This window comes from Centruroides sculpturatus, unplaced genomic scaffold, assembly GCF_000671375.1.
Source record: "Centruroides sculpturatus isolate CEXI.00-Female unplaced genomic scaffold, Cexi_2.0 scaffold325, whole genome shotgun sequence".
In the NCBI taxonomy this organism is placed as follows: domain Eukaryota; kingdom Metazoa; phylum Arthropoda; class Arachnida; order Scorpiones; family Buthidae; genus Centruroides; species Centruroides sculpturatus.
The window spans coordinates 451,157-523,245 of record NW_019384556.1 but is presented as its reverse complement, the minus strand read 5'-3'; the positions used below and the strand labels follow the sequence as shown (position 1 = coordinate 523,245).

At 32.1% G+C, this 72,089-nt stretch overlaps 6 protein-coding genes and 2 long non-coding RNA genes across 10 annotated transcripts; 3 read left to right on the top strand and 5 right to left on the bottom strand.

Annotated features, from left to right (window-relative positions):
- The first annotated feature begins 17,714 nt into the window (after positions 1-17,714).
- Positions 17,715-19,025, top strand: LOC111623885 (gastrula zinc finger protein XlCGF49.1-like). The gene is made up of 2 exons (XM_023366613.1): positions 17,715-17,813; positions 18,114-19,025. The coding sequence occupies exons 1-2, from the start codon at positions 17,715-17,717 to the stop codon at positions 18,834-18,836; spliced, it is 822 nt and encodes a 273-aa protein (XP_023222381.1). The 3' UTR covers positions 18,837-19,025.
- Positions 19,026-21,381: 2,356 nt separating this feature from the next.
- Positions 21,382-27,476, bottom strand: LOC111623872 (zinc finger protein 345-like). Its single transcript, XM_023366596.1, has 4 exons — positions 27,407-27,476; positions 27,029-27,244; positions 24,227-24,478; positions 21,382-21,840 (listed from the first exon to the last, which is right to left on the bottom strand). Exons 1-4 carry the CDS (start codon positions 27,440-27,442, stop codon positions 21,736-21,738), a joined length of 609 nt encoding a protein of 202 aa, XP_023222364.1. The 5' UTR covers positions 27,443-27,476; the 3' UTR covers positions 21,382-21,735.
- Positions 27,477-29,951: 2,475 nt separating this feature from the next.
- LOC111623871 (zinc finger protein 184-like) lies at positions 29,952-33,706 on the top strand. The gene is made up of 4 exons (XM_023366594.1): positions 29,952-30,218; positions 30,797-31,012; positions 32,814-32,981; positions 33,073-33,706. Exons 1-4 carry the CDS (start codon positions 30,009-30,011, stop codon positions 33,388-33,390), a joined length of 912 nt encoding a protein of 303 aa, XP_023222362.1. The 5' UTR covers positions 29,952-30,008; the 3' UTR covers positions 33,391-33,706.
- A 3,646-nt stretch (positions 33,707-37,352) lies between these two features.
- LOC111623873 (zinc finger protein 782-like) lies at positions 37,353-40,990 on the top strand. Of its 2 annotated transcripts, XR_002756490.1 has the most exons (5): positions 37,353-37,408; positions 37,704-37,979; positions 38,690-38,905; positions 39,715-40,092; positions 40,687-40,990. XR_002756490.1 is itself a non-coding variant. In XM_023366597.1 (4 exons), exons 2-4 carry the CDS (start codon positions 37,770-37,772, stop codon positions 40,828-40,830), a joined length of 570 nt encoding a protein of 189 aa, XP_023222365.1. In that variant the 5' UTR covers positions 37,353-37,408; positions 37,704-37,769; the 3' UTR covers positions 40,831-40,990. The 2 variants fall into 2 exon arrangements, 1 of the variants encoding a protein (XP_023222365.1); XM_023366597.1 differs by lacking the exon at positions 39,715-40,092.
- A 1,662-nt stretch (positions 40,991-42,652) lies between these two features.
- On the bottom strand, positions 42,653-49,353 carry LOC111623874. Its single transcript, XR_002756491.1, has 3 exons — positions 49,285-49,353; positions 43,021-43,107; positions 42,653-42,956 (listed from the first exon to the last, which is right to left on the bottom strand). It is a non-coding gene; the product is annotated as an uncharacterized LOC111623874 (long non-coding RNA).
- An 8,129-nt stretch (positions 49,354-57,482) lies between these two features.
- Positions 57,483-62,209, bottom strand: LOC111623869 (serine/threonine-protein kinase Aurora-3-like). 2 transcript variants are annotated; one of them, XR_002756489.1, is made up of 13 exons: positions 61,861-62,209; positions 61,735-61,789; positions 61,438-61,602; positions 61,159-61,362; positions 60,846-60,940; positions 60,632-60,768; positions 60,463-60,548; positions 60,309-60,384; positions 60,089-60,226; positions 59,935-60,014; positions 59,423-59,497; positions 59,269-59,345; positions 57,483-57,999 (listed from the first exon to the last, which is right to left on the bottom strand). XR_002756489.1 is itself a non-coding variant. In XM_023366592.1 (12 exons), the coding sequence occupies exons 1-12, from the start codon at positions 61,920-61,922 to the stop codon at positions 59,340-59,342; spliced, it is 1,179 nt and encodes a 392-aa protein (XP_023222360.1). In that variant the 5' UTR covers positions 61,923-62,209; the 3' UTR covers positions 58,705-59,339. The 2 variants fall into 2 exon arrangements, 1 of the variants encoding a protein (XP_023222360.1); XM_023366592.1 differs by lacking the exon at positions 57,483-57,999 and having other exon boundaries at positions 58,705-59,345.
- Positions 62,210-64,085: 1,876 nt separating this feature from the next.
- Positions 64,086-65,544, bottom strand: LOC111623875. The gene is made up of 3 exons (XR_002756492.1): positions 65,465-65,544; positions 64,953-65,027; positions 64,086-64,875 (listed from the first exon to the last, which is right to left on the bottom strand). It is a non-coding gene; the product is annotated as an uncharacterized LOC111623875 (long non-coding RNA).
- Positions 65,545-65,546: 2 nt separating this feature from the next.
- Positions 65,547-67,478, bottom strand: LOC111623870 (aurora kinase-like). The gene is made up of 9 exons (XM_023366593.1): positions 67,392-67,478; positions 67,266-67,320; positions 66,969-67,133; positions 66,690-66,893; positions 66,377-66,471; positions 66,163-66,299; positions 65,994-66,079; positions 65,839-65,914; positions 65,547-65,756 (listed from the first exon to the last, which is right to left on the bottom strand). Exons 1-9 carry the CDS (start codon positions 67,451-67,453, stop codon positions 65,590-65,592), a joined length of 1,047 nt encoding a protein of 348 aa, XP_023222361.1. The 5' UTR covers positions 67,454-67,478; the 3' UTR covers positions 65,547-65,589.
- Positions 67,479-72,089: the final 4,611 nt, after the last annotated feature.

The following is a 72,089-nucleotide window of genomic DNA, read 5'->3' as shown; positions in this document are numbered from 1 at the left end:
GACGCCTAGTCTATTTTCGATGTTGCGTAGGTGAAGACGGGGTGAGGCCGCTGGTCCCCGCCTCGGCTCGGTCCTGGGGGTCAAGGAAGAAGGTGTTGTTGGCGCCCGATGTTGTCTGAAAAATTACATAATCCAGGTTTCACATCCGCAAATAGGTATCTTTTGGTCACGCGCACTATACACAAGCTACACTACTCACTGGGCGAACGTCATCCCCCTGCCGTTCCTCTTCGTCGCCTCGTGCACGGAAACATCGAAATAGGGCTCGTCCGGCGGCAGATGTTGATCCGCGGGCACACCGATCGTCTGGAGTTGGAGACCCTGACGACCGGGGCCAGGGTAGACGGCCGCGATGTCCCTGAGAAACTGCCGGAATTTTGCCGATGCTGTTGGCAACTGGGACAGGACCCGCGTACTGTACACGTACAGTACGTACAGTTGTAGCTCTGCAGGCCCGTCCGTATGGAGCGACTTGATGGACTTCTTCAGCCAGCGAATTCTGCACTCAATGTTCTGAGTGTGGGCCTCGGGATCATCGGCGTCGACGAATCTGCTCGGAAAATAAAAGAAAAATGTCACTTTTCAATAACGCCTGTTCATTTCTTTCACATAACACATTGCACAGTTTTATCTTCCTTTCCTCCGGGGGCCCTGCTGGCTGTGATTGATGGTCTTATGTTCAGAGAAGCCCATCGTCGTACAACCGCAATATTGGGCCGCGCTGTCGGAAACAATGATGGAACCGTGGGCGATGTATCTGAGCGTGTGGCTCCAGAGAATCTGTCGGCTCTTGTTGTCCACCTGAAAGAATACGAGAAACTATAACAAAACTTCCACAAAAACTAAAAAATAAAAGGAAATAATAATGCTTGCCTACTACTTACATGCCAGTACATCACCTCTTATGTTTCCCAACAATAGGCACCGAAGATGGTGATTTGGGTGCCTTTAGTTACGCGGCCGCGGTTGTATTTTCGCCTCCGGGTGAAGGTCTCGTCGATCTGAAAATAAAACATACGGATATAGAGACAGACATTTCGGCAAAGTCAGAAACGTGGGTCGATGGTCACCTCGACGTGCATGACTTCACCCCCAAGCTGGATATCTTGCTGGTGAGAGACGAAAACCTCCACAATTTCACGGCAGTAATTGTACCAATCTACCGCTGTTTTGGGGGTCATGCCCATTCCTCCGCGGCGACGGTGACCGGCTCCTGCTTGTCCCACAAATAAATAAGCATCAGCACCTGTAAAATAGAAAACCAACAAAACACGTATCATCTCAAGCCATATGATCAAATTACAGAAATGCATAGCGTAACGTGACCCAGAGAGAACCTCCGATCACGTTTCGCCAGCGACTTCAAATGTAATACCTCTTGAGCTGAAAGCTGTGTCCTTTCGAAAAAGGTGTTGTGGGTGCAAGACAGGGAACCAGTGCACATGGCCCTGAAGACGTTGCCGACAGTCCGCCTCCTCATCTTCTTTTTCTGCTTTTTCACAGCGGTAGACGAATCCGAACCTGTCAGATGGAGCCGGTTCCTTCCACATAGTACCTAAAAATTATGACAAAAATATCGAAAAACTAATAAATTGGAATATTGGCAGTTAATGTTTACCAATACTACTACTATTAACTCGCATGGTCAAATATCGAAACAGGATAGCGGTTACTGTTATCCATGGTTTCAAAATGGCCGTACTTCTGACGGTGCATGGTACAGACGAATAAAATTGTAGCTAATGTAATGGAAACGAAACGAACCTAACAGAAGCGACGCCATTTTCGAACCATTATTAACATTAACCCAGATAGCTGCAGATAGCACTCGTGTAAACGCGGGAATCGAGGAAAGGCTTACCTCCGCACCTAGAACATAGCGGAAAGAAACCGGTTAGGTCCAAATGTGGCACGAGCCCCACGAGATGGCAAAATTTCTGTGCGGCCTCTTTGGTGGGGAGATATCGAAGAAAGCTTTATAATGGTATATTATTGAATATTGTGGCGGGATCCATAACGGGAGACGTCGAAATACAGTATCACAAGTAAACGGCATGTTCGTTCTGGTAACATATACGATATTGGGTTCGAGGATATGAAAGAAAGTACGATTTATATAACCGCGGGAAACGGTTACCAGTGTCACGTGACCCGCGGACGGCACCCCATTGCCTCGCGGAGCCTCGGGAGACGGGTCCGAATGTCACGTGACCCCGCCCCATTGCCCCGCGGAGTGCGTTGCATCTCTATGACTGAGGAACGACCACGTGATTTGGCTGTCATGTGCAGTGCAGTCCTTGCGGTCGTTCGTCTGAAATACTGTATGAGATCCAAAACGCTTTTAGCAAGCAGACATTATGGACTAGTGGAAAAAAGCTTGGATTATAGTCAACATACACCCGGGTTCGAGGCCCGACCAAGGTAAGACTAATAAATAATAATGTACAATTGTATTTACAGGCAATAGATAGCGACTACGGATGACTTCAGGCAGGTGACGTGGACCTCGGGCCAGTGCTGAAGGGACAGATGGCGCTGACGAAGGCAGAGCGGGGGAAGCGCCAGGAGAGAGAGATGTAAGGAAGGTGTTGGCGAGTGTGCGTTAAAATTTATTTTTCGCGCTGTAGACTGCGTTTTGACCACGATGTCACGTGACTGGATATGACGTAGGCGAATCTTCAGGGCTTATGGCCCTGTACACACTAGGTGTTTTTCAACGCGCATTTAATGCAGAGCTAACGCGCGTTAGCTCGGCGTTCGACGAGCGTTAGTTCGGCATTTAGCACTGGCTCAGTTTGGAAATGGATGAGAAAGTAATTGATTGTGTGTGCTCCTCCATTGTCGCTATAAGGCAGCACATATATCTCAAAGCGCCCGTAAAGTGCCCGCAAAACGCGCGTTTTAACAAAAATCTATAAACGCGCGTTTAACGCGCGCTTGGCGTTTGAGTGTGTACGGCTACATAGAACTCTTGGTTCTTTAAAACGGGCGTTTAACGCACGTTGAAAAACGCCTAGTGTGTACAGGGCCTATATCTCGCGAAGGGTCGCGCATAGGGGGGTGGTTCATTAGATATTTATTTTTCGCACGGGGGAGGGCTACCCTTTGCGGGTGGCCACCCCCTCATTCTGAGGGTAAATCTTACCGACGTTTTTAATACGCATAATTATACGCACAATACGCATAATTATTTATTGCCGATTGGCAATAAATAACAACTAATTATTGTGCACTAATAACAACTATTTAATTGGGAAGATGCGATATACACTCGAGATTAAATTATGCTGAAGAAATTACGTATCCTTAGGGAGTGACGTCGATGTTTTTTGACTTTTTGCTTTTGAATGTCAGGCGGAGCCACTAGATTTTTTTAAATTGTAACTGCCGACTTAACTGCCAATTTGATTAAATTTCGAAAGGATTCGGGGTTCGTGCATTATCAAAAGGAAAAAAATGCAGACTTTTTTAATTAAGAAAGGAAGGACATTTGTTGCAAGGAAGAGAAATATGAGGTGAGATGAACGTTTTAATTGGAATCTCCGAGTAAATACTTAAACAGATTAAATAATTAGGATATTTTTAAGATTAGATTTGATAAAGCAGTTAAAATATAAATGGGTATCGTGAAATTAATGAATATTTTATTATATTTAAAGAGAAACACAATTTCCTTTATTCCGAAAGCACGTGGAAAAACTCGACTGAAAGGTTTTAAGTTGCCTTTTGTCTGTCGTTAGACGTAAATTCTCTTCATACTCAAACAGGGCGCATTATTTCTCTTTAATGTTATGAGAAGGAAAATACTCGGAGGATTGTATCACTTTATGGATCATTAACATATCTGGTTTATTTTTTAGATTTTCCGGTTCTGTCCTTAAGTATACCAAAAGATCGTATGTATATTTAATATTTATATGTCTAATAATATAAAAGTCTGTCAGATTTCTTTTAATTAACAAATTAATAATAAAAATGAAAGTATTATTATATAATGTTTGACATATACGTTTTTTCTTCTAAGATATACTTTGGAGGAGTTTAATATTTTGCCCGAAGAATTACGGATGAAATCTGAAAGTTTCGAAGAAAGAAGTGAACATCTACTACTGAGAAAATGGATTTAAAGATCGGAAAGACTTTCTTTGTGATAAATTTATCGAGAAANGTGTATGATCGCTAGGCGACCGATTAGCCGGCTGTATCGAACAGCCATACGTACGCGCGGGAAATAAATGCCTTCCGGGAGGACTTTTATGGGGAACTGGCCTCCTATTCAGTCGTTATAGGCAAGGAGAAACCCCGGAAAACTCCAAGCAGCCAGCCTGTCCGACCGTGGCGCGAACCCACGACGAACCTCCCAGTCTTCAGGGTCTGGTCACCACTACGATGAGCGGCAACGGAGACCACTCGCCCACTGGTGGGGACATTACAATTTTACATTGCCAATACTTTTATACTCTATTAAGCTATCCCAGCATGCATCAACACATGCGCCGGTATTTAAATTAATACAATTTACATATCCTTTGATACAATAATGTTCAATAACACGTCTTTTTACAAGATTTCTTACATCATATATGTAATCATATATGTCAGTGGTTCCCAACCTTTTTTCATTAGCGTACCCCGTGACATATCATATCTCTAGATTGTACCCCTCATTTAAGAAATTTAGTGAGACCCGTATTGTTAATTTTACATATTGTAACTTTAAATTAAAAGTAAACGAAAAAATGTATAATAAAGTTGTGATTGTTGCAAGGAACATATTTTACCTAATAATTTTTTAATACTATTAGTTTGTGATACATAATATATTATTTTTTCTGCCATAAAATTTAGCTTAAGTTATCACAGGAAACACCTTTCAAATAAATATTCGTAAAGCTCTTTTTCTCTTTTAAATTTTGAATGTTTTAGAATTCTTCCAGTATTTATTTTATGGATGTTTTTTCAAAACGTGTAATCTGATTTAAATATTTGTTTTGTGTAATTTATATAGTTATGACAATAAAACGTTTTTGAATTGTAAGATTGTCTTTTCTTATTGTAATTAAGAAATAAAGAAGCTTTGTTAGAAAGAAGTAAAATGGTGACAGTCATCGTTGAATAACAAATGACTGAGAAGTTTTAATTTACCTTTTGAATCGCTGAATGCAACGTGACGGAAAATACAGTCGACCCCCTCTATAACACCGTTGATAATTCCGTTTTATATAAATTCCGTGTTGTACGAGTCACTTACATTTTACAAATACGTGTGCCGGGCTGTGAACGGCTCACGTATTTGTAGAATCTAAGTGACTCGTACAACATGGAATTCATATAAAACGGAATTATCAACGGTGTTATAGGCGGGTCAATTGTACTCAGAGGTTGATATCACATTATTTTATTTCTTATTTAGTAAAAAGAAAAATCTATATGTACAAACTAGTGTTTCTCAAACGGGATTCCCGGATCCCGGGATTCCGGTTGTTTTTTTAACCCGGGAAATGTTTCTTATCCCGAAAATCCCGCAAATTTCTTAAAAATTTACTTTTTTTTATTTTATGTTAAGGTTAAGAAATTTTGCAGATAAAAAGCATAATTATCTCATTCACTGTCAGAATACATTTGTATTTATTAATTTTAAACCTACCCATTAGTTTTTTTTTTTTAATTTTTGCTCGTTATGGCATGTCACAAATGGTCAATAATCAATACGTAGCTTATTTGTGGCAGGACTCTGAAAATTCTTTACTTGACAGAACCTGTAATATCTAGAATAATTGTGCTTACGCTGTCTTAATTTTTAACTATGTCCAGTAGCTTCATTAAATGCGTAACGCCAGATTGTGCAAATTGGGCAAAGATACAAACGAGTACAAAGTCTGCAAGTATGAAGTTTTTCTTCATAAACCTGATTATTAAAGCCAAACGAATTGCCGAATTATTCAGCTATAAGCTCGATGCCGCTATTAAAGCAGCCGAGGTAGACAAATCAAAAATACTAGAGAGCAAAAGAAGTACTACAATCTCGAAAACAAACTGGAAATCTTCCAGGCTACGGGTGAAAAAACACATAATATCTGTCTTCTCTTAAATGCATTAAACACGATTCCAATCACATCAATTGAATCTGAAAGGGCAATCTCGGTAGTAAGACTTTTCATTACTAAAATAAGAATTAGAGTGAGTGATCGGAGTATTGATCATCTTTGCTTTTGAAAATCTTATAAAAGTTGTATTATATTTTATTTAGAAAACGAAAATTACCTTCTAAGTTATAAGTTTGATCTAAGTTCAATATTTAATTTTTAACTCAATTCAAAGCATTTTTGTTGTTGTTCTTGTATGCAGTTTCTAGCAAACTTTAATAAATTTTTTTTTTATTTGTGAAAATTTCTATGTAATCCCGGAATCCCGGGACAAGCAAAAGACCAGGAAATGAGAAACCCTAGTACGGACTCATAACAAAACACATTAGAATGATGAATATCTATTTTAACACAAAATAAAATAATGTTCATAATACAGCGCATAGTAAGAAGCCTTTATAAAACAATACAGTAATAATAAGAATTGGTAATAACTGTTAGGGTTAAGATCTTTCATCATTAACTTCAGTTTCGATATGCTAATGATAATTCGTCCGTTCACAGCGCAGGATAGGATGACAAATTATACATACCAGCAATGTCTTCAAAAATACTTTATTGAAGTTATTGACAAGGACATAAATAACAAAGCAGTTGACTGCACAGAGAAAAGAACAAGAAGAAAAACGAAACCGAAACTAAAAAACGGGGATATTAATTTTAAATAACTGGATGAGATCTCGCACTCTTCTCGCGAGCACTATCGTTGAGGAGTTGATAATAAACACGGAAGTCTAACAATAACAATGAATTTTAGTCAATTCCCGTAGCTTGTCGAACGACTTGTCTAGGAAGTTTTTCTTCATCTTTTGTCTGAATTGTTGGATGTAATAATTTGACTAACATTTGATTTCCAATATTATAATGTAAAAAGTGTTAAGGAATGTGAATTTTGTACTGTTCAACTGTCAGGGTGCGTCACATTGTTCCGCGCCTTATTTTGTACCGTGTTCCGCCATGTTAGAAGCTAGACAAAAGGCTTGTGCTGGTCGACTGTTCTTTGTATTTGCTCAATGAAACATAGTTTGCACTCAAACAGTGTATTATTATACACAATCTCTTCAGTTTTAACAGAAAGTACTCAGAGAATGACATTACATTATGAATCATCAAGAAAAACACTATAATATCGTTAATTTAACTTTAAAATTTTTCGTATCCCTTTTCCATTATGAAAGATCTTACGGTAGAGATGGATTTAAAAAAAATACTGTATTGTAAATTTTAATAACGAATAGCATTTTTATTAAGTCTGGCCTTATCCGAGGTACGACACGTGATCCTCTCTTCATCTTTCCATTCGCTCCAGCTTCAACCACCAAAATTTAATAGCACAATTTTCCTTATAAACAAGTTATCGTGCCAAATTTCGTTTCTTCACCTTTACCTAATTTAATATATTAAGAAATAGATGCCAACACAAACAGGGGAAAATAAAACTCAAAGCATATAGAATAACAGGAAAAATCGAGAAAAAAAAGGAAGAATAAAGATGCAAATTCAAAAAGTATGCAATAAATTGGACATACCTTAATACATACAAACATCGCCAGTAATCGTCGAAGCTATCTTTAAATGACGAAGATAGTTTCATATTCCTTATTTGATTGAGGTTGAAACAATTTTTACGTATTAACCGACCATATTCATTACTATATAGGATGATATCAAAAATTTATACCATAAAGCAGGGGTGTCTCTGGGCCACATTGGAAGATGTCACGGAGTTTTGGGCCACAAATATATTATATGTACTTGTGGCCCAATCTAGACACGTTAATCTTTAAATATACAAATATATTTAAGGATTAACAGGTCTAGATTATAGTAATAAGTATTAAATCTTTATCACAAAAAAGGATATTTTAAAAAATTACTTTTACAGATACTTTCAATTTTTACTTAGAAATAGAAAAATTCATTTATTATAAAGGAGACAAACAAAAATTTATTTGAAAAAAACACATATATTTTGTTTTATTTGGATCTCTAATTAATAAAAAATGACAAAACACCATTTTAAAGTCCATTTTTATTCGACTAATATAGGCTATTTATAAATAATATGCAGCCCAAAAAGTAGCCTATGCGCCAAATGATATATTTTACGCCATACTAAAAAAAGGGCAGCCAACTTTGGCGCAAAGTAGCCAAATCATGCAATGCTGGAAGGAATAATAAAGCTGGAGTTGGGACTCAAAGGATTATAGACTTAAATTCGGGGAAAGGAGAGTAAGGACGAAAGATAAAGAAGTGAGGAAAATTAAGGGTCCATATTTGCGTAACAGAAAGTCTATTTAATCTTTCTCACTACTTTTTATCTTTTGGCCTTTCTCTCCTTTCCCCGAATTTGGGTCTATAATTCTTTGAGACTCAACTTTAGCTTTATATAGTATTCCTTCCTCATTCACGCATTTCCAAATATTTGAAAATATTTCCTTTCCACTCAAAAATAAAATATATATAAAGGTTTATGGCTTTGTAAAACTTTTTTTTTTACTTTATGCCGTTGAAATAAATAAAATAAACTCCACTTTGAATAAACAAATATCATTATTACGAGCGGCTAAAAAATCCTCCGTCAAGCATCACGAATACGTTATACACGAAAGCAGTGATTTCAAGAAATTCAAAATTGTTAATAATAATTATGCAAATTAATTAGTTCGTACTATCTGCTTTAACAAAAAGATAAACAAAAAATATCATCTAGAGTGGACAAAATAATTAGACGAGAATTATTGCATTTGTAAGTCGTTGCTCAAACTATTTTAAATCTTAGTTAAAGCACAATACAAATAGATGGTTTGACATTTTTATTAAAACGTCTTTTTGTAGGTTCTGGGAATACTGAATTTTATACTTTTCTTCTGGTCCAGCGCCAGCCATTTTCATTGGTTTCGATTTACAACTTTATCATATTAAACGAATGAACGTTCAGTGTACAAAGTGTCCTAATTTGCATAAAATTAGGCTAGCACTTTAATGTTTGTTATTTAAATCCTGTGATATGACAGCTAATTGTATATTATAGACATAATCAGTAAAAAATATTGTCAGACTGAAAGAGCTATTATGTTATTTTATAATAAACATAAGTTTATATAATGTAAATTTCGTATATTTTCATAAGTGATTTTTATACTTCTGTTCAATACGACCTCATATGAACTGCAAGATGGTATTTGGCTGTTTATTTATGTTTGAAAATGTAGAATTTCGGATATTTCTTCACATATTTTGAAAGAGAACAATTGGCATATCGTTTAAGTTTTATCGCTCCTTCTCTGTGTCTTCGGTGTAAAATAGCTGTTAATTGAAATGTTTTTACAAAGGTATGGGATCTACATATTTTAAAAATTTATTGTAGAAGCGAAATTATAACGCTATTATTAATTTATCCCTATGATTTTCACATCTGGTTACGAATTTCATCTATCTAATGCTTTTCTCGACATTAAGGAATGACAGTGGGCCAGACCGACTACAGGGAGAATTTATAGGTCTACAAATTTTTTAAACTGTAGCCAAATAACAATAATAATTCTATACATGAAACAGACTACATATAATGCTTCTTTAATATATACTTTTTAAAATACTTACCCTTTAATTTCCTATCTGTATCTCACTAAATGAACAGGGTCGAACACTTTAAAGTTAAAAAACGCTGTCTTTAAAATTTTAGTTTTAATGATTTTTCTTACCAATATACAGTGGGTGATCGGTTAATGAACAGATCGATTAACGAACAAATCGGATAACGAACAATTCGGATAGCGAACAAAGTTTTGGAACGGATTATGTTCGTTAACCGATCACCCACTGTATATCAAAATTACTTTAATATTTACAGCACAACACGTATTTTTACTTGGCCAAAAACACCAAAATATTTTTACGCAGGAAAAACATAAAAGGATCTTTTTTGGGTCTTTTACTCTTTAGTTGCTAACAAAGTTTTTCTCACAGTATGACGTAACATCCCGACACTTGACATGGGTTGGCTTCCACTGCTAATGGAAATGTTTCGTCCACTGTTGGCTTCCATCTCCAGTCATTTATATGTACACGAAGTGAGGAGTCGTTATAATTTAGCACCCCGTAAAGATTTAACCCAAGTAGGAAGCCATGGCTGCGCTTTAAACAGGAAAGACCTTCTCCTAGTTACATATATTAGTGCTTCGAGAAATGAAAAGTACTTCGTCAAATACTAAATAAATAAATAACATTATTCAGTAAATTTTAGTAGAGAAAAGCATAATTTCTTTAAAAGATTTTCAAAGCATTTTACAACAGAAAAAGTAGAATTAAAGCGCTGAATTTAAAAAAAAAAAAAATTAGAAATGTAAAGTGAAAGGAGAACAAAGGAATTTTTAAAACTATAACGTATAAATATAAGAGATAAATCTACTTGAAAANTAGAGAAAAGCATAATTTCTTTAAAAGATTTTCAAAGCATTTTACAACAGAAAAAGTAGAATTAAAGCGCTGAATTTAAAAAAAAAAAAAATTAGAAATGTAAAGTGAAAGGAGAACAAAGGAATTTTTAAAACTATAACGTATAAATATAAGAGATAAATCTACTTGAAAACCTTGCCAAACTGGATTGCTGGTTACGACTCAATCAATTTTAGATTTGCAACACGAATTTTAATTAACAAACAATATCGTTTTTTACTAACATTAAGAATCACTCAGGACTGCTCAGAAAATTTATTTAGTTTAGTGTGTGCAAAACAAATGACTCTTACTACACTCCACTGTAAGTAGAATTTAAAATTAATTTCGGTATCTCAATATTTAAAAATGTGTCAAAATGGAGTTATCATGATGATCACAGAGTGTTTTCATTAGAATATCTTGATGTAAATAAATAATAAAACAATGGGATCGGTTATTGTAAATATTAAAAACTAGCAGGTGGGCCCAGCGTTGCTCGGGCAAAAGTAACGATAACTAAGATAAAGATTATTACGTTACAATCAACCTTATCCGTTTTCACATAATGCAAGAATTGGGTCCCCTTGTTTCCAGACTAATTAGAGAATTTTTAGATGGGTCTAAAAATATGTTCGATTTCCCGCAAAAACGAAAAAAACTGCATTTGCGTCTTGCACGTTGCTTTCTCTTAACAATTCCATTGTTACGTAACACTTCCATTGTTGACACTTCCATTGTTACTTAAAACTTTTATTGTTACTTAAAACTTCCATTGTTACTTAGCACTTCCATTGTTACTTAACACTTCCATTGTTGATGGAAGTGTTAAGCCTTAATCCTGTCCCTCTCCCCCGTAGGGAGGAATTTCGAAAAATCCCTTCTTAGTGTGCGTTCTCCTAACGTACCCTATCTGTGTACCAAATTTCAACTTTCAACTCCTAACCGTTTGGGCTCTGCGCTTATTATTATTATTATAATCATCAACCCGTCTCGATTATATATTAGATAACAAATTTTAAAAAATTTTTCTTTAAAAAAATCTTTTAAGAAATACAAGTGAAATTCACTCTTTTAAATCCGATTTCGATAAAATTAAAAACAGAGATGGAGTAGAAACTCATTTACTATTTCTTACTTTATTTTGCTTATCAGCCTCATCAGTGGACATTACAATTCTTGATGTCTAATCTTCTCTTCATCTTCGTAATTGATATGGAGATTATAGCTCAAGATTGACGTTCATTGATCGCTATGCGACCGATGATCCGAACAGCCTAAACGCGCGGTGAAATCCTTCTGGGAGGACTTTATGGGGAACTGGCCTCCTATTCAGTCGTTATTAGCAAGGAGAAAACCCGGAAAACTCCTGTCCGATCGCGGCGCGAACCCACGATCGAACTTCCTAGTGTTTACGTTCTGGTCACCGCTATGAGCGGCAACGGAGACCACTCGCCCACTGGTGGGTCCCAGTGTTTAGGGTCTGGTCACCGCTATGAGCGGCAACGGAGACCACTCGCCCACTGGACATTACAATTCTCTCTTTCTTCTTCTTACGATGATGTTAATATGGAGATTATAGCTCACTATAGGCTCTTTCTCCGAGTAGACTTGTGTAAGTGTATGATCGCTAGGCGACCGATTAGCCGGCTGTATCGAACAGCCATACGTACGCGCGGGAAATAAATGCCTTCCGGGAGGACTTTTATGGGGAACTGGCCTCCTATTCAGTCGTTATAGGCAAGGAGAAACCCCGGAAAACTCCAAGCAGCCAGCCTGTCCGACCGTGGCGCGAACCCACGACGAACCTCCCAGTCTTCAGGGTCTGGTCACCACTACGATGAGCGGCAACGGAGACCACTCGCCCACTGGTGGGGACATTACAATTTTACATTGCCAATACTTTTATACTCTATTAAGCTATCCCAGCATGCATCAACACATGCGCCGCTATTTAAATTAATACAATTTACATATCCTTTGATACAATAATGTTCAATAACACGTCTTTTTACAAGATTTCTTACATCATATATGTAATCATATATGTCAGTGGTTCCCAACCTTTTTTCATTAGCGTACCCCGTGACATATCATATCTCTAGATTGTACCCCTCATTTAAGAAATTTAGTGAGACCCGTATTGTTAATTTTACATATTGTAACTTTAAATTAAAAGTAAACGAAAAAATGTATAATAAAGTTGTGATTGTTGCAAGGAACATATTTTACCTAATAATTTTTTAATACTATTAGTTTGTGATACATAATATATTATTTTTTCTGCCATAAAATTTAGCTTAAGTTATCACAGGAAACACCTTTCAAATAAATATTCGTAAAGCTCTTTTTCTCTTTTAAATTTTGAATGTTTTAGAATTCTTCCAGTATTTATTTTATGGATGTTTTTTCAAAACGTGTAATCTGATTTAAATATTTGTTTTGTGTAATTTATATAGTTATGACAATAAAACGTTTTTGAATTGTAAGATTGTCTTTTCTTATTGTAATTAAGAAATAAAGAAGCTTTGTTAGAAAGAAGTAAAATGGTGACAGTCATCGTTGAATAACAAATGACTGAGAAGTTTTAATTTACCTTTTGAATCGCTGAATGCAACGTGACGGAAAATACAGTCGACCCCCTCTATAACACCGTTGATAATTCCGTTTTATATAAATTCCGTGTTGTACGAGTCACTTACATTTTACAAATACGTGTGCCGGGCTGTGAACGGCTCACGTATTTGTAGAATCTAAGTGACTCGTACAACATGGAATTCATATAAAACGGAATTATCAACGGTGTTATAGGCGGGTCAATTGTACTCAGAGGTTGATATCACATTATTTTATTTCTTATTTAGTAAAAAGAAAAATCTATATGTACAAACTAGTGTTTCTCAAACGGGATTCCCGGATCCCGGGATTCCGGTTGTTTTTTNTTGAATTTTCGTCGATGTTAAGCCTAACAAAGACTATTGTATCGTTAAAAATTATTTTTTTATTTTGTACAAAGAAAATAAATATATTGAAAAATATAAAAATAATAAAAAAATTATACTTCAGATGTTAATTTAGTATCAAAAACGTAAAATATTTGAGTAGCCCAAGACATAGCCAAAGATTGAAGCGCCACAGCACCGGCGAAAATTTAAATTTGCCAACTGGAATTCTTTCGGATGATTGACTTTCGGAAAATTGACGCTTTATTGTAATACAATTTGTTATACTGCAGTGTTGTTGCCACGGGGATTCATTTCTATTTAGTGAGATTGCCGCTTCATGTTCTTTCAGTCTCACTTCAAGTTTTCTTCTTGTTTCTCCAATGTAATATTTCTGTTCCGTACATGTAAGAAGTAGCGGGAGTAGTATATAGGTTGATGTGTACCATCAACCTATATACTACTCCTGCTACTTCTAAATCAGATTTAAAATAGTGAATTTCACTTGTATTTCTTGAAAGATTTTTTTAAAGAAAAATTTTTTAGAATTTATTATTTTTAATATCTTGATGTAATCAATGAACCCACAAAAAATATGATAAAGTTGTTATACCAGAAAATTTTAAAGCTGAAAATATGCCTGTAAACAATGCATAATATAAGATATCTGATTATTTAATAACAAGTATGGAACAAACCTGAAAAATCTGTAACAAATGTATTACATCACTATGATCCAAAGAATGTCCTCTATTAGAATAATCAAAATTAGTTGAAATGATAAGTTAAAAAAAATTAAAAATTCCATGTTTTCTTGTAATAATAAAACTTTTAATATAAAAGATATCTTCCACCAATATTATAATGTGGTAGAAAATCGGAACATTGATATAAAAATGTTTTATTTGGAAAAATTTAACAAATACAGTAAAGCCTCGATTATCCGACCTAATTGGGGACTGGGGTTGGTCGGATAATTGAAAAGTCGGATAACCGAAAAGTATGAAAAAATCCATTATTAGTGTAGTATATTATTATATCCCATGTAATTAGTATATTAGTATATCGCTATTAACCTACTTTGCGTTGAATTTTCATCGATGTTAAGCCTAACAAAAATTTTTTAAAATAATAATCGTCGCTATTGTATCGTTAAAAATTAGAAAGTTAAGCCTCGTTTAAATACTGGCTCCCTTTCATGGTCGATCCAGTGTTGCCAGCTAAAACACGTAAAAATAATATTAAAGTAGCCAAGACATAGCCAAATATTGTAGCGCCACATCAATAGCGGACATTTGAAATTTGCCGACTAAGACGGTCGGTTAACCGAGGGGTCGGTTGATAGAGGATCGGATAATCGAGGCTCTACTGTATATTAAAAATGACCATATTCCAGATTGTCATAAATTAAAAGAAAAAAATTATGACAAGATTTACATCTTTCGTGTTAAAAACAAACAGCAAAAGAATTATAAGAAATTTAACAAATCCAAATGCAAGTAAATCCACGAGTAAGATACAAAATTAGCGATATTCTATCCCCCATATTCACCAACACAAGTTTGATTATTGATGTAATAAAATACGGAACTGTTACATATAAAAATGTATTGTTCATTTAATAAATTTTTATATTTTATCCGCATAGCCACTTTATTTCGGTACGCTTTATTACTATGAACTTATGTAATTATTATGCATATATAGAAAGCTTGTAAAAAATTTTATTAAATTACTTTTTATCATACAATAATGTAATATAGATACAAATATGATCATTTGTATTTGGTTCATTATTATATTAAAGTACTTCAATATAATAGCCTGGATGTTAAAAGTTTTACGTAGTGAAATATCAAAATAACATATAAAGAAAAGAAACACATCTTTACTCTAGCGAGTGTAAGAACAAACTACTGTAACTTTATTTTATTTAATTAAATTAATTAAAGAAAAAAAAACGATAGTTCTTACAGTATAAAGACGGGACTTTAAATGAAAATACAAAAAAACTATTAATAATAAAACCCTCAAAAGCTTTCCCTGGAGAGAGGAGAACGGTTACATAAAGCCAACGTTTGCATGTAGCATGAGCACGCGCAACATTAAATCCTGTCAAAGTAGTAAATACAGTAGTAGTTTCGACAAACCGAATATCCATTTCATTAGCGAAGTTGCGGCCGAAGTTTTCATCTGTAAGACATCAACGTCGAACGTCGCGCGCCTATCTACAAGATAGCGGCTCTCGACGTTCGACGTTAACGTTTTTGAGATTAAAACTTCGGCTGTTAACTACTGAATGATTTCTTGCGTTTGCTTTAAAATAACGTTTGAAATTTCCATCTACAGAATGAATAAACAAAACTAATTTTATATATAAGAAATACTAACGCTAGAGATTTAAAACTTATCGAGCCCGTAAGATTTTTCCATTTGTCGTACTCTTGAATAAGAAAACAAAAAAAATGCTTTATTAAACTGAAATAATCGTGATTTCTTAATGTAAACCCATAGACTACGTGATCACAGTCCAACAACATGGCGATGACACGTGTACTCTAGGTACTCTAGTGGCACTGTACATTACATTCCAAAATATTTATTTGTAGTGAAGTTTTAATACGATATTATTCCCGGTAAACTGTATTGGAGTAAAACAGCATTGGAAATTTAACGGTTAATTTTATGATAAAAATATTTACAAAAATGAAAGTTTCTTTCAATTACATTACAGACGGCGCTACTGAATTTCTTCCAGTTCGAAAAATGTTCGGTTACAACGGAATCGCTAAAAGACATTTGAGCTGACGACGAGAAAGAAGAAGAAATATATTTTGTGTTGTTTATTTATTTTGGAGTAGGCCAATTCTCCCGAGGAAAAACGGAAGAAAAGTTGTCGGCCATTCGTCTTTTTAAGAGAAGAACATTTCACTCGGTAAGTTCAATCTTTTCGAAAATAATAGAAATATTTCCTCGATGCGGATATTAAACCGAATGTAATTTGGCTTACGAAGATTATTGCTGAATTTCGAAGAGATCGGCCCACTCGTTTGAGAAAAAGAAAAGAATGAATCGAATAATTCCATAATTAATAGATCATTAAAATGGACAACGGATTCAAATGTGGATTGGCCTCGGATTGTTCACATTTTACAATTGATTTTGATGGTTCGTGACTATTTGAGTTGAAAATAATTATTTATAATAGTTTCGAGAGAATTCATTTTTTTCAACATTAAAAGATGAAAGATGAATGAAAGATTATTTTCAGAAATTTTATACCTACAAATTCTGAAAAAATAATTAGACATTATTGACAGAGGGTTGTCCTTTCAGCCGTACGACGAAATGAATGCAAGCATTTGGAATTCTCGTCCACACAGGTATGTTATTTCTTTCTTCGACCCTTTGACCGTCGCCATTTTATTTCGACAATCCATAGTCTGGGTGTAGATTATTATAAATTAACATAATTAAAAGTCTTGATCAAAGGAGAAAACCTCGTTGACGATTTCACCAGAAAGAAAGAAAGAAAAAAAAAAAAACAGAAGGAAGATTTTAACGAAGCGGAAGAGGAGACTTCTCAGGTAACATTTGATCATGTATCGAATTCCCCTGGTTCTTGTGGACTGTGGTAACGAGTATTGTGGTATTTTCCGTGTCTTTCTTGACTGAAGTTTATTAAATTAGTAAGTAGATTTTTACTTTTTTCCTAAGGTAATTTTAAAAACACTTTTCAAGAAACGATTGAGTTTGTATAACTTTTACTTCTACAATGAAAGCTGTAAAATAGGAAAACCGAAGGGAAGTTAATTCTTCATAAAATACACTTATATCTAATTTTCTTATTTTTAAAATTTACAGATAAAACTACTTTGAATTTATTTCATAGGTATAAATATATTGTTCCTAAATAAGAAACATCAATTTTAAATTCGTTTCATTTTCAGGTTTTAAATTGAGCCGTAATTTTATTGCCTGAAATAAATGTCCAAGGAAGAATTTCTAAAATTACTAGTTTAATTTTGAAATCTTTAAATTTAACTTAGAAAATAATGTGTAACGATATGCTTGTATCTGATTTCATTCGAGACTTTTTGTTGCTTTCAGATTCACTACTTGCCAATCAAAAACATTCATGTTAACTAAGTGAAGAATGGTTTCCAGAAAAACACAAGAATAGTCGATGGATGTGTTGGACTTCTGTCGTCAACGGAACACTAAAATTGAAGCGAGTGTTGTGAAATCATTACAAGAATATATCGAGAAAGAAAACACCTTTCATGCAAGTGAAGAAAAAGAGAAAAATCAAAGAAGATATTTGAAAATTTTTTTTTCAAATATATATTTTTGTTTTTACAAAATACAATCCATATAAATTGTTTTCATTGAAAAATGTATAAATTAAATTTGTTATTAATTTGTGATATTGTTTTAGTGTGTGGGTAATATGTGTGAATAGTTAGTGTTTCTAGTGTAACGGGTTCCTTCGTGTAGGATTAAACTTTATTCAAAGAAAATTATTAGAGAAAGAAAGATTCTTTTTCTATCTGCATCTTACACATTAACAGTACTTTTAAAATAGTGTGATTTTAAATTTAGATATTTGATTGGGAATAAATTGAGAGTTTTGATCTTTAAACATTGGTTTTACTATTTTTATTTATCGTATTTTACAGGTTTACACATTGAGAAGGGAAAGAATGCGAAGTATGAATGTGACAGTTGCAAGAAAATATTCATTTCGAAGAATGGATTTATATGTCATCGAAGGATTCACAGTGGAGAAGGACTCTTATCTTGCGAATTCTGTACTCGTCAGTTCAACTATTCCAACAGGCTACGGGACCACGTCAAGACTCACACAGGAGAAAAACCCTTTATCTGTGATCACTGCAAACGGAGTTTTACACGAAAAGATTTACTCATTCAACATCTGCGAGTTCACACAGGGGAGAAACCCTTTACCTGTGATCATTGCAAACGAAGTTTTACACAGAAAGGAAATCTGATTAAACATCTGCGAATTCACACAGTGGAGAAACCCTTTACCTGTGATCATTGCAAACGGAGTTTTACACAGAAAGTAACTCTGATTGAACATCTGCGAACTCACACAGGGGAGAAACCCTTTACCTGTGATCATTGCAAACGGAGTTTTACACAGAAAGGAAATCTCATAGAGCATGTTCGGCGTCACACCGGAGAAAAGCCATTCTCGTGTAATTATTGTTCAGCAAAATTCTGTTCAAAGTCGGAATTGAATCGTCATGTTGTTAGACTTCATAAGAATGAGAATTTCAAATAACGATGACTTTTATGAAGCAAAATGCGAAAAATCAGATGGATGAAAATGATTGACCCATTGTATTTGTTTGCAAAAATCATTTCAACACTCGTACGTATTAAGATTTTATTGAACACAAAAATAGAAAATTAAGTTGTATTTTCTTGGTTTATAAGTTTTACATTTTTATAAAACCTTTGATTTTGTGGGCATAAACAAAAAATATTTTGTGAATTATATTTAATTAAATAGAAGTGTAATTAAAGTAGAAAAAATACGCCGTCTGAGTACCTGTGTGATTTACTTAACACTGTAGAATCCATTTCTCTCGATCACGAATACAGTGACACCTCGTACTTGAACGCTAAATTCGACGAAACTTCACTTGGAGTTTGAACTGCTCCGTAGCTAAAAAAGTGCTCTGGAAGCGTAAACACAATCTGTCCACACGAGTATTTTTTTTTGTATAACTACATCAAACATCGCATATATATATAGAAAAACCGCCAAACGATCGCTTTAAATAATCGGGCTATAACTCCACTAATAATTCAGACTTACGGAGTGTTCCACTAACATTGCCTAATCGTGGTATTTGTAAATCCAGTTATTACACTAATACCTAGATTACTGACGCGAGGATTCCACAAACAAATTTTAACGAAAAATTACTAAATCTCGAGATATTAGGAACACGATTAGTGGATAGAAAAAAGGCGACACTAGCGGTGTTAAAAAATTTTCTTACACTTTACTCGATTGGATATTTTGGAAAAATTTCATACGCGCATAGATAAAAATATGGTATACAACAAGAAACCAAGTCGACAACCAGATTTTTCTCATCGAGAAACAAAATATTGTAGAATTGAAAGCCTGCAAGAAAAAGAATGTCTATAAAGAAGAGAACACCGATTAAAAATTAAATTACCATAAGAAAAATTAAGAAGCATTTAAAAATACCATTACCGTATCTTTATACTATGAATTTTGGTTTTTGTTATTTGTATTCTAAAATTAAAGGAATGTCTAGAACATTTTATCTATATCTATATCTATATATAAAAATGGACATGTGTGTCCCTATATTTCACTTTTCCGCCAAAACTACACATCGCACGTGAATGGTGTTTGTATGTGGTAGTAGCCCCAAGTCTCCATTCGTGCACCAGGGGGGTTCTGTCTTGATAGCTATAAGGGTGTGGGAGATATGGGGCTGAAAGTGGTTGAAAGTGGTTTTCTATTTCGAATGTTATGTTCGAATTTGTTCGAATTGAATTCGAACAATATTCGAATTAAATTCGAACATAAAATTCGAATATTGGTTCTATTATAGAACGATTGTAAACGTTCCAGAAACGTTGAAAATAGTTCGTTTGACTTGACGTGAACAGGAGACGTTCAGAAATAGAATCGGGACCAGGTGCCGTATTCTGGTCACTGTCTCTGGTCTTTCGTCTCTCACAAGCCGGTCGTGGATTGGCTAATCCAAATGATTAGACAATCAGCGACCGGCTTGTGAGAGACAAAAGACCAGAGACAGTGACCAGAATACGGCTCCAGGTCTCTAATTAGTCTGGAAACGGGGGACCTAATTCTTGCATTTTGTGAAAACGGGTAAGATTGACTATAATGTAATTATCTTAATCTTCGCTATCGTTACTTTTTGCCCACAAATAAACACCCAGCGAAGAGGGTTCTTGCAGCTAGTTAATAAATAAAATTTTCATAGTTAATTGTTTGAAAATTATTTATAATTCTTATTCAATAATTTGTTCTTATTGCACATTCAAGTTTAATGAAAAAAACAGAATTATTGCAGGGGTCCAAACTTTCTATTGTATAGGATTTTTTTACATAGCATAAAACTTTTTAACAATTAATAGGCAAATTTAACGATTAAGAATTTAAATTAATATTTTAAAGGAAAAATACAAAAGGATTAAATTTACAGTAATTTTTATTCATTTTTGCTTTCAAGTTATGTACCTTTTAAGTGGAAATATGTTTCTATCTACTAATTTACTAAAAAACTAGAAACTGAAAAAAGATCATTCTCCAATCTATTTTTATTATAGTTTATTATTAAATACAATACTTACTATATTATTTGCATTGAGTTTAATTAATTTATCAAACACAACTTATAATCATTTTGATACATATATATATATATTTTATTTATACAAAAAAAATTAAATTACTTTACAAAAGTCTTCTTTGAATTTTATGATGCTTTATTTATGAATATACAAATTAAAATCTGTATCGTTAAAATCTGTATCTGTATTAGAAATAACACGATGACGCTATCTTTTTTAATGTTTAAATTTTAATTTTAATGAAGTGAGTATAAAATACGCCATTTGCCAAAAATAGTCGACACTTTCCGTCAAAAAATAAAAGGAATATAACCAAAACTTCCTCTGGATTAAACAGAAGTCATATACACACAAACATACAGTCTACGTCTTTTATGTTGGTAATTCGTAATTCTAATTGAATTAAATTTTTCACGTGTTTATTTCACAATTCCACGTTAAATCTGCAGTGGTAATGAAATATACCAGATTAAAATTACAATATTTTAATATCAATTGTACACAATTTTGAAATATATGGCTAATAATGATGTATGTGCACATTAATATCATTTAAAATAGCGTTATACATTTTGTCATAAATTTTTTCATATAAATTTCTATTATTGTAATTGTCTTCCTTAACATTTTCAGTACTTAATTGATGAAATGTTGTTTACTGATTGTAAATTTAATTAGAATGTTCCTATATTTTAAACATTCACATTAAGCACGAATAATAAAATTTATTTCGATAATGTGCAGAATAAAAAAAAATGTAATTAAAATTTTATTAATCTTTTTATCGTGTTGTTATTTCTTCATTTATTTAGGCTGCTTCATTTAAAAGGCTGCTTGTCAGCCTCTACCATCTCTGATTTCTTTTTCTTCGATCCTCCTTCTCTGGCTGCTTGTGTTTCTTTGCTTTCTCTTTTTTCTGATTCCTGTAAAAAGAAATATCATTGTGACAAAATTAGAATTTTTGTATTAATTTTAATGTTTTATTTTGTTAAAATTCTTATACTTAAATACAAATATTTTTTACATCAGAAATATTATCACAGCATTATTGCGTATAGAAATTGTTCATAAATTTCAATAAATTAATCTCTTTAACCGGCGATTGAGTTTTCCATAAAATTTTGTAACATTGATTATGGCATTTCTAAAAGAATGTTTTTCACATAATTTCCAAAATATTAAATCACAATTCATCAATATCATAAAATTCTCGTCTTTTTCTGTTGTAATAAAATGTCTTGTAGATGAAAAACAAATTATAATAGAATGAAGCAATACTTTTATTTTATTAATATTCTTACTGTTTATTCAAATATAATAAACTGTGACCTTTTTAAGTAAATAATTTTTTTTTTATTTTTCTTCTTTTTGCAATTGATTAAATTACATTTTTCTCTAAGAGCACCTTTGGTACTCCATACTTCGCGAAATCGATGTTTTTCTTATTAACACACGAAGAGTCTAGGCAATGTACCAAATATCATTTTGTATGTTCTGTTTAGTCACGTACACAAATAGTTTTCTGGTATACGGCTGTAAAAATGTCCCTCATTTGTTCCTAAGTGATAATACTTGGTAATTTCAGCAGCTAATATCATTGCCAATATATTATAAGGATCCCGTCTTGCCCTGTTCATATCTGTTGTTTTTACTTTATTGCATTCTCTGCTTTTGTTAGTCAAATTTCAGTCCGATATTTTTTCAATTTTGTGGCTTGAGCTTCTAACCTTGCATTTGCCTTCGCTCGCTTCTTGTCAACATCTTTCTGTTCTTGTTGTAGAAACACAGTTCACTTTCACACTACACTGTTCTTATATTGACAAATTAGGAATATTCACATGAGAATTTATAATGACGGCTGTTGATTGTCAATACTGTTTGTAAAATATATTCCTTAGATCTTTGCAATTAGCAATGATGTTGAACTAATAATTCAATTATTACTTAAGCTAATCTTCGCTGCAACCGTCTGCTACAGCATTATTAAGAATGGATATTGTCTTCAGTCTAACATTAAGGGTAAACCAAGCATGGCTTTATCAGTGCTATTTAACGCCTCGATAATATAATTTGTCCTTCATGAACTGCACAAATCTTTATCTGTTGGTTCAGTGCTGAATTTTGTAACTTTCTAAAAAAATATTACTCGACGAGACTTCACTATTTATCAAATTTGTTGTATTCGAAGGGCTATTGTGCCTAATGTTCGGGAAATTTGATTAATTAATTAAGTATGATTTATCATATTTTCCGACATGAACTGACACAAACGGCAAATTATATATACCGCTAATTACTATGTAATTTACAGTCGTTTAATTAAGTTTCTTTCGTTTACAATATTGTATGAGAGACTAACTATGGCTTGTTGTTAGGCCATTTACAATGATTTTTCTGCAGTGAAGCTTTGAATTTAGTTCATATAAATCATTTGCGATTATGCCACTATCTGAGCACTAAATGAAACACTTGATTCGAAGTTAACAACGAGTCATTAATTACAGCAATCAGGTTACATAAATTCCATACATTCAAACAGTTAATTGTAAACTGTTAAATTTAAATCATAAATTAAAATCTACAATTCTATTTAATTAAAACATGAATTGTTAAAAATGCAATGTGAGGTATTGGCTTGTAAACAAAAGCAGAATTCAAGAAGCGCCGGTATCGCTAATTTGATTCAAGGGTGGTCCAGTCGTAAACAACTTGCAAGGTGGTAGTAAACAAGTTGGTGACCACCCTCATCCGATTCAAGCTTACCTGGGTGAAAGCTCTTTGCAATGAATAACTGTAATTGGTTGGAATTCCTGCCCAAAATGTCCTTAAATTAGAGAGCGAGCTGGAGAGAGGAAAAGAAAGGGCTTTGAACTGGTAACACGGAAGTCTCAGACACTTGGAAAGTCCGCTGAGGGTTAGATAGAGAGAGCGATTATACTCCACTGCGGGATATCTCTGGGACGGGTAAATGCTGAGACCGGACGAATCGCAGTAGAACCAATCCACAGAGGCCACTCCAAAACTTAATTGTTCTCGAAAGCCAAACTAGTACTCGTACGTGAAGCACCACGCCTTGAGTATCCTGTGTTTTTTTTTCTAACTCGTATAGTCTATATATATTTTGTAAATATACTGTCTGTCTTGATTGTGGAAGTGAGCTTTCATCGAACCAACATCAGAACAATATCTAGTAGTGCGTAATTTCCGAACCAACTTTAGAAGATGGACTTTAGGGAGGAAACTTCACTGAATTAAAACGTGGATTCTTAAAAGTATAATTTATTTTTAAAGTATGAATAGAATAAGTACCGTTGACGTGCAAGGAATGTCTTCAATATGGCAATGCTTATGTTCTAACCATTTCTCATTCGACCGAGTACTGAACGAACATAAATGACATTGAAATACTATTACCGACAATCTGGGAATATCGTCTTTGTGGTCTGCTTTACATTGTTCATCATCCTTGTTATTGTTATTTGTACTTGTTGTTGTTTCAGACGATGTTTTATTAGAAGAGGACTTTAAAAATTTTTGTTCATTGTCCTTTTGTTGAGATTGCTGGAAAAGAAAAAAAATATCAACGATGAGTAAACCAGCAAAACAGTTTTATATTATTTCTGCTTTAAAGCGAAAAACTTTTATTAATAAAATTATATAAATGTTATAAATAAATATTGTAAAGTTCTCTCCCGCTTCCTCCTTTCGCAACTGCTTAAAGTTAGAGCAAGTTCTAATATCTTGTTTTGGGCTCGTTTATTTCGGCTACTCGGACGAATTATCCAAAACTATTTCCAGCGCATCTCACCCAAAATCATACATATTCGAACCTTCAAACATTTTCCAAGTCGTATTAAACAATTATTGTATGCTGCTTAAATGTTTCGGTGCTTCACATTTTACATACTTACCCACTTCACACATTCATTTCGACCCAGGGACGAATAATCTAACCAAATCCGATAAAACTAGAAAGCAAAATTAAACCTTTCTTTAACACACGTATCAAAATACCTGACTTTTATAGAATATTTTATGCTGTTTTCAAATATATAAACCGGTTTATTCCATCATGTCTAGTTTTTTTGACAGCCACTTTAAAAGAAAAAGGTATTTATTTAGACACAATGCATACACTTATTGATTTATCTTTTATAAAATGGAGAAATGTTCCACCCACACAAGAAACAATCAAAATTTAGTATAATCAATTAATAATGCAACGACTTTTAAATCACAACATATAATCAAATTGTACTTTTGAAAATGACTTTTTTTTCAAGTACGACTTTCATATTTTCATAGGTTTTTTTATTTTTTGTTGAATAAGCTAATGGCACAGAATAAAATTTGTTTCTATTGAGTAAAAGCACAGCCTCAAAGCTAATTTTAAACGAATCAATGAACAGTCTCCATTTTGTGGTATTATGTTTATTATCAAGTGCATTCATCACAGCACTAATATTATTGCAATAAACCAAACCACTTTCTTCAGAATACTTATCATGAAAATCTTTTTAACCATTACGAAAAAAACACACCTTAGTTGTCTGATGAAGTAAATGACAACGGTTTAGTGAAGAAACTAAAAATTCAGCCTGTATTTTAGACACGTTCAGATGTCTAAGAAGTTCATTTAGCTCGCCTCGAGTTAATAAATAAGGCGTTCGTTTCAAAATCAGGATATTTTCCCTCGTTTTCGACTTCTTCATATCTTAAATCTTCCCCAGTAAAATGTTCTGGCAGTGATGATACAGGTATATTCTAACAATGAGGAACTGGCCTCATAGCAGATGGTAAATTTAGGTACCTCACGGTTGGTTTAGATTTACTAGTTATTCCTTTTACGGTAGTCAAACAAAAATAACAGTGCGTAACATGATTTTTTGGTTTACGCCAAACTATGGGTACTGCAAAAATCAAATGTCGAGAATAGTCTTTTTGCCCACTCTATCAGATGTTTTACACAAATTGAACATATGATATATGTCCACTGCAAGCGGTAAAAAAAAGTTTCTGTGGATGGCCAGACATGAGGCCAAAATTTATACCTATGATTACGGAAAATCAGAAGATGATAGAAAAATTTCGATCCCATGGTTAATACAAAACGTCCTATTAGACACAATTTCTTTTTTCCGTGTGCCAAAAATTATGTTAAACAGTGTAATTTATAAGGCGGCACGTTGACCTAATGTAACCAAACATATGAATTTTATGTGTTAACAACGAGTTATATATGTACAGAGTGTTTCATAAGTTTGGATCTATAGCAAATATTTTTATAACTGAATGTTTTAACACAAATAAAATGAATTTCCGAGTCATCGTTTTTTAATTATTCGCTAAATGTTTCTGTAAATCCACAAAACAGCTAATTTTGTAAAACAATGTAAATATTGCTACACTTGAGTACACTAAAATCCAAATGCAAATATATACCTGCATAATTATTCAATACAAACAGAAAAACAATTCGATCGCCATTAATACTGACTCAGACGTAACGAGTACAAATAAAGTTTTATAAATAAAACTGTCAAATGTCTGAAGTAATATTGAATTTTTATACTTTGAAATGTGTAGAATTAATTATAATATCCTACTTGGAATATTTGAAATTACACAGAAACATTGTGATATCGAATGACCCCAACCTCTTAGGAAAAGTTTGAATTTGCGCGTGATTATCGATGTTTTTAGACATAGAATTTAAAATCGTTGTATATTTTAATAGAGATATTACCTTGTTAATTACAGTCGACCCCCCCATAACACTGTTGATAATTCCGTTTTATATGAATTCCATGTTGTACGAGTCATTTAGATTTTACAAATACGTGTGCCGGGCTGTGAACGGTTCACATATTTGTAAAATCTAAGTGACTCCTACAACATGGAATTTATATAAAACGGAATAATCAACAGTGTTATAGGGGGGTCGTACGATATAACTTATATACTCAGAAAATCGAAAGGAACAAATGCTAAGGTTAAGAATATTGAAACACTGTGCTCTCGTTAAATAAGTGAAGTTATTATTGTAATGATTTCACTCTAACACACGATTGTGTGTTAAAACTTTAGTCATTAACATTTTTATATACTTACTTCGGAGCCAGATGAAGTTTTCTCTTTCGAATGGATTCTTTTGATGTGTCTGTTTAAACTACTTTTGTCATTGAAAGTGCCGTTGCAAAAAATACACGAAAATGGCCGTTCTCCGGTGTGAATTCTGAGATGACGTCTTAAATCAGCGGGAGATGGACAAACTTTAAGGCAAAAATTACATTTACGGCTTATTATCATCGGGTCGTTTGGTGGAATCTAAATTATACAATAAATTTTTAGTTTATTGCTAACAATATATAAAAACATAAAACGTAACTTTTAAATGCAAATACTTCTTGTCAAGTATTTACGAAAAAGTTTTGAAACGTCCACGATTTATTTTATTGTGATAATGACATAATTAAAAGTAATATTTACTTTAGATAAAATCTCATCACGATGCTGTCTGTACATGTGTTGTTCTAACTCGTTTTTCCTTTTATAGCTATGTTNAAAAAAAAAAAAAGGTCAACAGGTGTAGCAGTCCAACCGACTCGTGGACTGTCCGGACGGTAGCACTGTCATTTAGACGCCTATGCACTGATCGAAAATAAACATACATGCATACACTGTAATTTACTGTGGAGAACACTCATTTTATCTGTAAAATTGATTGCAACGAATTGTGCAACAAATGAACTTGCCAAGACAGACTATAAAACATTAATTTTCTATGTAATATTCTTAATTGCAAAGAAGCCAAATCTGGCAATGTTGCTCAGAACTGACTAAAGCGCCACTTGTAATCGTCCAATGCGCCAAGTTTGGCGCATGCGCCACGGTTTGGCCACCCCTGCAGTAGAGTATTGATTATCCGAAAGAATTCCAGTTGGCAAATTTAAATTTTTGCCAGTGCTGCGGCGCTGCAATCTTTGGCTATGTCTTGGGCTACTCAAATATTTTACGTTTTTGATACTAAATTAACATCTGAAGTATAATTTTTTATTGTTTTTATATTTTTCAATATTTTAATTTTGTTTGTACAAAAGAAAAAAATAATTTTTAACGATACAAGAGTTTTCGTTAGGTTTAACATCGACGAAAATTCAACGCGAAGCGACACGCAACGGAGAAAAATTTTAACACGGGATAAATTAATATATTCTTTCGTACATAATCGGTTATCCGAAACATCGATCTTCCGAACAATACCAGTCCCCAATTGATTCGGATAATCGATGCTCCACTGTACAGTCGACCCCCTATAAGATCGTTGATTTTTCCGTTTTATCTGAATTACATGTTGTACGAGTCACTTAGATTTTACAAATACGTGTGCCGGGCTGTGAACGGCTCACATATTTGTAAAATCTAAGTGACTCGTACAACATGTAATTCAGATAAAACGGAAAAATCAACGATCTTATAGGGGGGTCGACTGTATATATACATATATATCTTCTGTATTGGAGAAACGCATGTGAGAGAACAAATAGAGTAACGCTATTTGTGTACTTTGTTTAACTTATTTTTGAATTACAGTAGAACGTCGTTTATCCGAAAGTCGGTTATCCGAAACGCCGGTTATCCGAAAGCATTCCAGTCGGCAAATTTAAATTTTCGCTAGTGCTGTGGCGCTGCAATCTTTGGCTACTCCAATATTTTTTTTTTGTTGGTGTGCGTTTTTTAGCTGGCAGCACTGGCACTTTGTGTGGTGTTTTTCTGAAGACTGTGTGTCGTGCTGAATCGAATGTTTTTGATACTAGATCATCTTCTAAAGTACATATTTTTTTGGTTTTTATATTTTTTAATATATTTATTTTGTTTGTAAGAAATAAAGAAATAATTTTTAACGATACAATAGCCACGATTATTATTTTAAAAAGTATACGTTGGGCTTAACATCGACGAAAATTCATCGCGAAGCGACACGCAACAGAGAAAATTTTCAACACGGGATAGGTTAAAATATTTTTTCGTACATAATCGGTTATCGGAAAAGTAAGTTATCCGAACAACCTCAGTCCCCAATTGATTCGGATAAACGACGCTCTACTGTATTAGTATTTTTCTTTATCTGCACAATTAGCAGTAAGAGTAAAAGCACGGTTCGATAATATTCAATAGAAGTGTGTGAGTTTATACTAGTGGGAAACCCTACAATTTTTGGGTATTTGCATTGTCGAAATAAGGAATGTATTCAAAATTATGTTTATACTTCTATTTTTTTAAATTATTATTATTATTTATTTATTTATTTATGTGACCATAAATATTGATAGCACATAAGAAAATATCCTTCTACTACTGCCAACATTCGACCATAATTTGAGACGAACCATGACGATCTACCATATGATATGCAATTGGAATTGACTAAATGAACAACACAAAAGTAAGAACACTTACAATTTAAAAATGGTGTCAGAAGCTTGAATCATGATCCACTTTGTATGTTGATTGTTTTATTTTTGTGTTATTGTCATTATTTCACTTGTGTGTTTTTTATTATTTTTTTGTGCGTATTTATATTTTGCTTAGATACTTCGAATACGCTAATGGCCGCAGTGTCATACATAAATAAATAATAATAATAATTTGTAAATATGCTTAATATGATAAAAACCATAACAATCAAGGAATTACATTATTTCGGTGCATTGTTGTTTTCTGTTGTAACAAAATTTCGACTTAAAAAAACAGAATTTTATAATTAAATTAGAGTAAATTATAATGGTAGGTGAAATCTTTCATTTAATCTTTATAATACATTTTGAATTTCCCAAACTCTTTTATTAAAAATTCATAAAATAACAAACTATCAATTTCAATCTTATATCGAAGATAGTGTAAATATTAATAACATTTTTAACATATTATTATAATATATCACAATAATTTATACTATCGTAAATAATTTTAATTTATCTTTTTCACGAATTATTTATTATTAATCAACGACTTATTTTAAAAGAACCAACAGCATCAATGCCCGACATGCGACCAAACGTTTCTTAGCGAACACGAATTGAAAAGACACATGCAAACTCATAGAGGCGAAAGGCCGTTTCAATGCAATTTGTGCGGAAAAAGCTTTCCAATGAAGTATCGTTTGAGAGAGCATATGAAAGTGCACTCGGAAGAAAGACCATTCAAGTGCAATTACAATAGCTGTGAAGAAAGCTTTAAACGAAAATGCAACTTGAAAGAACACATGTACACAGCGCATTTCGATAAGATTTTATCTAAAGTAAATATTACCTTTAATTACGTCATCGGCACAATAAAATAAATCGTGAAAAGCAACGTTTCCAAAATTTTTCATTAATAGTTGACATGATGTACAGTAGAGCGTCGATTTTCCGAATCAATTGGGGACTGGGGTTGTTCGTATGACTGATATTGCGGATAACCGATTTATGTACGAAAAAATAGTTTAACATATCCGATGTTAAAATTTTTATCCGTTGCGTTTCGCTTCGTGTTGAATTTTCGTCGATGTAAAGCCTAACAAAGACTTTTGTATCGTTAAAAATTACTTTTTTATTTTGTACAAACAAAATAAATATATTGAAAAATATAAAAACAATAAAAAATTATACTTCAGATGTTAATTTAGTATCAAAAACATAAAATATTTGAGTAGCCCAAGACATAGCCAAAGATTGAAGCGCCACAGCACTGGCGAAAATTTAAATTTGCCGACTTGAATTCTTCCGGATGATTGACTTTCGGAAAATCGACGCTCTACTGTATTTGCATTTGAATGTTACGTTCTATGTTTTTTTATATTGTTAGCAATTAACTAAAAATTTATTGAATAATTAGATTACACCAAACGACCCGAAGATAATAAGCCGTAAATGTAATGTTTGCTTAAAAGTTTGTGCATCTCCCTCTAATTTAAGACGTCATCTCAGAACTCACACCGGAGAACGGCCATTTTCGTGTATTTTTTGCAACGGCACTTTCAATGACAAAAGTAGTTTAAACAGACACATCAAAAGAATCCATCCGAAAGAGAAAACTTCATCTGGCTCCGAAGTAAGTGTATAAATATGTTAGTCACTAATCTTTTAACACACAACCGTGTCTTAGACTGAGAACATTATAAGAGTAACTTCACTTATTTAATGAGGACACATTGTTTCAATATTCTTTCATCGCATGTATTCTAAACACGTGTATTTGTTTTATTTGGTACTTCGAGAAAAATAAGTTTTTTCTTAATTATCAGGAAAATGCCTGTATTAAAAATATACAACGATTCTGAATTTTTTGTGTAATATCAGCCATTACTACGCGCACACTAAGCAGTTTTTGTATAAAGTAAGAGTCATTCGATAAGCAGGCAGTAAAGAAACGTTTCTATATTACTTCATGTATTCAAGATAAGACATTAAATTAATGCTCCAAATTACAAGTTTCAGAAAATTCAAACTTCATTTTTACTCATTACGATTGAATGACAATTTATGGACATCGAATTTCGTTTAGTTGTCTGAGGAATAATTATAAAGATATACACTCAAATACAAATACAATTATCTAAGTATAGGAAAATTTACTTTGATATGTGAAAGTCTTTGTTCCGTGACTTTACAGTAATATCTATCGAATAATTAAAAAAACAATGATTTTTTGTTTTCACAGAAATTAACAACTGCTGTATCTTTCTCGTAAGTATATTACTTTACTGAAAAGCATTTATATTTGTTTACCGATTATTCATATGGTTGTTAATTACTCATAATTTGATAAAATTTTGAATTTTCAAATTTTAATAACATTGTAAAATATTACCTCTCAATTAGCTTAAAAAACATTGTTAACTCTTATAGCATTAAAAATATATAATACAGTATATAATTAGGGGAGACCGGGGCAAGATCGTCATGTTAAGCTTTACTTTAATTCTGTGTAATAAATACTGCTGTAAACTAAAAAATAAGCTTTGCATATTGTCTATTGGAATGTTTTCTTACTATAGAACTGGTTAAAATCAGTTTGGAAATAAAAATAATTAAAATAATTACAACTTTACAAGAAGAGAGAAATTGACGAAGTTGCCCCGGGTATAGGGGCAAGATCGGCAACTTCTCTCTTTTTGTAAAGTTGTAATTATTTTAATTATTTTTATTAAAGTTGCCCCTGGTATAGGGGCAACAGTAATGGGGCAAGATAGGCACGTATATAAAATTATGTTATTAACAATGTATAAGTTGGAATTCACTATTAAAACAAAGAAATACAAATCCAACACCCATTTAATATTATTACAACGAAATGCAAGTTCAAAGACATATATACATGAATAACAAATGCAAACATGTTTTCATTTATCATCTGTTTGATTTTTATCCTTTGCTTCTAATGTGGCTTTATGTTGCCGATCTTACCCCGCTAGTCATGATTTCGAAACATTAAGTACAACCCTGAGAACAGAATGCCAAGCCACGATCTGGCCACGTGAATAAGTTGAAGTTACATCCTTCTAACAGGAAAAGTAACTTTCGTTATCATGGAATTATAACAAAACCTGCCAATTCAATATAAATGGAAAAAAAATATTATATGGAATTGAACGAAAATGAAAATTTGCTTGATAATTCAACTACGCTTGTTGGAGAACAATAAAAACACTACACTCAACAAGCCACCAATAAAACTCAACTGCCTAACCTATAACCAAAGTCTCCTTTTAATTTGTTTTTAAAAAAAAGCGCTTGACAAACTTGCCCCGTATGCCGAAGTTGCCCCGGTCTCCCCTATATATTACATATTTTTTGCATTTCACATTTATTAAATTGTGTACTCTTATGTTATGTAAGTTATTTACTTTCAGAAAAGTACAAAAGTCGTTCAACCATCAACAAGTTTTCAAAGACCACAGTCAATAGAATTTGAAGAAATTTTATCAAACCAGAATATCTTTACTTTAAAAGACTGCGAAGAATTCCTTGAAAACCTTAAGGTCAATTTAGGAATTATCCAACAAAAATTACCTAATTCAGTATATTAATTATCTGATATTACATCATTTTATGCAGTCCACATATTAGAAAATGGTGAAACGTTATCTTATTTATATTATTTACTTTCAGATTAGAACACAAGACGTTCAACGAGAACAGAAAGAATCGTTTGAACAACCATCAACAAGTTTTCAAAGACCACAGTCAATTGAATTTGAAGAAATTTCATCAGAACAGAACCTTTTTACTTTAAAAGACTGTGAAGAATTCCTTGAAACCGTTAATGTCAATTTAGGAATTATCCAACAAGAAAGTTCCTCACAAGTGACGTTCTTCCCAGAAATGGACGTTGAAGAAATTAAATTGAAGTGTCCGTTCTGTGGTGAACAATTTTTTGACGACGTTTCGCTTAAAGAACACGAAAGAAATGTTCATCCGTGTAACTAATTAATTGTAGACAACTAATTTTCAAATTATATTAAAATCATAAGGTACCAAAGGTGCTAATGTAGATAAATGTGATTTAATCAAATGCGAAAAGAAAAAATTAAAAAGAAATTGCACCTTACAATGACACGATGTTTATCATATTTGAATAAGTAGTAAAAATTACTAAAGTTGTATATTTTATCTGAAAAAATTTCTGGTGTTTTCCTACATATAATTTTAATACTAACCCGAAGCAGATTATTCGTAGTTTTCTTATATTCGTAATCTTGTACTAATATTAATAAAACAAAATTACATTTTTGAATCATTTACAGTATTATTATTTGTTTACGTTCATAACAAACTTTATTACAACAAAAGAAGACGGAAATTTTCATAATATTTATGAAACTTGTAAACAATTATTTGAAAATCTTCAGGAAAAAAAAAACGTTTAAGCAGTGATATACACACAATTATCTATCAAACTTATAACAACAAACAAATAACTGTCAAACAAATAAAAAACTCATGAATTAAATTAATTAAACTATAGTAAATTATAAATGTACTGATTTATTGACATTGTGTTAAACCTGGACGAATGGCTGAAACACTCTTTTTCAATAACTGACTATAGTATTGAGAAAGTCGAAAGAAAAATCAACCAACATGGTGGTATTGTTTTATATATTAAAAGCAGATGAGTCCGGCGTTGCTCGAGCAAAAATAACAACAAAGCTTTTTATTTTGTACTTCTAATTTTTCTATTATATCATATTATAGTATTTGATATATATTTACAAAAGTTATCTTACATAAGAGTTTATAATATTCGCAATGTAAGAGAGAATTATTATCTTTCAGAAATAATATCGATAACCGATCCGGCCCGTCTAATGAATATATGTGGCTCGCGATCACTCTTTCAATATTAGCCACTGAAGTCCGAATAGCTCGATGAAAAATTCTGACGCCTAAAAAAAGGGTCAACAACTCACTGTGCGTTTAGAGTTAACCCTCCATTACAAATCTCGTAAGTACAGCGTAGAATGTTGATAAAGCATGATAATGTGAAAAATTTATCTGCAATCTCTGCAATTTAGTCTCTACGGGGTGACACCACAATGAGATCTCGCACCACCTCAAAATCTTCCTAGGACAGCCTGTGGTTCGGCTCGTGGAAAAAGTTTTCTTTCCAATTTGGCCCGGGGGCAAAAACTGTTGGCCACCCCTGGAATAGAAGATGACTCAATTTTCCAGGAGGTTCCATTGTAAAATGACAGCGCTCTTCACAATGAACCTGATTTTCCAATTTACCTACAACATATACATAACTAGTTTCACCTAAAATGCACACAACATAACTGAAACAAATAAAGATGTAATTACACATTAAAAACATTTTGCAACAAAAAGACTCTACAGATCTGATATGTGTTAATAATACCACCATTGGAAACCTAATTACATACATCATCAAAAGTATTGCAACACTTAAATCACAGGTTCTCAAACTTATTTCGACCACCGCTCACTTTGAGATAAAAAAAAATATAGTGCATCATATTTTTTAGTTTACGTTTTTTCATTATTATCGGTTGCATATTTTTTAAAACACTTATTGCAAATACTGTATTTTAATTTTCTGCTGCATAAGCAGTAAGACACGGTTTTCATAATACTCAGCATGTGTGTGCAAATGTACATGAATGAAATAGCTTACAATTATAGGCATTTTAGAGTTCCAAAATAAAGAATATATTTCAAATAATACGCTGTCTTTTTATTTCTATATGTTTAAAATAATAATATTATTATTATTTATCTACCACACTGTGGTCATATGCGTTTTTCAAGTTTTTAAGAAAAAAATACATCTTAAGAAACATAAAACAACAATAAAACAATAACAAACAAAATAATTAACTACATATAATTTTACCAAGAAAGACATTATTTAAAATATATATATATAAATATATATTATAGTAACTAAATTAATGCGACAACAATATAGCGCGAAATAGATGAATCATTACAGTATTAATGTGACAGGTAGCACATAACACTTGCCTGTGTGCAGTGTAGTAATGTTTTGCCCCTAAACACTATACTTTTCCTATTGCCAAGTGCTAGTTATGTATCTGACTTCGTTTAGAAACTTCAGAAGAAATTTTTAAATTGAAATAACCTGACTTGCGTACAAATCGGAGGTTCATATATAGAAAGTATAGTATTATGGTTTAAAAACCTAACATAAATTTTATTTTAAAATTGTATCCTTTTTTTGAAAAATTTGTTTAGTTTATTATTTTGTTAAATATTCTCTCTAATAGATAACGCCACATGCAAATCAGTGAATTGAATGTAGGCTATATTAATTAAACTCTGTGAAACGCCAGGTTCGGGGATTACTCACGAAGGGATACGTACTTTTGAATTTAAAACCCAGCATAGCCACTGTTTAGAACGTGAAAAGCTAACCAGTATTCACCTACAAACATCCTAAGTTGTAAACAATGTCTCTCTGTTCCACGCGCTTGTAGAATAGATTTTTCCATTTATGATATACACTTATTAACTTAATCTAACTTTTACGAAATAAATTGTTATTACGACACTGGAAAGCGTTATTTCCGGCGCGCTGTCTCTCGACTTCTTCATCCATTTCGAAATCGACCGATCTCATACTCGCTCGCTTACCTACGACCAACAAATCACGGTAGTGTCAGTCTTGACTTTGGCATTACCGACGGATAGATATGAATATAAATGAACGTAAACTAAATTAACATACGACACTACTATATGCGGTACAACTTCAGACTTCGTTTTAAACCGGCTTAAAGTCAAACAGAACAAATTCACAAAACATTGCATAAACTTCCTTACAATTCTACCATCGCTTAATACTTACAACCAGCATAACATTGACATATATAAAAGAATTGCTCATAGACAGCTTTAAATTATTTAAACATGCAAGAAAAGATCTTTTATTACTAACCTGTAAAAAATTGCTATTGATCATCTAAATACAAATTCTTCTTTATGTGCCATATCAGGTCACTTCGATGTTGGTGAACACTCGGCGTAGGTTAGTCGAAATTTGATTGCGCGAAAAGTGATGCCTTCGAAAAGTTGGTACAGAAATGGTTCCCCATTGCCTTCTTTGAGTAAGCGGTGTTACGTGAAGGAAAAATGCTTTCCAGAAAGTATTTTAAGAGTAACGGGCTCTTATTCAGACGTTACAGATGGGAAAATATCCTGCTATTGCCAACATTAGAACATAGTTTCGGCCGAACCAGGCCGATCTACTAAATATTATACAATTGGAATTGTCTAAAAGAAAAACACAAACGTGAGAAAACCTAAACAAATCTTACAGATAGTGTCAGCAGTTTGAATCATGTTCGACTTTGTATATTGATTGTTTTATTTTTGTTTTATTGTCATTATTTTTCTTGTATGTTTGTTACAGTGTATTTATATTTTGCTCAAATACTTCTAATACGCTTATGGCCGCAGTATCATAAATAAATAAATAAATAAATAAATAATAATAATTAAAAAAAATAGAAGTGAAAAGATAATTTTGAATATATTCCTAATTTCGGCTGCGTAAAAACCCAAAAATTGTAGTGTTTCCCATTCGTGTAAACTCACACGCTCCTATTGAGTATTATTAAACCGTGCTTTTACTCTTACTGCTTATTGTGCAGATAGAGTAAAATAATAATAATTCAAAAATAAGTTAAACAAGAAACGGAAATAGCATTACTCTATTTGTTTCCTCACATGCGTTTCTCCCATACAGAAAACATTATATATATATATATATATATCGTTTTATGTTTTCAATTATTTTTAGGTTCAGGCATCTGTGCAATAATGCATGCTTAATACTATCAAAACATAACAATCAAAATTTATATTATTTCGGTGCATTGTTGTTTTCTGTTTTATTAAAATTTTTACTTGAAATTAAGAAACTGAATTTGATAATTAAATCAAAATAATTAAAATCACAAAGGTAAGTGAAATCTTTCATTTATCTTCATGATACATTTTGAGTTTACCAAACTCTTTTATTAAAACTTCATAAAATAACAAACTATCAATTTCAATCTTATATCGAGGATTGAATACATATTATAAACATTTTTGGACAGTTTTGTCTTCAATTTTATTAGAAATAATTCTCTATCGGACGAACTTTTACAGAACATAATATTATAATATATAACAATAATTTATACTATTGTAAATAATTTTAATTTATCTTTTTCACGAATTATTTATTATTAATCAACGACTTATTTTAAAAGAATCAACAGCATCAATGCCCGACATGCGACCATAAGTTTCTTAGTGAACATGAATTGAAAAGACACATGCAAACTCATAGAGGCGAAAGGCCGTTTCGTTGCAATTTGTGCGGAAAAATCTTTCCATTGAAGTATCGTTTGAGAGAGCATATGAAAGTGCACTCGGAAGAAAGACCATTCAAGTGCAATTACAATAGCTGTGAAGAAAGCTTTAAACGAAAATGCAACTTGGAACAACACATGTACACAGCGCATTCCGATGAGATTTTATCTAAAGTAAATATTACTACGAGTTCCTATGTTTTCATTTTCGTTCTTATTTTTTTAATTATTAAAGCGATAAAAGTTATAAAATAAACAGACACAATATGGTTGTGCAGAATAATATAAAAGATTCAATTAATATTTCAAACGATACTCGATACAACTGTGTTAATTTACACAAACAAATATTAAAATAATAATATCAATAAACAACTGTAAATACTGTATCATTATTGTTTTTTTTTTTTGGTGCTAAAAAATTTTTCTTGTTTTCTACTGGTTTTGACGTTCGTTCAAAAATTTTAAATTGATTACGTTTCTTTGTATGTTTTGTGCAAATCCATTCTCTGTATTCAACTTTTGCCAATTCAAACACACTCATAAACATAAAATGTACTTCCAAAATAGTTTTTCTAATGTGCGTAATTGCTAATGATAATAATAAGATTTTAAGCAAATTACTCTGCAACCAAACGAGGAGTTGCAGAGTAATTTGCTTAGATGTGTTTTTATAAAATAATTTGTCATACAACATAGTTTAATAAAACTTGAACAAAACCCTACACTTTTAATCACATCATCATCACAATAAAATAAATTGTGGAAATCATAGTTTCGAAACTTTCTCATAAATAATTGACATGAAGTATTTGCATTTAAAAATTACCTTTTATGTTTTTATATATTGTTAACAATTAAATCAAAATTTATTGAATAATTAGATTTCACAAAACGACCCGAAGATAATGAGACGTAAATGTAACTTCTGCTTAAAAGTTTGTCAGTCTCCTTCTACTTTAAAACTTCACTTAAGAACTCACACCAGAGAACGGCCATTTACGTGTAATTTTTGCAACGGCACTTTCACTTACAAAAGTAATTTAAACAGACACATCAGAAAGTTCCATCCGAAAGAGAAAACTCCATCTTGTTCCGAAGTAAGTGTATAAATATATTAATAACTAAACTTTTAACACACAATCAATTAGGCTAAAAAGTTTATAATAATAACTTCAGTTATTTAACGAGCACACAACGTTTCTATATTTATTCACAGCATATATTTTAAACCCTCGCATTTGTTCAATTCGTTTCTCCGAGTAAATAAGTTATATCGTAATTAACAAAGTAATATCTATATTAAAAATGTACAACGATTTTGAATTCTTCGTCTAAAATCAGCGATTAATACGCGCAAATTGAGAATTATTTTCTAAGAAGTTCGGGTCATTCGATATACAGCAGGTATCATAACGTTTCTGTGACATTTCATGTGTTTCAAGTTAGATATGTCGACCCTCCTATAACACTGTTGATCATTCCGTTTTATATGAATTCCATGTTGTACGAGTCACTTAGATTTTACAAATACGTGAGCCTTTCACAGCCTGGCACACGTATTTGTAAAATCTAACTGACTCGTACAACATGGAATTCATATAAAACGGAATGATCAACAGTGTTATAGGCGGGGTCGACTGGTATTATAATTAATTTTTTACATTTCAAATTATTAAATTCAAGTTTACTTCAGACATTTCATATTTTTTTAACTTCATTTGTACTGAATGAGAATTAACAGACATCGAATTTTTTTCTTTTTATTACATCAAATAAAAAGAATTTATTTTAAAAAGAATTATCAAATAAAAAGAATTATTTTAAAATTTTGTGCTACAATACAATTACAATAGCAAAAATAAGTGTTAAGTTATTTTTGCTATTGTATTTGTTATTTTTGCTATAGAAACAGATAAGAAATCTCCGGAAAATAAAAAATTCTCGAATAAAAGGTGATGATAGAATTATTAAGTGTCTGTATATGCACCTAGTAGTGACAACAAATTAATCGACAGAACCTTGTTAAACGAATGACTGAAGACAACGTCTGTTCTTAATAATGCTGTATCAGATGTTCGCACTGAATATTAGCTATACGTAATAATTGAATCACTTGATAAACATCAAAGTTAATTACAAAGACCCAACGAATATATTTAAGAAAAAGCATTGAAAATGAACAGCCCGATGTGATTATCCCTGATTCGTCAATCCAAGTACAGCTTAGTGCAAAAATGATCAGTTTTTCTACAACCAAAAACACGAAAAAAAATGACGAGAAAAGGTGAGTGAAGACAAAAAAAAAAGCTCTTACAGAATGATATTCGGTATATTCTTTAATCTCTTTGAGAATGCACAAGAAAAACATGGAATTTGTGAAGTGAGGAGTTTCGATAGTGCTACCGTAGAAAAGTGAAATTTAATTAAATGCAAAATGATCAAGAATAAACATTTATGTACGGTTCTTTCAAATGTCACGATGTTTGACATATTTCAGTAAGCAGTAAGAATTATTAAAGTTGTATACTTTTTTTTCAAAAAATTTTTACGTGTTTTTGTACACATAATTTTAATATTGAGGTGAAAGAGATTATTCCTAGTTTTTTTAATTCATTAAATCGTTTTAATATCCATACAACAAAATTACATTACTTGATTCATTTTAGTATAATTTGTTTAGCTTCATAACGCACTTTCTCACAACCAAAAAAAAAAAATTCATATTTATGTAATTTGTGAAGTATATTTTGGAAATTATATAAAAAATGCTTTACTTATACAATATAAAAAATATATTTGTATTTAAGCATAAGAATTTTAAGGAAATTAAAAATCAATAGAAAATTTTAATTTTGTCACAAGAATATTTTTTTTACAGCAATGGCAAGAAAGACAGAACGAAGAAGTGCAAGCCGCCAACACACTGCTATTACTAAGAGAAGGAGGATTGAGGAGAAGAACATCGGAAATGTTTGAGCCTGACAAACTGCCCTTTCATTCAGATAAACCTTCCTCCAAGTAATAATTGATAAATAAATGAAGTAAAGACGTACTAATCAGAAGATTCACCGAAAAATTTCAAACTGCATTTTTTTAACCAAATTTTCGAAATAATTTATATCACTTGAGCTTAAGATAAATGTTTAAATTATTAAAAACTTCCGATGAGATTTTAATCAATAAACAGCATTTATTAAATCAAATATCAATTTATTATTTAATGGAAATTTATTGGACTTCTAACATTTATTAAAAGTATACAATAATTTCTCACATAATATGTGAAGTGAATATCCACAGTTTTATGAAAGAATGTATATTGTTTTCCATCCTTATATAATTTCGTTGCGATATCAAACAGGCTTTCTATTGTATTAAGATCAGGAGAAAATGAAGGGCAGTTCACAACATGCATACCATTTGCCAAAAACCAGTCCTAAGTTTAATTTACATTATGTGTGACGTGTTATCTTGTCGAAATTTGAAAAACGGCATTCCGCTTTCTCTTCACATCGCATTAAGTGCATATCTATTGTCGTCTAAATGAGTAATAAGATAGAGATTAATAAAGATGAATATTAAAGCTCTGAATAAATGACACACATACTTAAATTATTAAAAACACAGTATGTAAATTCAACTTTGTAGAATTATTTTTAATCAATGAAACCATTCTGTTTCGGTAGATAAAAGTAATTAAGAGCGGTATTTATAATTCAAAGGTAAAATTAACACTCACGGATGGCTGAAAGAGCCGAAAGCAATTCTTTACAATTATGGACTTTATTCAACAATGATAGAAGTATTGTTATTATTTATTATTTTTAAAGAGAATATTTCAAATGGATATCTATTCAATGAAACCAAGACGATATTCAAATAAAAAAAACTCTTCCTCGCAGGTTTATTCGTTATTTGTAATTAAGGGACTACCAAACTAAATAATAAACGTATACTAAATAATGTATTTTAAATTTCAATTTATTAAAAAATAACTTTAAGAAACATTTCCTGTTCAATTCCTTAAAATCGAATACATTTTACAAAATATGAAAATAACAAATGAAGAAAATAAAACTTCAAACGTTTCTTGTTTTTAAGTTGAATAAAATCTAAATACGAATATTAATACAAATAAATACTTTTGTTAACATTTTCTTCAAAAACAAATATCGTTATTCATTATTATTATGATATGTAATAATATGATGCTTTAAATTAGATTGAAAACGGAACTTTTGTAAGCAATAATTACACGAAAATGGCTTTTCCCCTGTATGAACTCGGAGATGCTGAATCAGATTTCCCCTCTTTGCAAAACTCCGTTTGCAATAATCACAGGTAAAGAGTTTCTCCCCTGTGTGAGTTCGCAGATGTTCAATCAGATATCTTTTCAGTGCAAAACTCCGTTTACAATGATCACAGGTAAAGGGTTTCTCCCCTGTGTGAGTTTGCAGATGTTCAATCAGAGTTCCTTTCTGTGTAAAACTTCGTTTGCAATGATCACAGTGTGAGTCTTGACGTGGTACCATAAACTGCTGGAATGGATGAATTGACGATTACAGAATTTGCAAGAGAAGCGCCGTTCTCCAGTGTGAATCCTTTGATGACATTTTAAATTATACTTTGAAGCAAAAACTTTCTTGCAATTATCACATCGATACCTTCCATTCCTTGCCTTCTGATTATTTAAACCTGTAAAATACGATAAGTAAAAATATTAAAAGCATTGTCTAAAGATCAAAAGTCTCTTCAATTTATTCTCAATCAAATATCTAAATTTAAGCACTCTATTTTTAACGTGCAGATAAACTATTCCCGTGATTTCACTAACAGGGTACACCTGTGTTCACAAATACACAGAAATACATGTATTACCAACAGGCATAAATACTATCACAAATTAATGTCATTTATACAGTTTATTTTTCTATAAACAATTTATATGCTGTTTGCAACAAAAATATATAGATAATCATCTTCATTTAATTTTCTGCTTTTCGTCCTTTGCAATGAAATATACTTTCTTCTTTGATGCATTCTTGTATGATTTCTTACGACTGGTTGCGGTTTTGGTCTTCCATAAACATAACTTTAACACATTCTTCAGCTCTTACTAGAAATGCTCTTAATTGGTGGATGGTGCATCTGTAAATAACAAAAAGCTCTGTAAAACGAGATACCAAAATGGGATTAAAACATTACTATCTACATCATATTAAATATGTTAAAACTAAAACTAATTCTTCTGGAAATTCTTCGACATCTTGTCCCAGAAAAGTAAACCTTCATCGAAAACCTGAAAAAGAAAGAGATTCCAGTTAATATTCCTTATTAAAGTATACGTATTTACACACATTAAATTTCTTTCCACATAAAAAAAAAAATATCTGCTAAAATCTCGACTTGTGCTTTGTAAAAAATCTTCCTTTTGTGTTTTCCTTGTAATGTAATCAGCAAAGAGATTCTCTTCTTTAATCAAGATTTTAGATCATTACGTTAGATTAATAAATTGTATTGATTCTATTAATTATCGAAGCCGAAACTAACTCTTAATGTAAAGCTAAAGTTAGCAATAATTTGCCAAATATATTAACTTATTTTGGTAACTACTGAAAAAAGGTTAATAGACGAATAAACAATGTGACTAAGGGGTACCGAAATTAATTTAAACTTAAAACGTCAACTAGGACTTATCTATTATTAGTACTCATTATACTGGATAACTGGTTCTTCAAATTAAGTAAACAAAGTAAGAAAAACTGTCTTTATTTAGCACTTGAACACATACACGATATCTTTGTGTTTCGAACCGGTCAGTAAGTGTAAGGTTACCGTCGACAATCTCTAAAAAATTTCAATTTAAAATTCCTACAAAATTATTTATTTAGAAAAATCATAAAAATTCCTGACAATAAAATAATTAAAAACTTACAATTTCTGGATTTTTAAGTACCACCACGAAACCGACAATATTTAATGCAATATTCATTAATATCAATCCAAACATATTTCCGCTTTTAAAACAATATAATTAATTAAAAATAATGAAGATTGAATTTAATCCCACTTCATTTCTCCTTTTATACTTTCTCTCTCTATTAGATGATGCTATTCCATGATTGGTGTATTTCTCTTCCTGTGTTGTTATTTATTCTATCTTTTTGATTAACTATAGAGATGTGTTCGTACAATTGTCTTTTATAATTATTTTTCACTTTTTTCTTTATTTTTACTGTGTTCAAATCAGTGGCGTGTCGTGACATTTAACGATAGGGAAGCTGTGTTTCTGTAAAAAGACGACTTCCAGGGGCAATAAGTTCATTGCGTGTCAGCGATGGTCTAGGGTCCATTCGTATTCGTTTGTTCGATAAGTCAGAAAAACCGTACACTTCTCTAAATGTATTTTTAATATCACAATTGCATTCCGAATCGCTAGCCACGATATAAGGACTAAAATGAAAAAAAAAAAAACTTACGTGGTGAAATAAAATGTGTGATGGATATACAATTATACATACCTGGTACAAAATATTCTTCAATTGTACGTATATAGTTTTAAAGAAAATTATAATTAAATTTAGCTTTGTAAAGAAACGTACATAAAAATAACATAAAATATTTTTTACTTTTTAAACCTTAAAACAATCCACTTACTCCCGTATTCATCAACGCGAGTTAGAGTTAGAGTTAGGGTTAACTCTCGAGTTATTGGTAAATTGGTATTCACCAACTGAAAATCTCGAGTCAAACATAATAACCCTAACTCTAATTCTAACTCTAGAAAATCGGCGAGTAGACGATAACTCTAGGTTTCATGCCTGCGCAAAGCGATCTAATTCAGGGAAAAATGGCTACATTCGACGAGGACGAAGCCGAGATGCTAGAAAATCTGAAATATCTAGATTATATAGATCGTATGGAACGAAGAAGTCGGCGGATTATTTCTCCAGGAAGAAATGACCTTGAACAATTGGACAATTAAGACTTTCTATGTCGATATCGTTTGCCAAAAGAGAGCGCAAGAAACTTACTAGAACGAATTGGTCACAATTTAGTTTCTACATCATCGAAAAATTATTCGATGTCGCCGATGGAACAACTATTGTTGGCTCTACGTTTTTATGCCACGGGAACATTTCAGTTCGGCGTGCACTATTTTCCATTTTCAATTTCCGCCATTTTCTACACGTGTTTGCTTTCAACCAATCAAAACTCTGCTTACGAAAGAAGACTTGTTTAATCTCAAACGCAGGATTGCTTTAAAACAATAACTCTAGAATAGCGAAACTCTAGAGTTATATTTTTATCTGAATACGAAAGAAGAGTAACTCGTAATTTGACTTCGAGTTACATCTAAACTCGAGTTCGTCAACTCTGTTTAACTCGCGTTGGTAAATAGGGGGTTAGTCAAATAGCTCCCTACCAGTGGTTAATGATTGGGATCAGAGACGGTCCTGCAGTGTATGCTTACACGCGAGCTGCCAAATCCCGAGGGTGCCAATACCGGTCAATGTCAAATGCCTGTTTAGTCGCATCACTAGTATACCTCAAAGGATGTGACAGGGTTGTTGTAAATTTTAAACGTTTCTCACCATGGCTGTAAAAATCTAAATATGTTAAACTTAATAAATTGTCCGTCGTTTGTTTTCTAACTAATTCGTTTTAGGACCAGGTGGTGTCCACCGAAATTTCCAAAATTTACTTTTCAGTCACTCTCATTGAACTGGAAAAATTTCTTTCTTTATTACATTTAACATTATCAAGAAATCGGTCCCCACTGTACTCGGCTAAAGATTGGTACTGTTAAGCTTTTGTTTAAATATTCCGACTCTTTCAGCAGGTTTCTGTCCCCAATTCCCTAATCGCTTAATTATTTAACTACTTCTTAAGTAGAAATAAGTCGAAACCAGTTATTTTGTACTCGAATATTTGTAGTCTCGGGAAAAAAGTGGAAAGACAAATTTTTATGACAACGGATACATAAATCGTAAATTTAAGGAATATAAATTCTAGAGCTTTTTCTGTACCTCGGGTACAGAAAAAGCTCTATTGTACAAGAAAATTGTACAAATATTGTAAAAATTGTACAAGAATTGTACACGTTTTTTCCTACATCCCCTTATAGATGGCACATACGAAATCGTAATATAGTGATATTACGATTTACTGGTTTATAATATAAGATGGGAAAGCGGAATAAAAATATCAAATATTTTAATGGATTATTTTTAACTTCTGTCTACTATACAGAACTATCATAAAAGTATACCAGTAAATTTTTATCGGTTGGGTTAAGTTATAAATCTACTCATGATTCACATAATCGGGCGAGGGTGGCCAAATATCCAGCGGGCAGGTGACTAACAGCCCAGAACCAGTCCTGCATAGAATCATTGGAAGCGTTAGACGTGGGTAGCTTCCAGCAGCTAAACCGGGTGGGATTGGTGCTCTGTAAAGCGCATGCGCGAATGAGTATAAGCTTGCTGTTTGGAAGCTGACAATATAGCGCTTCCATTCCGCCACTAATATTCGAATATACAATAGCGATCTTATCGTTTTTTTCACGTGTAGTATAGAAATTTGTAAAAAGATACATGATGCGATTATAATAAAATATTAATTTTAATTATATGAAAATAATCGCACAATATGTATTTATTTTTTAGAAAATACAAGGGAAACGGTGGAAGCGCTGCTTCCCTTGTATGACGGCACGCCACTGGTTCAAATGCACTTCTCATCCCTTTAAACTACAATGTTCCGCTATCGCGGAATTTGCATAATTTTCTTTGATTGCACGAATATGTTCTTTTAATTTTACTTTTAGTTTTCTTTTTGTTTCCCCGATATATGTTTTCTTCTGGTTACAACTACAGTTTAAAAAATATACCGTACCTTATTCTTCTGTTATTTCGTATTTTTTGGTCGTTCCTATAACAAAGATGTTTTTTAGTTGAAATATAATTTTGAAAAAGGCTAACCAGATAACAGAAAATATTAATTCGAAATAAAAATAGAGAAGCAGAATAGCATTAATTACTTAGATCTAACAATTGAAAAAAGAGAAGATAGATTAATTAATAAAAAATATGTAAAACCGACACAGATTCCCAAAAATAATTAATTACAAATCTATTATTCTTATTAATATGAAATTTAATATATTTAAAATGTATACGGAAAAAATAAAATATAGAACAACTGAAACAGAGACCCAGAAATAAGAAGAGGAAGAAATAATTAAAATGTACCTAAAAATTTTTACTGGAAAAATGCATAGAAAAATTAGAAGATAAACGAAAAAAATTAATAAATAAGGAGAAACAATTTGTAAAAGTAGTGTATGTACCAAAGTTATTTGAAATAATTCAAAAATTAATATAAAGTAAAATAAATTTAATACTCGAAAAAATAAGTTCAAGTAAAAAACATCTTTGTAATATACCAAAAATACGAAATAACAGAAGTAAATTCGTTTAATTGTAGTTGTAACCAGAAGAAAACATAAAACATATATTGGGAAAACAAAAAGAAAACCTAAAGTAAGATTAAAATAACATATTCGTGCAATCAAAGGGAATTATGCAAATTCTGTGGTAGGGAAACATTGTAATTTAAAGGGATGCGAAGTGAATTTGAACACAGTAAAAATGAAGAAAAGAAAAGAAAAACAATTATAAAAGACAGTTGTAAGAACACATCTACATAGTTAAACAAAAAGATAGAATAATAACAACACAGGAAGAGAAATAGACCAATTATGGAACTGCATCATCTATAGAGGGAGAAAGGGAATTATTTATTATTAGAATATGTTTAAACCAATCTTCATTATTTTTAATTTGGATATTGAAATTCTTACTTATTTGAAAGTTTATAGAAAAAAGTAAGTTTGAGAATTTCGAGACAGCAGTTTTAACGTTGATTATTAAAGAATAGCAAAGGACTTAATTATGAGGGTACAGATGAGTTTTATCAAGATCTGTAAATGCTAATAACAAGTAAAATCTTCATTAAGCCCAACCTCATGCGAGATACGACACGTGACCACCCTGTAACTTCCCTCCCCCTCCATCTTCCATCACCAAAATTTAATAGTCTCAATGCTCCTTATACCCAAGCTACTGTGTTCGAAATTTTGTTTATTATCTTTATTACATTTTGATATATTAAATGGAATAGACAAAACACACATCCACGGAATTTTTTGCCGCTTCTGTGTTCAGGAGGTCTCGAAACGTAAACATTGCTAATTTGACACGATTCCATTACTTTTCCTTGTTATAACAGCCGGAAAGTAAAAGTAATGGTTCCAAGCAATGTTTAAAATCCATATATAGTATACAGATGGTTCCAGATCGTATATTTTAAAAAAGTTCATTAAAAACAACTCACTAATTCCTAATGTTAAAAATACACTCTGTAAAAATAATATGCATATTTAATATTATTCAATAATACTATAATCAACATAATTACTAACATTTATCCTTTACTATTTCATACAAATTAAAAAATACTTTTCTATCTTTTGTACAGGGGTTAAAATATAGGTTATTGCGTAGTTGCTTATCCTCGAAAGAGCTTGGGAAAATGCCTTGTGAAAAGTCTTTTAAGAGTAACTGGCACCTCTTTAGGCGTTAGAATCGTGAAAAAAACTGGAAAAATCCACGTGGCTAGCCCGTTCTGGACAGGCGCGAACCCACGACCGAACTATTAGTGTTCGTTTGGCCAATAGTGGGCTATTTTTTACTATCTTATCACTAGAATGATGCTTTTTTACTTTAATGTCCCTGGGGGACAATATTGTTCATCCTCTTTAAAGCTTAACTCCTGTGCGTTTCGCGAAAATTTCTGAAATCTTGCTAAGTGGTTTATAGGAGGATTGACGCTGCTAAATTTTGGTGATTACAGAACGAAGGGATGGAGAGATAAAGGAGGTCGTGTGTATCTCCAGTAGGGTCACACTTCATGATGATTTTATTTTAGGATAGTCATTAAATATAAATTTTTTATCTGAATTCATTAATTTTAATTTCTTAACCTAATCTTTCTTATCCTTTATACAGTCAAAGCTCGAGTTTCGAACGCCTCTGTTTACGAACAAAATTTTAAACGCCATATTTCCTCCGGTTGTCGAATAATCTACTTCGCAAAAGACGTCCACAGACGATCAACTCTCTATATTTCCTGTGTTAATGTATTGATACTTGTCTGTATCGATTTATTTGATTATATTTCACGCAGACAGTCAGATGCGAGTGTCTATAGCACTTTGTAAAGTGTTTGTATCTGTTGGCCGTGATGGAACATTGGAACATGCTTTTAATAAATATATAAATTACATATGGATCTCGATAATTTAATATTAAATTGCACGTGTAGGTATTTTGTTGCATAAAATACAGCGAAAAACAAAAAAAGACAACAAGTTGCGATCCGTTCAATAATTACAATAGAAAATATACTTTACCAGTTCTTTACTTCCATCCTCCATTTCCTTCTCAAATACGTGACGTAACCGTCAATTTTATTTAAAAAANCGTAATTAATTAAATGGAATGGACAAAACACACATACACGGAATTTTTTACCGCTTTTCGGTTCTGGAGGTCTCGAAACGTAAAGATTGCATATTTGACACGATTCCATAACTTTTCCTTGTTATATATACGTAACAGCCGGAAATAGAAAGTAATGGTTGTGAAATCCGGAATTTTTGCCGAATTTTCCGATTAATAACCCGCAGTTTCCTAAACCCCCAATTAAGTTTTCCTTTAAACCCTAAACGGAGATCTAACGTAAAAAAGGGAAAAATTCCGATCTCCCCTTTCGTTCAAAGTAAACATCCGTCCATTTCGAAAATAATTATGTCTGGTCGTCTCCGATTCAAACGAAACTTGGTGACACGTAGTCCTAAACACAAACACATCCTTGTCCAAACAATAGCACTCACTTCTCCAGTTTTTCGAAAAACTTACCTTTGAAAATTGAGTATTTAGCTTATAAGTCTTGAAGGCTCACTTATTGTTATCACAATAGAGAAGTGTTTAAGACACCAGGCATAACAGTTGAGCGATGTAAGATCTTGCCTTCGCCCTTTTAGTTTTATGTATAACAAAATTATTTAATTATTTTACCGTATTATTAGCATTATTATTATTACCATTGTTATTCCTCACATTAGAAACTTATAAAGGAGATTTAATAGTGCGAAGGAATTTGTCTGCCCACACCCGCCAAGTAGCTTAATGTTTGCCTAAAAGTATCGTAACTGTGGAATCAAATTACAAAGTTGTCCCTGTCAACAACTACGAGGGTCCATCTATTGGAAGACAGATCTGCAGATAAAATGCTGAACAACTTTTGCGTCTCGCACATGGTAAATTTAATAAAGATCCGGATACTAATGTGAGACCCGAAAGGCCCCTGGGTTTAAATTAATATTTTATTAATAATGTTAAAATAATGTCACCAAATACTACTTCATTTTCGGTGAGAAAAATACTGTTTTAACGTGGGAATAGGCAGATAACAGATGTTACTTCCTTTCACTGAAGTTAGAACATCCTCTGACTTTCCCTTATCTGGTTAAAATCCTGCTCAGATGGGAAATGGTTACCCCTCATTCATTCCCCTTTCATCCGTTCTCATGAAAGAGTTACTGGCCGATGATTGGTCGAAATTCAGAAGATATACAGGGAATTTGTCAGAATTCGGGGAGTTCAGCGACAGTTCTGGAAGCGTCCAAACTCCATACGTTTTTCTCTTGATGACCAACGTCCTTAGACGAGTCACATACAGAATAATTCCAGAGTTAGCACTTAGAAACCATACTTGGATTTTGTGCACATATTGATCTCCCATACGAAGAAGTAAATGAACTTTATCTCCAAAGTGTCCCTTGCATACAGAGAAGAAGACGAACAACAACTAGAACAGGTCGTATGTTTTATAACGATTTTGTGAGCTCTCTCTCTCGATCGCGAATAGGGTATAATATAAGCTTAGCTATCTCCCGATTTGTATATTATTTTGTAGTAGTTCTGTCTCTCGTTTATCCACATTTTGTATGAGTTTATTTTCTTGTTTTATTAAATTTATTATTTCGTTTTTAATTAAAATGTCTCCTAATTGTGTGACCGAATCAGATCGCATACGCGTGTTAATCCGCGTTTAAGAAGATTGATTAACTGGTGTCGGGACCCTGACATAGGAAGAAGGTGAATTGCTCCCACCAACTTCCGCTTCAAATTATAATCTAACAGTAAAGCCCTCCACACTCGTTTCCCTACATTTGGGAAAGGCCGTTCTTTGGACGACCGAGAACTGGTCTTACCGACTAGTGCCCGTAAGTGGCGTAGACTAAAATCTACGTCCAGGCAGAATCTCACATCTGGTTTTTCAGGAGTGGGGTTTTAGAACTTCAAATCCCCAGTAGGATCCCACATCTAGTGTGCAGCAGGAGTGGGTCTGAATCGTTCTGAATCGGTCTGAATCTAAAAGTCCATTAGGTATCTCACATCTAGCATAAGTCGCTTTAAGTTGTTAAATTAAGTTAAATTATAAGTTAGAAATACGTAAAAATAGGCATGGCAGAAGGAAATCCCACTCATGCTACTTTGGGAAACATGAGTGGCTTTGTCGCTTTGTTGCCCGTTTTTGCGGGTGAAACGGGGCAAAACATTAAGGATTTTTTTTTGAATTATTAGAAAACGTGGGAAAGCTCGCCACATGGACCAAGAGTCAGTTGTTAACAGTAGCTCGATTAAAATTAACGGGAATAGCACAGCAATTTGGTAGGCGCGACAAAAGAATTAAGGATGTAGACAAATACGATGATTTTAAAAAAATATTAATTGATAGATTTGAGCGCATCCCTACTTCCATTAGATTGCAAAGATTTTATGCTTGTATTCAGAACCGCGACGAAGACGTGCAAACTTATGCGGTGAGATTGCAATCGCTGGCAGCCGAAACTGAAATAGAAATAGAAGGAAAGAACGCTGCGGAGGTAGCTCTAATAAAGAAAATAAAGGCTAAGGAATTAGACGAACGTTTAAGGATTCAATTTATGAACGGGATAGATATTAAAATAAGACAGAGGGTTATGTCGAGAGAACCCGAATCATTCGACCAGGCTTTAGAGATAGCGATAGAGGAGATTGAAGCCCTTACAAAAGGACGCAATCATAGCGATATAATCCGCACTGTAAAGGACGATATATCAGAAAATACACGTACCTATGAAATACAAGAAATACAAGAGAAAATAGAACAATTGATAGAACAATTAAACATTTTAAAAGGGAAAGATAGATATAGTAACTCTGAAAGAGAAGCGCACTTCCGTAAAGACGCGGACATAAAAAAGCGAGATCGAAATAGAGATAAGCATTTCCGTTCGCAACCGCGCAGTTCTAGAGAAACAGATATGTGGGAAGGCACATTGTCTAATGTTAAGACTGATGATAGACCTATAGTAATGGTTTATGTAAATAACTTGCCCACTAAATTTAAAATTGATGAAGAAGCAGAAACTTCGTTAATATCTAAGCGCATTATAGATAGAATAAAGCAAATAAAGCCTTTTTACAATAAACTGCCGGTAATGATAGATAATTCGTCCAGAGAAACAGTAGTGGGTATAGGAAACGCCACCCCTGAGTTTAAGCTAAGAGGAAATAAATTTAGAGCTACGTGTAGGATAGTGAGGTCAGGAGACATATACCCGTGCGATGGTACAATAGGTAGAGACGTACTAGAGAGAGAGAATATCAAAATAGACAATAAAGAAAATAGATTAATTTTGCCTGATGGTAAGAGTCTCCATTTCTGTACCGCCGTACCCGTGTACTATTATAAGCGAGGACCTAAGGTATACAATAATAATGCGAATCATAGAAGGGATCACTATAGAGAGAACTATATAAGAAGCATACAAGCATATCCCGAGAGGAAACGCTATTCGGAAAATACTTATGTTAAAAATGATAGAAAAGCTGAGACAAAAATACGTAAAGAAAAGAAAAAATATAATAATAATACGGAGAGATCAATTCCCATAAAATCAAAACGTATTGAAGCTGCTAGACAACCACAGTTTAGAAAAATTGAAAATGCAAATAAACATAAGCGAAGGGCATATAAGGGAAATAAGAAGGAAAAGAAAATTTCCAGAATTCTCCTCCCAAAGACCCATAATAGTCGTGAGAGAAAGACAAACAATAGCGGTAGTAAAGAAGATACCTGTTACTCTGATTTAAATATGGTTAAAGGGATAGATAATGAAAATACGCAGGATAATATCTTCAAAGAAATGCTTCATCTTTTGAATAATACAAAGATTAAATTTAAATCCATTTTTGATACGTCGAATTGTTAGTCGGAAATAGAGACAAGGATCCGGTAATTCCATATAGAGATAATGACAAGGATTTGATTCGTATACATATAGATAGAGTAGAAGATAAAATTTACTATTTCCATTCATAAATTAGAAAGGAAAGGGAAGTAGACAAAAGGAAGTAGTCACAGGGTGAAAACTATCGAATGTTGATTAAGGTTACAAATATAGTAGATAAAATAAAAAAGGAAGTAAGTCATTTCTGAAAGGAAGAGAGTCAAGTTATATACATTTGTAATACTTCCTACATACATTATTATGTTATCAAATTTCGCATAGAATTTACATAAGAATATAAAGTCGAGTAGAATAAGAAACAATGCATAACATGTTCGTTAATGATATTTTGAATATACTAATGTTATTCTAAATATAATTAAAATAATTATCGACAGNGGACCATAATTTGTATGAGTATAACGTCTGGTCGTCTCCGATTCGAACGAAACTTGGTGACACGTAGTCCTAAACACAAACAGATCCTTGTTCAAACAATAGGACGCACTTCTTCATTCTTTCGAAAAACTGGCCTTTGAAAATTGAGTATTAGCTTAGAAGTCTTTAGAAAGTTTACTTATTGTCATTGCAATAGCGAAGTGTTTAAGACACCAGGCATAACAGTTGAGCGATGTAAGATCTTGCCTTCGCCCTTTTAGTTTTATGTATAACAAAATTATTTTATTATTTTACCGTATCATTAGCATTACTATTATTACTATTGTTATTCCTCACATTCGAAACTTATAAGAAAGATTTAATAGTGCGAAGGAATTTGTTTGCCGATACCCGTCAAGTAGCTTAACGTTTGCCTAAAGGCATCGTAACTGTGAAATCAAATTAAAAAGTTCTCCCTGTCAACAATTACGAGGGTCAAGTCCATCTATTCAAAGACAGATCTGCAGATAATTTTGCTGAACAACTTTTGCGTCTCGACCATGATAAAGATCCGCATACTAATTTGATAACACTACATATACGACAAATGGACATACGTGAGCGATATTGGCATCTAAAAACGAATGCTTGCCGAATGTACCCGGTGGAGTTATTAAACTCCTCAAAACCAAGTAAACTCCTACCTCATCACCTAGATGTATGGGTTGGAGCACCAGAATTGCTTTTGCGAAATTTGAAACACCAAAGTTATGCAATGGAAGAAAAATGATCTTTTATCTTTGACCCGCAGATCCGAGCAATTTTTTTGTTCTTACAGTTTCATTATTATTAATACCCGGGTCAATAAATGCAGGTTTTACTTACTAGGACTACTGTTTTAATCACCCTGTCTGAATTCCGCATCCCCTCAACAAACCCAGCAACGTCGCAAGACATGTGGCAAAACGTGTTGAATGAAATTCACTGTAATGTGTGAATGTTGCTAAAAGAAAAATGAAATTTATTCTTCGCGGCTTTTGTACACTTTGAAATTAAGAAATTGGTAGCACAAAAACTGGAACATTCACAAACTCATACTTTCGTGAATTCTCTTCATTTAGAGTTTGTGGAGCAGAAACAAACAATTGTTTCAGAACGTTTGTAAACTCGTTGCACTGCNGAATTTACATAAGAATATAAAGTCGAGTAGAATAAGAAACAATGCATAACATGTTCGTTAATGATATTTTGAATATACCTATGTTATTCTAAATATAATTAAAATAATTATCGACAGAAAGAAAATAGGTATCTGTATTTAGAAATAGTAAGGTTGTATTATTATCTTGACCTTTAAGTCTTACCAACTACCGAGTGTCGAGAATAACTCAATAATCTTAATAATTAACCTATTAAATTTAAGATAGCAGTAATAAAATAATAAGCTAAGTGAGGTAATTAATAAATTAAATGATAGAGTTATTTTGTGAGTTATTTAAAAGGAAAAGGAATTAAAATTCTCATGCTGGATGTAGGAACATTCTGAAGATAAGGGAGTTGCTCCTTAATATAACAATTAAATATTTTCTACAAGAGAAGCTATAGACGTTTTAGAGCTAGGGAATTTAAGTTCCTATTTTATCTCAAAGGAAGTTATGTCCCATACGTTACGAGAAATACAACCACAACTTCCGGAAGGTTATTCGTTTGATAGGCAGTTAAATTCTATCCATCTATATCTCTAGTTTATAAGATAGTTTTAATAATAATAAATTATAAAGTTTATTTATAAGAATGGATACCTCACTCAAATTAATAATACAAGGTGATTGAATAGAATAGAGATAATATTATATAGAAAAGTCTAGATGTAAGACTTAGCATAGTAATAAGAGAGAGAGAGACATTAATAGAGAGATGTAATTTGTTAACATACTGCCTTTAACATGAAAAATACTTTGGTGAAAATGAACTTGGCTCAGATGGATTTAAATGACCCTGGAGTCATAAAACATTTAATGAACTCAACCACCTGAACTTTTGTGGTTATGTTAAATTAAATTTGGAAGAAAAGAAAGTGTATCAAGTGAAGAGTACACATTTCAACATTTCGAACTGCAAAGTAAACTTTGAACTTTTAGCAGGTGTTATTGAAACAAGAAGACATCACATGATCTTCTAATATACATGGAAATTGCAACTATAAGAAGTCAGCCAACAGAAGTGCTGCCACAGAGACTCTCAGCGAAGAAGAGGTGCTTTCGAAACAAGTGACAAACTATGTCCACTTTTACCGTCAATTCCAGACGAAGACATTTGTGATCATTGTGTTTATTTTAATATTGTTAAATTGATGAATTGTTTATTATATTATATCCATGTATTTTAATGTTAAATTTGATTTGAATTATTGTATAGATTTTAAGATCTTATTCTTATGAATAACGCCATTTTTCAGAGAGAGAGAGCAATTCGAACTTATGTATTGCAGTGAAAAATCACGCCTTCTTTAAATGTAGTGTGATTTTTGAAGATATGTGAGACCCGAAAGGCCCCTGGGTCTAAATTAATATTTTATTAATAATGTTAAAATAATGTCACCAAATATTACTTCATTTTTGGTGAGAAAAATACTGTTTTAACGTGGGAATAAACAGATAACAGATGTTACTTCCTTTCACTAAAGTTAGTACAGTACAGTTATGAAATGTCTCATTAGGAAGTACTGTACAACTGTTCAAGTACAATGCACAACACTCAATGATCGTCTATGACTATAGCTTTTACAGCGAAATCTTTGTCAGAATTTTTAGACAGACACAAATAAATGGTTTCATAACTTTATTTTAGTGTCAGTCAAACACCATGAAATATGAACGTCAATACATTTTTTTTTGTTATCAAACAAAAAGAAAACAAAATCACTAGGCTACGACATGGTCGTATTCGCTCGCTACAATCTCGATGTTTGCAGACAAAACTATTTTTATACATTTTTCTTATAATCTAAACAACCAAATGCCACAACTTGCTTAGGAAAAGAATTCTCTACGTGATGCTGTAATGTAAAACGGCCAAAAATCTGGATAAGCTATAAGTTTTTTGAAGCATAGGCAAACGAAGCAAGGTTTTTTGAAGTATCTGAAACTTTTTGTTGGGCAAGCGTGGTCAAACGAAAGGCACCAATTACTTTAAAAAACAGATTTAAATCGTAATTAAAATTAATTTGAATTTTACAACAGCAAAAACATTATCAATTTCTTGTGATTTTAAAATCAACACACGAAAAATCAAATAAAAGCATTTATTAGACAACAAGATGTTTACAAACAGAAAGATTCTTTTCCGATTCACATCACATGATAAAATTCGACTGGATCTACGTTCTTAAATTTTTAAGCTGATGCAGTCGAGAAAATATCTCCTTGAAGGGGTTTTGAATTAATTGAAATTGCCCTTCTTCTTCAACTGCTTTATGTTNAAATGCTCGATCCGTTTTAAATTCAAATTTGTTATTGCATATTGGTTCGATTATAGAACGATTATAAACGTTCCAGAAAATTGATCAAATTAAAGATAGTTCGTTTGATTCTCGGCAATTCTCTTCAGCGGTAGGTGTTGTATGACAATTACTATGGTTATTGAAATATTGAATGTAAATGGGGGTTGCTTGCAAAACCTCCGCGGACGAAGTTGCGGGTAACAGCTAGTAATATATAAATTAAAATTGAATATCGGTGAATGAAGAGAACATATGTAATAAATCTGAAGATGAATATAAAATATAAAATGAATATNTTCATTTTCGTGATAAAAAATTGCACGTACAATTTTTGAATATTTAGCAAACTTTGTCTTGACAATTTCGGTAGACGCAAATTATTCCAGAGATATTGCTTCCACGCGTCTTTTCTTTACTGTATTAACGTTTCTTGAGTTTATTAGACATTTAATGTACTGTATTTAGATAAAGTTCCAGAATTGAAGATACCGAAGATTAAATTCTAGATGTTTTAATTTTGACGTAATTCAGAGCAAATTTGCGTTCGCAATTGACACAGATCGAAAGAAGACGTTGATTAAAAATGGACACGAAATAAGTGACACAATAAGTAATGGACAGAACCAGGATGCGTCAAATTCGAGAATGAAAACGATTCGGGAATCAAATTTAGTAGATAGACACAATTCGGTAGTCAAGTTCGATAATGTGGTATATTTGAAATTACGTAGTCAAAATCGTTTATAGGTCAAAATTTGGAGAGTCAAAATTGGTTAAGGTCAAATCCTGAACAGTCAAAATCGATAAAAGGTCACATTTTTGTGAGCCAAAATCGGTAAAGATCAAATCCGGGCAGTCAAAATCGATGAAAGGTCAATTTCAGTGAGAAGCATTAAACAAAAGATCTGTGAAAATAAAATAAAAATTACTAAGAATTTCATCTACAACCCTTAATCATTTTTAAAATAATAACTTTATTTGTTATTAAGAAACTGAAAATACATTTCTGCCTTGTGTGATTTATTGCGTACTAAATATAAGTTATTGTGAATGTCAACGTTTTACAACCATCCTGTATTAACATTTAATTCACTAAACAGAGTAACTAAAAATCTTATCTTTACATCCATTTTTGTTATTTTGCAATGTTACGAGACAAGTACATTCCCAGGATTTTGTCTCATAGAGAGCAAATGCTATAAATTGATAAACCGATTAAATAAAATTATGGTTCTTAAATAAATTTCTTCTACTTATGTTAATGTCTTCTATCTTCGTAATAAACGCGTAAAACACAAGCAAATAGTGTAGTTTCTCATAGTATTAAAAGAGAAACATAGGTCTATCTTGTCGCACGATAATATTGGTTACTGTGTTTCGATGCATCGGCAATTAAAATAATATTTTAGGCGAAAAATGACTTTTCAGGTCTCTTCTTTACAGGGCGCTTGTTAGGTAAATATATCATCAAATCACTAGCGATTTCATAATATTTGAGGCCTTAGCTAGATATTGAAATATAAGGCACATTTATACAACTGTATACAATGTAAAGCCGTACGATACGATTTTTTGTAAGATTTAAGATCTTTCCAAATACAATACTGGATTTCAGATTTGGACCAATACAGAGTATCGACAATAATACATATGTAATGCCCGAGACCCTAAAAGCCTAGTTACGTATATAACATCGCAATAGCATTAATCTGCTTCTACGTTTTGTCTTGTACATGTCGTAATTTAATTATGTGTTGTTTGTACAACTGGACCATCGACTGTGTAAATTTTAGTATTTATAAAGTGAGAGTGTAAAATTTCTATTCAGTTTATCAGTAAGATTTTCAATTTAGTTTACCGTTGAAAAATCTTTAGTTTTTCAGTTTTAACTTATATCTTTATTGAATTGGATATAACACTTGTTTGGATGAAGAGTAAACCGTCAAATCTCGATATACCGCATTCCAAACAGCGCCAAAGAATACGGGAAAATTATGTGATTCTCGTCAAATCACATAACTTCTGAACTCAAATTTATGTGTAGATTTTAATACTATATGTTGATATTTGAGGAATTTTAGTTTACTGCCACACTCGAATTAGTGCTAATTTGAGAGGCGAAAAAGTGACGCAGCTAAATCGAACTTTGATTAAATGAGCATAGAAATACGTACCTCTTAACCGGCTTCCACATTGATTTCAAGAAAGATCCGAACTTCATTTTCAGTTTATTCTGCCGAAAACCCTAAGTCTGAAAATACAAAAACAAATCAGTTGTTTTATTTCGTAAAGTGACATTCAAATGCGATATTGGAAAATAAAACATACAATTTTGGGCCAAGGCACTTTATGAAAATACTCGTGTTCTCTTATATTTACTTCTAGAGGACGTCTGCACGGGTCCTGAAATGATCGAAAACAAAAGTAATTAATTCAAATTTACTATTCGAATGATTATATTTTCGTCTGTGTGTTATTTCCGATAAGACAAATGTTATTAAACTAATTAGCAGCACGTCATTAAACATTTACTTAATGATATGAAACGAGTTTTCGACATTTTATTGAATATAATCAGTGAATTAATTATAAACAGATTTATGAAAGTCCACAGAAAGACCGTATGATTACAATTAACGATATTAATTGAATGAATGCTTTTCATACAAGAAAAAACACAAAATTTGCCGTATATAATCATTGTTTTTGGCAACAGAGAAAAGTCGAATGTAGATACATAAGAGAATTACATGCTTCGGTTTGTAAATAAATGTCATTTCGTGCATAAAACGGGGAGAGACAAATCTGAATTTGTTAAGTACAATTAAGTATAATCTTACCTTTTGCAATAGGTCATAAATAAAATGTCTGGCATCATCCGATAACCCAGGAGGATACGACACCTTCACATTTAGAGCAGCTGCAAACGCATTTTAATATTAATTATCTTATATTCCTATTATTATTATTGAATTAATAATTTTGATACATTACCTCTTATCCGGTCGTACCGGGGCAATAAATACACGTTATCAATATCGAAAGCTTCTTTCACATAAATCTCTAAAGGAGTTCTTCCAACCAACGCTTGAAATAACACGATGGCGAAAGCCCACCAGTCACAGTACGAATCTACAAACAATACATTCATTAATACATGCAACAATATGATCCAATGATGTGAAAGTACAAATGTGAAAGTACAAGTCTTTACCGTAAGGCTTCCTCTGGAGAATTTCCGGACACATAAATGATAAAGTTCCACAATAATCTCTTGGATTTTGTTCGTACTGAAAAAAATAATAATAAAATAGTTAAGAGATCGTTAAAAAGCTACAGTTCAAGAATATTACAATGTATATGCTTACTGTGGATAGACCGAAATCAATTACTTGTGCACCTTTGTACACATCTAACATAACGTTGTTTGAACTAATGTCTCGGTGTATTATTCCTATTCAAAATAAAAACATTACTTTGCCACTCTTTACACATTTCTGGACTAAACAAGCAAATAAATCTACAGCGAATAACTACCATTACTATGAATATACATAATAGCAGAGGCCACTTGAGCGGCAAACACTTTTGCTTTTCTCTCCGGTATAGGGCCATTCTTTTGTACAAATTCGGTCAAAGTTTCTCCCTGGACAAAATCCGAGACAAAGCAATAGCTAAAACATAAAACTTATTACTTCACAGAGCACAAATTATTATAAATAACTCACGAGAAAAGAGAAAAAACACTTACGCTGTGTCAGTTTGCAGGAATCGAATCAATCTGACAATGTTTGGATGGGCGGACACGCAATTCCAAACGATTGTTTCTCTCCGGATTTCACCAAACTATAAATAAATTAATGATGATTACACACGAAATATAAATTTTAAATATTGTTTAAATATTACTAATGTAAATTCATAAAACACTGATTACTCTTATTCTCAATATACTATTAAAAATTATTATTGTTTTAATATATATATATATTTAGTGATTAGTGTGTATATTCCGGAAATTGTTCTTAATCCCCTTAATATTGATAATTTTTGTTAAAAAATACCTGATTAGAAGAAGAGACTTTCTTCTTTACGACTTTTAAAGCCTTTTTCTTTCTAGAATATTTGGTCTTAGCCAAATAAATAGTCCCAAAACTTCCACGTCCAATTTCTTTAGTAATTTTGTACTTGCCAATATAATATTTGGCTTTATCGAAACGGTCGTGTTCTTGCTTTGAATCTGCGAGTTTCTTTTCCGGTTCGTAAGTCTACAAAATTATAAAAATGATTATTTATTTATAAAATTTGCTAATGGAAGGAAGACAGAAGGAACGAAAACTTACTTCGGAACCAGAAATCTCGCCTGAAATGCAACAACACAACAAAAATTTATGGAATAAATTAGTTAAAAATCCCATAAACTTTCCTTTCTTCTGCTTATTTGCTTGCAACTGCGACTCGTCTAGATTCGAGAAGTCACATTTTGTTGCAGGCGAATCTTTGCCATTCTACGAAACATCAAGGTAAAAATTATCGATGTTTGCAAACGTTATCGTTTTAAAATTAATCAAAAAATCTTCGTTATCTTAATCTACTCAAAGAAAAATTTCGATATTCTTACAGAGAAATCAATGGTTTACCTGAAATGAGCAATCTTTATTTTCCTGAACACTCGGTTCAGAATCTTCTCTCCTACTACAGAGAAACTATATTAATTCTTACATAATATTAAAGAATAAATAAACACAATTTCTGATTAAATTTACCTTTTCTTCTTCATTTTATTTCTCGAAATTCGCGAAACAACTTTTTCGGCGCAGCGAAACATTACACTCAACAATAGCAACTCGACAATTCAACTCGAAAGTATTGTTGAAAAATTTATTGTAATGACGCCATATTAATAAATTTTATATTTTTTTATACGCTTTAAATTAAGGACTTTTTATGAAGTTTATTGTGGGTGCGGCTAGACCCGCTATGAGGCAAAGTAATGGGCGACTGCATTCTTCATATGCAGGACAGACCATTTTTTAGAAATATTGGAATTTTTACTTCGAATTGGAATCGTCACCCTTAATCGTTCGATAAATGTTTCGTCACTCCATTTTACTGTTAAATACTGCCAACATGAAGTGTTTATAATTTCAATGGACTTTTTATTTATAAAAATCTGCTCGTAGTCTTAATATAAACTTATATAGTTTATTCTTAATTAATTATTCAATTGTGTTAAAATCACAATTAAATGTATATATTTCGAAGTTCTAAAATCTTGTTTTTAACAATTTGTTAATAAAATGTTGTTTTCATTGTCGACTGCGCCATACAAGGTTTCGATATGATGAGCGCGAACGTTATTGAAAAAAAACGAACATAACACAACTATTAAATAAGTGATATGACTTATTTAATAGTTAATGCCGACTGAAACAGCAAGATATAGTTCGTTGTAAGACAGTAAATTTGTATCAAAATATTTTATAGATAACACAAGAACGTGCTAAAAATGNATAGTTTATTCTTAATTAATTATTCAATTGTGTTAAAATCACAATTAAATGTATATATTTCGAAGTTCTAAAATCTTGTTTTTAACAATTTGTTAATAAAATGTTGTTTTCATTGTCGACTGCGCCATACAAGGTTTCGATATGATGAGCGCGAACGTTATTGAAAAAAAACGAACATAACACAACTATTAAATAAGTGATATGACTTATTTAATAGTTAATGCCGACTGAAACAGCAAGATATAGTTCGTTGTAAGACAGTAAATTCTTATCAAAATATTTTATAGATAACACAAGAACGTGCTAAAAATGTTAATATAATATTGATTATTTTATTCCGCATTTTCAAAGTTAAACAATAAAAATTAAAAGACGAGTTATCGTATTAAATTAAGGAAATTGTCATGATATAGAAAAGTTTGCGCTCGCAACTAAGAGTATTAATCGTTTCTCGCATTCAGAAACATGTATTTTCTTGAATGCTTTTGAATCACTGGAAATTGCTCTGTAACAGGTACAATTTGTATAAATAACAATAATTGTGTTAAATGCTAATTTATTTTTGATAAATAAACAATTTTATTACGTTCAAAATAAATAATTATATCAGGCTTATTTTTCTTTAATTCTTGCATCTTATTAAACGATTGTTATTTAATTGATTTAAAGATTTATAAAATTGTTTAAATATATAACGTAATTCATCGTATGTTCNGAGAGTCAAAATCGGTAAAGGTCAAATCCTGGGCAGTCAAAATCGATGTAAGTCAAATTTTGGAGAGTCAAAATCGGTAAAGGTCAAATCCTGGGCAGTCAAAATCGATGAAAGATCAATTTCAGTGAGAAGCATTAAACAAAAGTTCTGTGAAAATAAAATAAAAGTTACTAAGAATCTCATCTACAAATTTTAATCATTTTTAAAATAATAACTTTATTTGTTATTAAGAAACTGAAAACACATTGCTGCCTTGTGTGATTTATTAAGTACTAAATATAAGTTATTGTGAGTGTCAACGTTTTACAACCATCCTGTAATAACATTTAAGTCACTAAACAGAGTAACTGAAAATCTTATCTTTACATCCATTTTTGTTATTTTGCAGTGTTACGAGACAAGTACATTCCCAAGATTTTGTCTCATAGAGAGCAGATGGTATAAATTGACAAACCGATTAAATAAAATTATGGTTCTTAAATAAATTTCTTCTACTTATGTTAATCTTTTTTATCTTCGTAATAAACGCGTAAAACACTAGCAAATAGCGTAGCTTCTCATAGTATTAAAAGAGAAACATAGGGTCTATCTCGTCGCACGATAATATTGGTTACTGTGTTTCGATGCATAGGCAATTAAAATAAATTTACTCTTACAGACTTCACCGATTTCTAAAATTATTTTTCTAATAAAAAAATGAATATCTTAGGAGAGACAAATGACTTTCCAGGTCTCTGCTTGACTGGGCGCTTGTTACGTAAGTATATCATCAAATCACTAGCGATTTTAGGATATTTGAGGCCTTAGCTAGATATTGAAACATAAGGCACATTTATATAAATGTATACAATGTAAAGCCGTACGATACGATTTCTTGTAAGATTTAAGATCTTTCCAAATACAATACTGGATTCCGGATTTGGACCAATACAGAGTATCGACAATAATACATATGTAATGCTCGAGACCCTAAAAGTCTAGTTATGTATATAACATCGCAATAGCATTAATCTGCTTCTACGTTTTGTCTTGTTCATGTCGTCATTTAATTATGTGTTGTTTGTACAACTGGACCATCGACTGTGTAAATTTTAGTATTTATAAAGTGAGAGTGTAAAATTTCTATTCAGTTTATCAGTAAGATTTTCAATTTAGTTTACCGTTGAAAAATCTTTAGTTTTTCAGTTTTAACTTATATCTTTATTGAATTGGATATAACACTTGTTTGGATGAAGAGTAAACCGTCAAATCTCGATATACCGCATTCCAAACAGCGCCAAAGAATACGGGAAAATTATGTGATTCTCGTCAAATCACATAACTTCTGAACTCAAATTTATGTGTAGATTTTAATACTATATGTTGATATTTGAGGAATTTTAGTTTACTGCCACACTCGAATTAGTGCTAATTTGAGAGGCGAAAAAGTGACGCAGCTAAATCGAACTTTGATTAAATGAGCATAGAAATACGTACCTCTTAACCGGCTTCCACATTGATTTCAAGAAAGATCCGAACTTCATTTTCAGTTTATTCTGCCGAAAACCCTAAGTCTGAAAATACAAAAACAAATCAGTTGTTTTATTTCGTAAAGTGACATTCAAATGCGATATTGGAAAATAAAACATACAATTTTGGGCCAAGGCACTTTATGAAAATACTCGTGTTCTCTTATATTTACTTCTAGAGGACGTCTGCACGGGTCCTGAAATGATCGAAAACAAAAGTAATTAATTCAAATTTACTATTCGAATGATTATATTTTCGTCTGTGTGTTATTTCCGATAAGACAAATGTTATTAAACTAATTAGCAGCACGTCATTAAACATTTACTTAATGATATGAAACGAGTTTTCGACATTTTATTGAATATCATCAGTGAATTAATTATAAACAGATTTATGAAAGTCCACAGAAAGACCGTATGATTACAATTAACGATATTAATTGAATGAATGCTTTTCATACAAGAAAAAACACAAAATTTGCCGTATATAATCATTGTTTTTGGCAACAGAGAAAAGTCGAATGTAGATACATAAGAGAATTACATGCTCCGGTTTGTAAATAAATGTCATTTCGTGCATAAAACGGGGAGAGACAAATCTGAATTTGTTAAGTACAATTAAGTACAATCTTACCTTTTGCAATAGGTCATAAATAAAATGTCTGGCATCATCCGATAACCCAGGAGGATATGACACCTTCACATTTAGAGCAGCTGCAAACGCATTTTAATATTAATTATCTTATATTGCTATTATTATTATTGAATTAATAATTTTGATACATTACCTCTTATCCGGTCGTAACGGGGCAATAAATACACGTTATCAATATCGAAAGCTTCTTTCACATAAATCTCTAGAGGAGTTCGTCCAACCAACGCTTGAAATAACACGATGGCGAAAGCCCACCAGTCACAGAAAAAATCTACAAACAATACATTCATTAATACATCCAACAATATGATACAATGATTTGAAAGTACAAATGTGAAAGTACAAGTCCTTACCGTAAGGCTTTCTCTGGAGAATTTCCGGACACATAAATGATAAAGTTCCACAAAAATCTCTTGGATTTCGTTCGTACTGAAAGAAATAATAATAAAATAGTTAAGAGATCGATAAAAATCTACAGTTCAAGAATATTACAATGTATAATGCTTACTGTGGATAGACCGAAATCAATTACTTGTGCACCTTTGTACACATCTAACATAACGTTGTTTGAACTAATGTCTCGGTGTATTATTCCTATTCAAAATAAAAACATTACTTTGCCACTCTTTACACATTTCTGGACTAAACAAGCAAATAAATCTACAGCGAATAACTACCATTACTATGAATATACATAATAGCAGAGGCCACTTGAGCGGCAAACACTTTTGCTTTTCTCTCCGGTATAGGGCCATTCTTTTGTACAAATTCGGTCAAAGTTTCTCCCTGGACAAAATCCGAGACAAAGCAATAGCTAAAACATAAAACTTATTACTTCACAGAGCACAAATTATTATAAATAACTCACGAGAAAAGAGAAAAAACACTTACGCTGTGTCAGTTTGCAGGAATCGAATCAATCTGACAATGTTTGGATGGGCGGACACGCAATTCCAAACGATTGTTTCTCTCCGGATTTCACCAAACTATAAATAAATTAATGATGATTACACACGAAATATAAATTTTAAATATTGTTTAAATATTACTAATGTAAATTCATAAAACACTGATTACTCTTATTCTCAATATACTATTAAAAATTATTATTGTTTTAATATATATATATATTTAGTGATTAGTGTGTATATTCCGGAAATTGTTCTTAATCCCCTTAATATTGATAATTTTTGTTAAAAAATACCTGATTAGAAGAAGAGACTTTCTTCTTTACGACTTTTAAAGCCTTTTTCTTTCTAGAATATTTGGTCTTAGCCAAATAAATAGTCCCAAAACTTCCACGTCCAATTTCTTTAGTAATTTTGTACTTGCCAATATAATATTTGGCTTTATCGAAACGGTCGTGTTCTTGCTTTGAATCTGCGAGTTTCTTTTCCGGTTCGTAAGTCTACAAAATTATAAAAATGATTATTTATTTATAAAATTTGCTAATGGAAGGAAGACAGAAGGAACGAAAACTTACTTCGGAACCAGAAATCTCGCCTGAAATGCAACAACACAACAAAAATTTATGGAATAAATTAGTTAAAAATCCCATAAACTTTCCTTTCTTCTGCTTATTTGCTTGCAACTGCGACTCGTCTAGATTCGAGAAGTCACATTTTGTTGCAGGCGAATCTTTGCCATTCTACGAAACATCAAGGTAAAAATTATCGATGTTTGCAAACGTTATCGTTTTAAAATTAATCAAAAAATGTTCGTTATCTTAATCTACTCAAAGAAAAATTTCGATATTCTTACAGAGAAATCAATGGTTTACCTGAAATGAGCAATCTTTATTTTCCTGAACACTCGGTTCAGAATCTTCTCTCCTACTACAGAGAAACTATATTAATTCTTACATAATATTAAAGAATAAATAAACACAATTTCTGATTAAATTTACCTTTTCTTCTTCATTTTATTTCTCGAAATTCGCGAAACAACTTTTTCGGCGCAGCGAAACATTACACTCAACAATAGCAACTCGACAATTCAACTCGAAACTATTGTTGAAAAATTCATTGTAATGACGCCATATTAATAAATTTTATATTTTTCTTATATGCTTTAAGAAGGCCTTTTTTTGAAGTTCATTTTGGGTGCGGCTAGACCCGCAATGGGGCAAAATAATGGGAGACTGCATTCTTCATATGCAGGACAGACCATTTTTTAGAAATATTGGGATTTTTACTTCGAATTGGAATCGTCACCCTTAATCGTTCGATAAATGTCTCGTCATCCCATTTTATTGTTAAATACTGCCAATATGAAGTGTTTATAATTTCAATGGACTTTGTATATATAAAAATCTGCTCGTGGTCATAATATAAAGTTATATAGTTTATTCTTAATTAATTATTCAATTGTGTTAAAATCACAATTAAATATATATATTTCGAAGTTCTAAAATCTTGTTATTAACAATTTGTTAATAAAATGTTGTTTTCATTGTCGACTGCGCCATACAAGGTTTCGGTATGATGAGGGCGAACGTTATTGAAAAAAACGAACATAACACAACTATTAAATAAGTGATTTAATATTTTAAGCTTATCGGCTAGAACAGACAAAGATATGGACTTTCAAACATGGCGATCTGTGGCGACAACGGCGCCGCTACTAAACAAAACAAAATGAGACCTTACATTTAATATCTGCACATTGTGTAGTACAACGTAGTCCAGCCGATAGTCAATATTTTTCCCCAAAATTCTTCATAAAGCACTCATAATTCGACTTTGCGGCTTTTGCAAATTCCTTGGCAATGATGGCACGCAGATAGTGTCTTTCACAAACTCTGTGAAAAGGAATCACAGTTCCGGGGACCTGATTGGCTAGTAAATTAAAGAATTGTCATTGAGCCTATAGCGTTCGATCCATGCCTGAAAAAGTTCTGATATCATTTTGGTTTTGTACATATTAACCTAAGTTGAAATAACCTGAAAGACATACAAGGATTTAAAATTCAAAAATTGCGATTTATTCTCACATCTACTTTTCCGCTAGTCAACTTAATGCCGACTGAAACAGCAAGATATAGTTCGTTGTAAGACGGTAAATTTGTATTAAAATATTTTATAGATAACAGAAGAACGTGCTAAAAATGTTAATATAATATTGATTACTTTATTCCACATTTTCAAAGTTAAACAATAAAAATTAAAAGACGAGTTATCGTATTAAATTAAGGAAATTGTCATGATATAGAAAAGTTTGCGCTCACAACTAAGAAAATTAATCGTTTCTCGCATTCAGAAACATGTATTTTCTTGAATGCTTTTGAATAACTGGATATTGCTCTGTAACAGGTACAATTTGAATAAATAAAATAACTGTGTCAAATGCTAATTTATTTTTGATAAATAAACAATTTTATTACGCTCAAAATAAATGATTATATCCGGCTTATTTTTCTTTAATTCTTGCATCTTATTAAACGATTGTTATTTAATTGATTTAAAGATTTATAAAATTGTTTAAATATATAACGTAATTCATCGTATGTTCATGAAATCTTATCGATTCTATAATAACAGTTTTTCTATTGAAACTTCATGATATATAATTATCATGAATCAGCATTTAAAATATAATAACAAATAGAATATAGAATTTTTGTAAAATAATAGCAAGATGTCACAGACTGTATTCCGTATTTCTTGAACAGTTATGAAATGTCTTATTAGGAAGTACTGTACAACTGTTCAAGTACAATGCACAACAGTCAATGATCGTCTATGACTATAGCTTTTACAGCGAAATCTTTGTCAGAATCTTTAGACAAACACAAATAAATGGTTTCATAAGTTTATTTTAGTGTCAGTCAAACACCATGAAATATGAACGTCAATACATTTTTTTTGTTATCAAACAAAAAGGAAACAAAATTACTAGGCTACGACATGGTCGTATTCGCTCGCTACAATCTCGATGTTTGCAGACAAAACTATTTTTATACATTTTTCTCATAATCTAAGCAACCAAATGCAACAACCTGCTTAGGAAAAGAATTCTCTACGCGATGCTGTAATGTAAAACAGCCAAAAATCTGGATAAGCTATAAGTTTTTTGAAGCATAGGCAAACGAAACTTTTTGTTGGGCAAGCGTGGTCAAACGAAAGGCACCGATTACTTTAAAAAACAGATTTAAATCGTAATTAAGATTAATTTGAATTTTACAACAGCAAAAACATTATCAACTTCTTGTGATTTTAGAATCAACACACGAAAAATCAAATAAAAGCATTTATTAGACAACAAGATGTTTACAAACAGAAAGATTCTTTTCCGATTCACATCACATGATAAAATTCGACTGGATCTACGTTCTTAAATTCTTAAAGCTGATGCAGTCGAGAAAATATCTCCTTGAAGGGTTTTGAATTAATTGAAATTGCCCTTCTTCAAATGCTTTATGTTTACTTTTAAAGAAATCCTTTCGTAAATCAATTCCTTCACACTTTCACACGCTTTTAAACATAAAAATCCACTATCCGTAACCTAAAACGATAAATAATACTTAGCAACGTTTATTTGAATTTTCATTTTCGTGATAAAAAATTGCACGTACAATTTCCGAATATTTAGCAAACTTTGTCTTGACAATTTCGGTAGACGCTAATTATTCCAGAGATATTGCTTCCATCCGTCTTTTCTTTACTGTATTAACGTTTCTTGAGTTTATTAGACATTTAATGTACTGTATTTAGATAAGGTTCCAGAATTGAAGATACCGAAGATTAAATTCTAGATGTTTTCATTTTGACGTAATTCAGAGCAAATTTCCGTTCGCAAGACACAATAAGTAATAAACAGAACCAGGATGCTCCAAATTCGAAAATGAAAACAATTCGGGATTCAAATTTAGTGGATAGACACAATCCGGTATTCAAGTTCGAGTATATTTGAAATGACGTAGTCAAAATCCTTTAAAGGTCAAAATTTAAAGAGTCAAAATCGGTAAAGGTCAAATCCTGGGCAGTCAAAATCGATGAAAGATCAATTTCAGTGAGAAGCATTAAACAAAAGTTCTGTGAAAATAAAATAAAAGTTACTAAGAATCTCATCTACAAAATTTAATCATTTTTAAAATAATAACTTTATTTGTTATTAAGAAACTGAAAACACATTGCTGCCTTATGTGATTTATTACGTACTAAATATAAGTTATTGTGAGTGTCAACGTTTTACAACCATTCTGTAATAACATTTAAGTCACTAAACAGAGTAATTGAAAATCTTATCTTTACATCCATTTTTGTTATTTTGCAGTGTTACGAGACAAGTACATTACCGGGATTTTGTCTCATAGAGAACAGAAAGTATAAAATAATAAACCGATTAAATAAAATTATGGTTCTTAAATAAATTTCTTCTACTTATGTTAATCTTTTCTATCTTCGTAATAAACGCGTAAAACACAAGCAAATAATGTAGTTTCTGACAGTATCAATACAGGGCAGCTTCATTTATCCTGTTCACAGGCATCAAAGGAATTGCTTGAAAATAAAGATTACACAGATCAACAGTGGTTTTGGTGCCCAGGTATTTTGAGCTGATTTCATATGAATTTGATGTCCTGAATTCAAATATGGCATTAGTTTTTGCCTAGGAGCTCTAATTTTTAAGATATAGCATTTTAGCGAAATATACGTTTCAATATCTTAAGTTAAATCCATGGATCAAGTAAAAAAACTAAACACGGAATTTTTATTATTATATTATGCAAATATTATTCTATACAAAGATAGAGGAAAAAGTCATCAATAAAACTAAACAGTTACACATTGAGGAAGCTTCTTTTCCGTGACTTTCGTGAATGTATTTTGGAGCAATCCCTTTTTAAACTCCAGCAGTAATCTGCCATCATATGCGTATCCCATCTTCCTTGGTAGCGGTCCTCCATAGTTTTAATATCCTGGTGAAATCTTTCACCTTGTTCTTCACTGGTGTCTCCTAAATTTTCAGGAAAACGGTCTAAGTGACTGTGTAAATAGTGCACCTTAATACTCATATTACACCCAAGGAATTTGAAACTGTTAAGCATCTCGTTTACCAGTTCAACATAATTTTCAGCTTTGCGTTTGCCTAGAAAATTTCTGACAACTGCAACAAATGAAGTCCAGGCTTTTCGCTCAGCTTCATTCATCGAATTTACGAAGGCAAGATCGTTAATGAGTTGTCTTATTTGTGGGCCGTCAAATATTCCTGCTTTAATTTTTTCTATACTTAACTGAGGCATTTTTTCCCCTATATATGCAAAGCATGATCCCTTCTTATCAAGAGCCTTTACAAACTGCTTCATTAGGCCTAGCTTGATGTGCAGTGGAGGAAAGATGATTTTCTCTCGTTCAACTAAGGGGTCGTTAATGACATTTTTTTCTCCAACGTCCATGTTTTCTCTCTTAGGCCACTCTTTTCTAACCCAGTGGTGTGTTTTGTCTCTGCTATCCCAGAGGCACAAGAAGCAAGGATATTTGGTGTAGCCAATTTGCTGTCCAAGGAGAAAGTTTACCATTTTTAAGTCTACACAAATTACCCATTGATGTTCACGATACTTTATCTTCTCCAAGACCAGAGCTATGGTGTTATATTCTTCTTT

Coding starts and splice junctions, on each gene's coding strand:
- LOC111623885 (XM_023366613.1), top strand. CDS start 17,715: ATGGATGTGTTGGACTTCTGTCGTCAACGGAACACTAAAATTGAAGCG. Junction 17,814..18,113: donor AGAAAGAAAACACCTTTCAT/GCAAGTGAAGAA, acceptor CTTTTAAAATAG/TGTGATTTTAAATTTAGATA.
- LOC111623872 (XM_023366596.1), bottom strand. CDS start 27,442: ATGTACAGACAGCATCGTGATGAGATTTTATCTAAA. Junction 27,245..27,406: donor GTGATGAGATTTTATCTAAA/GTAAATATTACT, acceptor TGTATAATTTAG/ATTCCACCAAACGACCCGAT. Junction 24,479..27,028: donor AAACTTCATCTGGCTCCGAA/GTAAGTATATAA, acceptor TTTCTTTTCCAG/CAATCTCAACAAAAGGACAA.
- LOC111623871 (XM_023366594.1), top strand. CDS start 30,009: ATGCAAACTCATAGAGGCGAAAGGCCGTTTCAATGCAATTTGTGCGGA. Junction 31,013..32,813: donor AAACTTCATCTGGCTCCGAA/GTAAGTGTATAA, acceptor ATTTACTTTCAG/AAAAGTACAAAAGTCGTTCA. Junction 32,982..33,072: donor AACAAAAATTACCTAATTCA/GTATATTAATTA, acceptor ATTTACTTTCAG/ATTAGAACACAAGACGTTCA.
- LOC111623873 (XM_023366597.1), top strand. CDS start 37,770: ATGCAAACTCATAGAGGCGAAAGGCCGTTTCGTTGCAATTTGTGCGGA. Junction 37,980..38,689: donor CCGATGAGATTTTATCTAAA/GTAAATATTACT, acceptor TTGAATAATTAG/ATTTCACAAAACGACCCGAA. Junction 38,906..40,686: donor AAACTCCATCTTGTTCCGAA/GTAAGTGTATAA, acceptor TTTTTTTTACAG/CAATGGCAAGAAAGACAGAA.
- LOC111623869 (XM_023366592.1), bottom strand. CDS start 61,922: ATGTTTCGCTGCGCCGAAAAAGTTGTTTCGCGAATTTCGAGAAATAAA. Junction 60,769..60,845: donor TTCCTGCAAACTGACACAGC/GTAAGTGTTTTT, acceptor TTTATGTTTTAG/CTATTGCTTTGTCTCGGATT. Junction 60,549..60,631: donor TATGTATATTCATAGTAATG/GTAGTTATTCGC, acceptor TATTTTGAATAG/GAATAATACACCGAGACATT.
- LOC111623870 (XM_023366593.1), bottom strand. CDS start 67,453: ATGTTTCGCTGCGCCGAAAAAGTTGTTTCGCGAATTTCGAGAAATAAA. Junction 66,894..66,968: donor GCGAGATTTCTGGTTCCGAA/GTAAGTTTTCGT, acceptor ATAATTTTGTAG/ACTTACGAACCGGAAAAGAA. Junction 66,472..66,689: donor AAGTCTCTTCTTCTAATCAG/GTATTTTTTAAC, acceptor ATTTATTTATAG/TTTGGTGAAATCCGGAGAGA.